At 42.2% G+C, this 59,870-nt stretch overlaps 2 protein-coding genes across 4 annotated transcripts; both read right to left on the reverse strand.

Moving 5' to 3' along the window:
- Window positions 1–17,979: 17,979 nt before the first annotated feature.
- On the reverse strand, window positions 17,980–33,084 carry FBXO5 (F-box protein 5). 2 transcript variants are annotated; one of them, XM_074948630.1, is made up of 6 exons: window positions 32,953–33,084; window positions 29,870–29,976; window positions 23,629–24,365; window positions 22,958–23,048; window positions 21,206–21,388; window positions 17,980–19,012 (listed from the first exon to the last, which is right to left on the reverse strand). In XM_074948630.1, the coding sequence occupies exons 3-6, from the start codon at window positions 24,345–24,347 to the stop codon at window positions 18,761–18,763; spliced, it is 1,245 nt and encodes a 414-aa protein (XP_074804731.1). In that variant the 5' UTR covers window positions 24,348–24,365; window positions 29,870–29,976; window positions 32,953–33,084; the 3' UTR covers window positions 17,980–18,760. The 2 variants fall into 2 exon arrangements, with proteins under 2 accessions (XP_074804731.1, XP_074804732.1); XM_074948631.1 differs by lacking the exons at window positions 29,870–29,976; window positions 32,953–33,084 and adding an exon at window positions 28,599–28,693.
- A 168-nt stretch (window positions 33,085–33,252) lies between these two features.
- Window positions 33,253–48,720, reverse strand: MTRF1L (mitochondrial translation release factor 1 like). 2 transcript variants are annotated; one of them, XM_074948633.1, is made up of 6 exons: window positions 48,641–48,720; window positions 45,581–45,764; window positions 39,122–39,285; window positions 38,019–38,136; window positions 34,827–34,963; window positions 33,253–33,468 (listed from the first exon to the last, which is right to left on the reverse strand). In XM_074948633.1, exons 2-6 carry the CDS (start codon window positions 45,711–45,713, stop codon window positions 33,253–33,255), a joined length of 768 nt encoding a protein of 255 aa, XP_074804734.1. In that variant the 5' UTR covers window positions 45,714–45,764; window positions 48,641–48,720. The 2 variants fall into 2 exon arrangements, with proteins under 2 accessions (XP_074804734.1, XP_074804733.1); XM_074948632.1 differs by lacking the exon at window positions 48,641–48,720 and adding an exon at window positions 47,198–47,219.
- Window positions 48,721–59,870: the final 11,150 nt, after the last annotated feature.

A 59,870-nucleotide genomic window follows, 5' to 3' on the forward strand; every position in this document is an offset into this window, starting at 1 on the left:
CCAAATGATAATCTTTTTTGTTAAATCTCTGATGTAAAGTAGAAGTTCCTGGCTCTTGTTTTATTTAATAAAGACGTTTTTTGTCTCCCTGTGCCTGCCTTTTCTCCAGCTCTGGAGGACATTTGCTTTGCATGTACATCAGGGTATTGGCATCTTTATTGTGATCCCCCAAATTGCCATGATTATTAAGATTAGGCCTGATTCACTGTGACTCTGCACTCTGTCTAATCATCATTGACACCTGTGCAAAGTGAGTGCAATGCTGGTGCAAAACAGTTCTGATTTGGTAGCTTTTTACACCCAGTTTACAGCAGTGTAAAGGACACCACAAGGTGCAGGGCAACCATGCCTCGAGGCCATATTGTCTATGAGCCTGATTCTGCAAGCCAGGGCTCATGCAAGGAGTCCTTACTGATTCAAGTGGTCCCACTGGTTTCAGTGCAACCAGAAGTAAAGAACATCACTAACACAAGTTAGCATTTGCAGAAGTGAGGAAAAGAATAGGCAAAAGGCTTGTAACACTGATGACCTAGCACTGCAATTTGTTTTTGTTTTTTAAGTACCTTTTATGCATTCATGTGCATTGTGATCTTGATTGTTATAATGGCCCTTGGGGGCCATTTGCAGCTGCTGTAAGTCAGAGGCACCTTCTTGCTGCTCTAACTTGCTCTGGGGTATCAGTCTGGTGCAGAATGGCCAGGAGCAGGGAAGTGCAAAGATGCTTTCAATCTTTATTTTTATCCTCCTCCACACATTGCTCAGAACACTCCCTAGCCAGAGCCAAGAATCAGGCTCTGCGTGCCCACCTAATGCTTGGTCTCTGCTGAAACTACCAATAAGGGATCTGAGTCTCAGATGGCTTGTACTTTGTGTGGTCATTTACCCCAGTGCAAAGTGGGTGTGAAATGTTACCAGATCAGAATGGTAGTGCTGCATACTCACTTTGCACAGGCATAAATGGTCTTGTCTACATTATGAAAATTCTCACTGGTGTAACTACCCAGGGGCACTTACACTAGTGCAAACCCCTAATGTAGGGGTGCTGAACCAGTGCAAATGGGGGCTTACAATGGGACAGTTTAATTCAGCAAGTGATCAGTAATCAGTTTTACAGTCCTTTTTTTCTATTTTTTTCCTGGACCCTGCAAGCACTAATCCATGCTAATTGTTTTTACTCATGGCTGCAACTTGGTCAATGGAGCAACTTGAATCAGCGAGGACTATCTTTGTGAATAAGGGATTGCAGGACATGCCAGTGGACAATGACCCTGTCTAAACTAGGACATGACAAATTATGCTATCCTGGTTAAGCCCCACTTTGTGCCAATATATCATGTCTACATTAGGGCTTTGCACTGGTGTAGCTCCATTGGCATAAATACACCAGTGCAACTTTTATTAATGTTGATAAACCCAATGTCTTCTAACAAAACAAAACTTCTATATTTAAATTTCTCACCTATCATATATATTTTTAATTTTGTATGTGTTAACTTGGAACAATGAAATGCTATCTGTTCTGCAACTCACGCGTGTCCTTTTTATAGAAACTCAATGTTAGTGCTTAGAATTCAACCTACAGGCTAAGACTGTACAGTAAATAGAATTAAGGCAGTATGGTCTAGTGGATATGGCATTGGTTCTAGTTCTGGTTCTGCCACTGATCTTGGGTTTGCAGAGATTTGGAAAAATCTCTGGTCCTCTGTTTCCCCTCCCACCTTTAGTATCTCTAGATCCTAAGCTCCTTCGGGCAGGGACTGTCTCTTACTGTATGTATATTCAGTGGAAAGAATTTTGGGTCCTCTAAGTGTTACCACAATATAAATAATAATAGTTGGTCTAGAGAAGGAGAGCTCCAGGACAGATAAACCAAGGAGCAAACAAATAATAAACCAAAGAAAGTAACTTTATCAAGAGATCTTCATCTACTTCAGACTTAGCAATACCAAACCAACAGATGTTTCATTAACTCTTCCAGCACTGGGATTGACAGCAAACTGCCCAGCTGTATCTTTTAGTTCTGTTTCATCCTCAGATTCTAGAGGAATAAAAACCAGGAGTGTAGGAAGGTTTAGTAAACTCTTTTTTAAAAAGTAGTCTGACTCTTTTGTACTTGGCCCCCGGTGGCCACTGACTAAGAGGACCTTTTCAGAGGTCAAGTCTGCTGATTCAGAGGGTCTTAACATGAAAGCTCATGAAAGGCCCTGGAAAGTGTTTAAACCTGCCATATCAGCAGCATGATGGGAATAAGATGATGGGGATCAGGGATTAAAACACAAAAAGTTGTATTAAAATTATACAAAGCCCTAAACTGACAATAGAATTTAAGATTTTATAAGGTACACAATAAAGCTAAGCAAACTAGATGACATCTTCCATTATCAAGTCTTCCTTCCCTTAACTAAATATCCAACTATATCCAATTACACTTACTGGAGGGAATTTTATTCTCTTTTTTCTATTCGTTCAGTTTAATCTGAAGCAAAAGTCCTATTTTTATTCTGAATTCAAAATTGACGCCATCTAAGTTGTAATGTGAAATGAAAGTGATGCTTTCATCTCACCCAGAGAACCAACACTCATCAATTTGAAAAAATGGCTCTAACTTCAAAAGAGTCGAATAATGCTAACGTTAGAATCTGAGGGCGACTGGTTCTTTGTAACTGTCTCACACAGCAGTGCAGCAAACTCTCTGAGAAATTCATCTCTCGTGTGACACTACTGAGTACACTGGTGGTGCACCAGGGAAGGATTTGGCCCTTCATTTTCCCGAGCTACCTTTACATTGGCTAGCTCTCTGGCATATTCTATATGTCATAATTGGCAGTTTGGGTTTGCAGAGGTTTGTGACAGAGTTTTTTGATTTTCTCACATTTAGGTTCACAGTCCTTAATGTTTTGCATCTCAATCCTGCAATGAGCTATATGCAGGCCCCCGAAAGACATGCTTGGGACAGGCTTTTGGGGTTGACCCTCTTGTTATGTTAAACTTTAAACAGCCACCCTCACTTGCTGGGTTTAAGTAACTTTCAAAGGTATGTTTTATGAAGGTTTATCAATATGAAAAGAACTGAAGTTGTGACCTACTTTCTTCTGATTCTGCAAGCATTACCGGGTATAGTGCTTGCTACCAGGAAATCATGAGATTCGTGCTGTCTTATAAGGAAATACTGTGCTTTTAATTAAACACACGTTTTAGTTATGCATCTTTTTGATCTGGAATGTGACATGCTGTATTGAGCACTTCTGTGATAGTTCCATGAATTTCTGAAGAATTTAAAGTGCAGTTCTTATACTGTGTCTATCATCTGTCTAATCCCATTGTCTTTGACAAATGGGCTTTCATTTTAGCTCTATGACAATTTTACCGGAATTCAGACTTAAATGATCAAAGATGAAAGAAAGATCAAAACTAAAGTGGGTCACATTTTTTCCTTTTTTTGGTCAAAAATGAAACCTGTTGCCAAAACTTGTCAACATTATGGTAATTTTCTATTTGTTTCAATATTTTCTGTGATTTTAACTGCATATTTTACAAGTATGTATATCAAAACCATATTAGAAAGTTCGTTTTAATCAAAACATGCTGTTCTTTTTTGGGTAAAAAATTGAAAATCTTGATAAAAATGAGGATTAAAATATGGAAAATGTCACAAAATGTGGAAAATGGATCCATTTTGAACACTGATAAATGGAAACAACTGCAAAATTTCAAAAAGAGTCTGCAAAATATTTCCCCCGTATTTCATTTAGCTCTAATCACAACTTATAGTGGAGAATTGTGACTGATATAATATATGTATTAGCCTTGAGTAAGAGATCTTCAAAGGAACAGGAACAGTGACAGATGCCTATATAGAAACCCCTGGAAAAGAACAATTCTTTAACCTGAAGTAATAAGTAGAGTTGGCTGGAATATTTTTTAAAAAGAATGAAATTTCAATGAAAACTGAAAAGAAAATGTTCAAAAACATTTACACACTTTCTTTTCCATGTTATGACCACCTTTCTTTATAAGTGTATTTCTCTGAAGATCTCTTTGCACTTCCATATGACTGGTTAATCCAAAGAGTGTTATAAATTTGAACTAGAAATCTGTCACCGATTATCCTAGTTGTTTCTTAGATGGAAATGAGACAGGTCTTCCTTACATTTAGAATTAAGACATTTCATTGATTCCCAGGGACTACACAAGAGAGAAAGACTCACAGTAAAACACCTGCTGTCCTCTTCTACCCATTTGAAGCCTGATCCAAAGCTGTCTGAAGTCTAAGGCTTAACACAAATAAAATAAAGTTATTTTAAAATGCTTTCTCTGGACAGGTTTCACAGCACTCCAGGGTCTATCTAGCCTACTATGGGCACTCACTGGGTGCTGAGGGAGTATGGATCTTATAATTTCCCACTGCAAGCAAAAGACACAGACTCACTGTAAATTAGTCCTGCTCTAATCTTCAAACAAATTGTCTGCCCAGGATGAAGCTGTAATTGAATGTGCTAACTCTCCTACCAGCCAATGTTTTTTAATAGTACCAGAGTTTGTCATCATTTCACTTAGCACTTCAATACTTTTCACTACTGTTTATTCATATACAACAGCTGTTTGCTCCTTAAATATTTTGTATATTTTTTTGCTATAACTACTTAAAAATATGCCTCAAACTTAGTTTTGATTTTAGATACCAGCTTTCTGGGTATTGGCAAGGAAATGAACTGGTAAAGTATCTCACTTTACATCAGAATCATGTAATGGTACAAAGTACTTTAAAGTCAGCCTTGCCCAATCCTGGCATATAAACAATCATTTTAACCTACCATAGATGAGAAGAATTGTAAGGAAATCTATTCTTCTGAAGACAAAGCTGAGTAGGTCCACTGCAGTCCACACTCATTACAGGAATGGAGGCTAAAAGTGGAGCAAACCGTTTCTCAGTTTTGGTTAGCAGAGCACGCAAAAAGTGACTCTGTGCATCCAAAACAGCAGCCAAACCTTTCCATTTTTTATTCTAGAGTTACGACACTACCATGAGAGCACTCTGACTTGGAAGAGCATTCTGGGTATTAACATGCAAATGATCACAAGAAGTGTACCCTCTTGCTACCCATTCCCATATCTGTACCATGAGTGTTCTGTTTCATGATTATCTCATAGCAGTGATATGACTTTGGTGGTTGCACTGAGCACTAAGAATGCTAGATATTCACACTGAATCTTCAGTGGATCAGGGGGTTGGTTCATTAAAGAGGACATGTCTTTATTTTGAATTATTTCTGAATATGACATTACCAGGGAAAGGGTGGCTGGCAGGAGGAGACAATGTATAAAACAAGTTAAATGCACACAAAGGGCTTCTCTGAATTGGAATCTAGTGGAGTGCAAATGTGAGCTACTTAACTGTTTTTGCACACTTGGAATACAGTATGTGAGACAATGGGGAGCTACAGAAAACACATGGAAAAAATAACTAATGTAAAAATATAGAATAAAACTGACCAACCAAAACCCCACACATCCACGTTTTGTGAACCAACCCCTTAAAGTTTGACCTGAAAAAGTAACATTATTTTTTCATATTAACTTGTCAGTAAATGACAGACAAGTGATATGTAAGGAGTGTGTAAAATGCTTTTATTTTGTACATCAGCTACCTTCCTGATTTCCCAGTTTTTGCTATTTAAATAAAAAAACAAATTAGGATGGGGAATGGATTAGTCGGCTGTATGAAGTTAAGTGTGGGGGGGGGGTCGGGGGAGATCAGGGCCTACATTTTTACTCAGAACTTAGAGGTCACCTACACAGGATTTTCTAAAAATGTGATTTGTGTCCCTTTCTTTTTCTTTATGGTGTAAAAAGAAAGCCTAAAAAGGTTTTCCATTCTGGATTTTACCTTAAAAATATTCTGAATGTCGAGCCTGGTTTTTCTGGCAGACTCTCACAATGTCTCAGGTCATGCATGGTAGCAGATAGAGCACCACACTGGGACTCAGGAAACCTGCGTTCTATCACTGGCTCTGTAGCTGGGTGACTTAGGGCAAGTCATGTCAATGCTCAGTACCTCAGTTTCCCTATCTGTAAAATGGGGATAATGGCACTGACCTCCTTTGTAAAGTGCTTTGAGATCCACTGAGAAAAAGTGTTATAAAAGATTTTTTTTTTTTACATTGTGATGTCTCACACTTTTATGGTAGAGTCTTACACAAAAATATTTAGGTCCACAATAAATATTTACTGTGGCATGCACAGTCTTCCCAACACGAACAGCAATAATGCTGTGGCATGTCAGTAGTGTTGTAATAATCGAGTCTACAAATTTACCCTAATTGTGCCCTCAACTGAAAAAGTATGCAAAATGTCATAAGATGTCACAATAACCTATAGTAACAAATGGGGATGGGAAAAGGTATGAAAGGGAGACAGAAAGACTGAATTAGTCCAAATAAAAAGGCCCACTGATATAACCGTGGTCTGTGTTAAGTCAATAAACAAAAGAGTAAAAAAGTGTGGAACCAGAAATCAGTGAACCAAAATTGGTGTGTCAGAAACTAGGCCTAACTGGTGGACAAAATAATCAGGGAATAGGCTATTCCATACATCACTCCCTTTGTAGGTCATTAAAGAAACAGACTTTGGGGAGAAAAATTGGCTACTGGAGTGAGCTTTGCCATCATGGCTACCAGCTCCACCATCTCCTGGGACCACAGACTTTCTTGATCCTGAGAGATGTCTTGACCAGACCTGGCCAGAGAGAAGGACCCAAATGACATTGCTATCTCCACCAGCGCCAGTTGAATCCCAAACACCAACTGGGATATGAGGCTTTGTTTCCCTCCCACCGTGTGTCCTTTTCAATCCTGCCTTATTTCTCCTTGCCCTGTTGTTTTCCTTCTGTCTAATAAGAGTCCGGCTTAGCCAGGCAGGATTACATATTTTGCTGTCTTGCTATAAGACTATGATCAGACAGGGGCAAATAAAAGCAATGCCCTAAACAGCCCATTGCTGGTCCAAATTTGCCAAGTCTTAGAGTGGCTGATAAGACTGTGCCTTGCCTGTGTTTTTCCAGCAGTGAGGTTGCAAGTGTAAGTCAATACCAGAGACAGAGGCTGCATTTTCTATCTTTGCTGTTCTTTTCTCTCCTCACATATATGTGTTTGTCTTGTTTTATCTTCTTAGGAAATGGGGTGAGACATAAACAACAACAGCAACAATAATAGATCCAGCCCATCTCAACTAACTTCTTTTTTCCTCACAGAGCACAGTTATTACCATCTTTGATACCATCTAAGATGGTCAAACAAGGGGCTTTTTCCTTCTAAAACTCTCTCCAGCTAAAGGGATGTTAAAATGTAAGCCTGATTTAATACTTTATTTTTCAAATGCTTTAACTCAGTGGTTCCCAAATTTGTTCCACCACTTGTGCAGGGAAAGCCCCTGGTGGGCCAGGCCAGTTTGTTCACCTGCCGTGTCCACAGATTCGGCCGATCGCGGCTCCCAGTGGCTGCGGTTCGCTGCTCCAGGCCAATGGGAGCTGTTGGAAGCAGCGGCCAGTACGTCCCTCAGCCCGCGCCGCTTCCAGCAGCTCCCATTGGCCTGGAGCAGCAAACCACAGTACATCTATAAGATAATACTCGCTTCTCACATCTAGAGGAGATCCTGGTAGTTTAAGATTGAGGCACACAAGCATGGAAACTTGTACAGATTCTGCCCATGCTGTAACTGTACAATAAATACTGGACTTCAGTCTTTAGGACTGTCAGTCAGGCAACTGTCACATGCATTAAATTCACACACACACAATTTAAGTGAAAGTAAAGTGTTACCTTAACATGAGAAGGGGAGACTAGAATTATTAGCAATGGACTGCTGTTCAAAATAGCTATCTAGAATCTATGTTGTGACACAGGAAACCTTGCTTTATTTTCATTGCTTTGTTTTCCTTCAACATATAACAACTCTGCCATCAGATTGTTTCTCCCCACCAGAGCAAGCTTTTCTCGCTCTAATTTATGTAATGACCCATTACACAGTCATTAAGTGCAGTAAAGAATGGCAGAGATATATGAGCCATAGGGAGAGTCTTTCATTTTCATGTCAGCTCCTGGTCACACCAAGTAAATGTATCAGAGGGAGCTAGTGCTACATTATTCCACTGTCTTCATGTAAATATGTTTTGGTTTGGGCAATGCAAAGCATTCTGATCTGAAATAATTTGTATGTTCTTTTGCAAGCAGCTGGTGTTTAAAATATATTTGTAAGCAAATTGCAACTGATTTCTTCCCTAGTAATTTGGTGTCCTGGGACAAGCTTGAAAATGAGTTCTAAGTATGACTAAGGAAAAACTGTAGCATAATGCAATTAGCTAAACAGAGATAGACTTTCATAAACGGACATTAAATGTACAAGGTGTCTCTCACAGGCCTTGAATCATACTGTTTGCATTATGATTCATGCACTATAAAGCTACCTTATAGTCCCTTGGATGAGAGTTCGTCACTCACGTAGTTTATTGAAAAGGTGTTACTGCGACCTCTAGTGGAAAAAGAAAAAAATGAGCACAGAAATCCAGAGTTTCAACAGGTAACAACAATTATCATACTTAGCAGTTATATAGAAGGTTACAATATTCATTGCTCTTTCCATACAATAATCTATTAAGTAACAACATAAAATAAAAGACAGTGCTCAAGACTTTGGCAATGCATGATGATAGGCACTTTTGAAATGCTTAAATGCAAAGGCAGACAGAAAATACAAATTACACGCTAAACTTGGTTAAGGGAATGATACACCAGTGTTTGGGGTAAATTCCCTGATTAGAAAATTACACAAAGGCAGTACGTTAACTTGAGGAGTCAAATGATTTGTTTTATCCTCTTCCTTAGTCCTATCAAAGGAAAATTATTTCTTCCTCACACTATAACTGATTGACTTGATCAAAGGGTACACACAAGTTCCCTTGATTTAAGTACTGTGATATAATAAGATATGCAAAATTAGCCCTATCTAATAATCTATGCTCTAATTTAGTGATGATTCGAGCAGCTCAGAAAATGAACATTTTTCAATTAAAAGTTGAAAGCCAAAACATTTCAGGTCTGAACTGCTGCCTTGGTGTCTTGTGGGAATTATAGTTGGGGTGTCTTTATGCTCTCATTCTGCTCTGTATGATGGGCTTCCTGGGCAGGCTACATCTCCCATCTTCACAGTCTCTCCTCCTGGTGGAGGGAAGTGGTTGCATCATGGGAGATTTGAACAAATAAAACTATGGAATGCTGAAAAAGGGGGACGAAGATAGCAAATATGGAATAAACTGCAGTGTGCTAGGAAGAGCTCAGATCTTACACAAATCTTTCTCTCACAGACCTCCAGAAATATTGGCTGGTTAGTATTTCAGAAACATCATCTGAAATACATCATGTAGTATTCTTGAGGAAGCAGGCAATCTCAGGTGAATTACTTTTGTTTAACAATTACATCAACAGCATAATGAATGAATCTGAATTCAGTATGTTATTCTAAGAAGTGCTTATCTTAATCTGCCGCCATGGCTCTGTCCAGCCTACTTCCTCTTCCATAGCTGTGGTGTCCATAAGATGGCATTTTGATACAGAACATGTCTGCACAAGCTGGCTGTGGTTTGGACATCAGCTTACTTCCTCTTGCCCGCCCCCATATTTTTGTTATGAAATATTAAACTCCTATTATCCAACACAAAACTCACTCTTCCAAGAGTATATTTTAATGCACAGAATTATAAACGAGTATGTACCAATACAATGGAACTAAGAAAAATAAGTGAGAAAAACTTAAAGTTTGTAACAAAAATATTACAATCAGGCAACAATGTTGTCCTAAGAAATATACTAATGCAGTAATCCTAGGAGGAACTATCTCTAACCATAAGAAAGCGTAATAAAGGCTCTATTGACTTCCAGAGAGCTATAGTTGACACCATCTTAGGACCCAAGCCTTTGCTTGTGCTGTGCCTTTTACTGCTTCTTTACGTGTAAAGACAGGATCAAAGATCCTCTGCTTATTTTGTTTTATGTTACAAATATCAGCTCTTGACTTTTCTGCCTTTGCTACAGTGCTCTCTGGTGGACTGGAGAACTACAAGAGAGGGATAATGATAAATTGAGTGAAGCCTGAGCTGCTGTTTCCCCAACCTCAGCTAAGAGGAAAAAGGATGTGTATGTAGGCAGAATACACAAAACTAGGACTTCTGTTTGTTTTTGTAGAAACTGATTTAATTCAAACTCCTGAAAACAGCTGGAGAATCCCTCTGGGTTAGATTGAACAAACAGTGCACACTGGTTGTAGCCCATAGAGAGAAGCACCACCCTGGAGGGATTGTCAGGAGGCATTTTGTCTCAGGAAAGCAGACTGTGTCCCTGAGCTTCTTCATGTGCAGAGAGAGTGCACACACACTATTATCCCCCTCTGGGGTCCAGCAAACTCCCTTCCTTTGAGTGCAGATTGCAATTCTGCCAGACTCTTAAATAGCCCATGTGGTGATAGGAGAATCCTTTCTGCTTTTGAAACTTATTAGCTAAGGTTGCAGTATCACCTGATGCCTCTTTTACCCAAAGACTGAAGTGTCCCAGAAATAAAAGAAAACATTGTTGAAATTGTAAAATACTTTGGAATAACCAGTCTGCATCAGCTTCTATAAAACAGCCAGAGGGTCAAAATTTTCCTACCCCAAGATGTAGAGTGGAATCTGGTGGCTGTTTGTTTTGATCACTTTGTTAAGAACTGGCCTATCATGATGATACTTTGTGACTGAAATTATGACAAAACAGATGGCACCATCACTGCCAAGAAGTAAACAAAGCACTGGGAGAGAAATGTAGGAGACATGCTCAATTCATGGAAACCCATTTCAATTGCTTCCATCTAACTGCAACCAGACAAGCAGTTACATTGTTGCTGGGGTTGAAATTTGGAAGGAATTTTAGGAACCACTACAGAAAAGAATACATAAGGACAGTTACATTGCAAGCAGTGAAAAAACTGATCAGCAAGCACTTACTCCACCTCATATTTTACCCACATTCGCACCTCAAACACATGTTCAAGTACAAATAAGTTGGATGCTGCAATGACATGGGTAACTACAGATCAACCATCAGTCATGCCCACCATGATATGCTTCAGGGCTAGAGAATTATTCAAAAATATATTTGCTGCTGAAGATATCAGGAAAGGTAAACAGCACTGATGAAAATTGCTGATCAGCCCTATCAATATAGAGTTCCTAGAAATTAATAAACCAGCTAACCTCTGCAGTAACCTCTACTTCTAGTATAAAAAGAATATTTTCTAAAGTTGAACTAAGAAAAGGAGGACTTGTGGCACCTTAGAGACTAACAATTTTATTTGAGCATAAGCTTTCGTGAGCTACAGCTCACTTCATCGGAATGCATCCGATGCAGTGAGCTGTAGCTCACGAAAGCTTATGCTCAAATAAATTTGTTAGTCTCTAAGGTGCCACAAGTCCTCCTTTTCTTTTTGCAGATGCAGACTAACACGGCTGCTACTCTGAAACCTAAAGTTGAACTAGTTCATTCTAATTCAAGAAACTATGTAGAGAAAGCAGAAAACTAGTCTTCCTCTGTTAAGCAGTGAACAAAATTAAGGTAGCAAAGGAAGATACTGTATCCTGGAAAAATCTCTCAATTACTTGCTTATTCAGTTTATTAGTGAAACTTACTTTACCAGCAACTTATTGACTTTTATTATACAGCACATCAACAAGTTTTGATTTCAATGTAGTATTTTACAAAAATCAGTGAAAGAAAGGAATATTCCAAGGAAGCAGAAACCATCTTCATGGGATAAAAAGTGTTAGCTGTTTGAAAAAAATCCATATGACGATGTAGCTATGTGGAATATTTTGTTATTGAGAGTATAAAATCCTGATAAAGGTAACTGTAAAAAAAAAATCCACATCTTCTAACATGTGCCTTTTAGAGATTTTGTTTGTTTTAACTTGTTTGTTGATTTAGGGCTATATATACATACTAAATAAGAATGTCTATCCATTTGCTATCCGTGCACTTGACATAACTTAAAAGTACAACAGAATTAATACCTGAACATAATTAAAGTGCATCAGTACAATTCAATATAACCCACTCCGAGCAACAAAGACAGGCAAAAGCTCAACTCCTTTTCCCCTTCCATCAATTCCCCACCTTTATAAATCCCCCCTCCTTACCATTTTTAAGTGCCTTGTGGGGGCAGGGAAGAGCTTTTCTTCATACCCCACAGGCCATCTGATTCAGTCTATGTTGCACTGTGGGTGGGGACTGATTTCCAAACCTGAGAGCACATGCACATCACAGAGTCTGCCCAATCCACAGCACCTTTTCGTACATACCACGTGAGCCTTTGGTTCAAGTGTCTCTGCTGATTTCATCTATGGCAGTGTGGCACAAAGAGAGAGGAACTCTGTCAGCCCTCCTTAGCCATTTAGGGCTTTTTTGGTCAAAACTAACACTTCCGACGTCACTCAGAAACAGCCAGTGTAATGCTATTATATAGCTTACGTGAACGTTGAATGAGTGAAAGCCTAGTAAAATAGAGATATTCAGTCGGACCCCAGGCCTGGCCAAGCTGCACTTGCTGTGGGATGTGAAATGGGGGAGGGAAGGAGCCAGTTTGGCACACAGCGTAAGATACAGCAGCCTAATGATCCTTCCCCCTGCTTGTCCCCAAACACCCACTGTGCAAAAGACGGTGAGCAGAGCTGGGTGAAATGTTTAGCCCCAAACTTTTGAATTTTACAACTTGTTTTGATCAAAGAACGATCAAGCACAAATGTTAGAAAAATTGAAACATTTTGCTTTGACATTTCCAAATGAAACATTTTAATTTTTCTATTCAAAATGGATTTTGTTTTTAAATTTACTTCAGTTTTATCTTAAAGATGTTTTTAAAACCTCAAAAGCAAAATGAGCCATTTCATTTCAGACTGAAGAAAACATTTTGTTTGACTCTCCATTCCCTGCCTTCCCCCCCATAAAAAACATTTTAAAAAAGTTTTGGTTTGGTGAAAAATCAGTTCTTCGCACAACTCTAGTAGGGAGTCAGCCGTGTTGGGCCAATTCTTTATTATTCCCACGCCCTTCTGAGCTTTTCACCCCCTTTGTGTCTTCAGAGTGGTACAAAGGGCACAGAGCTGGGGGCTAGGACTTGGCCCATAACATTTAGTAACTTTTGTGGTAACAATGAAGTTTCTGAAGAAATTTAATTTTAGTAGAGCAAGTCACTGCTTAAATAAGATGCATACATTTTACCAAACAGCACTATTAGCCTTTTACGTAGGTAGCCTACACTTCATCAAATAGAGATAACAAAACAGGATTGCCTCTGCTATCAAGAGTTGAGAATGAACATTACTTTTGGAACCAAAGATTAAAATCAGAGCTTAAATTCAAGTTTGTTTGTTTGTTTGAGCTATTGATTTAAAATTAATACTCTGAACACTAATTTTTGACTGCAAAATCCATATCAAATTAATGATCAGTTTCAATGCCATCAGTCTATATGCAAGGAAAATGGATTAAGAGATTCCTGATGATGCCAGCAAAAGGAAGTTTATGAAACTGACTTTGTGCAATGTTTCAAGAGCACCATCTTGTGGTTTTCCCTTTGCATGGCACATTTTAGCTTTAAGAATGCTTCAATATAGTATAATTGCCAGGAAGGGAAATTCTAGTCTTATCCGAGAGTTTCCTTTCTTGGACTCTTCATATCCCACAGTCTCATATGGGTTTCTTCTCCTGTTATGTGATTTGACAGGCAGACAAAAGCTTTGGTCCTGATTGGAGCATACTGCCTTTGAACCTTTCCCAGAATGATAATTTCCAAAACTATGAAAGATTTTTTTTTTTTTGTTAACCAAAATACTTCAGCATGTAAAATGTAAACCATTTGTAACTGAGCCTTCAGCTACTGGCATCATGACTGAAATATAGCTTAATTCTGCAATTTCTTAGACAATCTACCAAGTGAGGGTCAGAATAGGTTGTGAAACATGAAGGGTCCAAAACCCAAATTGATCAGGTAAGATTTTCTCTTATGTTTCCTCCACTGCAGGAGAGGTCATTCCTCACAGGTGGATTACACTGATAGCTTAGATTCTGAGGCAATATGCTTTTGTTTAGAATTTTTTTCATCCTTCACTACCTCTGGCTGCTGAGGTTAGAGGTACAGGAGAAGTCTCCTGGAGTGTCATCTTCCTCAATCTCATGGGGACAGTTCCCTCTTCTTTTGGGAACAATAAACTAAGTGACAAAGCCTTTTCTTGCTTTTTGATTTCTGAGATTTGTCTTGAGGTAAGTGACTTCTCTGGATTGCAAAGGTCTAGGGATTAAAGACCCTTTCTAATTTTAAGGGGCTAGTCTGGGTCAAAAGCAGAATTAGGGCACAAGATTATCTGTCTATTCTTTTTATTCCTATTATTAGATCTTTAATGTTGGGGTGGGGTGAGTTCTGGGGATAAGTGAAACTCATGGGAGGCATTTTTCTTTTTGGTTTACTTCTTTGGGGCAGGCTGAACATCCATCTGACTGAGGATTGTGGTTCTCAGCCCTTTCAAGTCGATTCTGACAACTGGCAATCTGGGATTGAGGCTGGGTACCTTGGACGGCAATAGAAGCCATAGAAGCAACGTCCCATGAATTGGGATGTAATAGTCTTTAGACCGGGGTTCCCAAACTTGGTTCGCAGCTTGCTCAGGGTAAGCCCCTGGCAGGCCGCGAGAAGCTTTGTTTACCTGAGCGTCCATAGGTACGGCCGCTCGCAGCTCCGAGTGGCCGCGGTTCGCCGTTCCCGGCCAATGGGAGCTGCGGGAAGTGGTGCGGCCCACGCCACCACTTCCTGCAGCTCCCATTGGCTGGGAACAGCGAACCACGGTCCCTGGGAGCTGCAAGTGGACGAACCTACGGATGCTCAGGTAAACATAACGTCTCGTGGCCTGCCAGGGGCTTACCCTGAGCAAGCTGCGAACCAAGTTTGGGAACCCCTGCTCTAGATATAGTGGTGCTGGAGAACAGAAGACACATTGGCCCAAATCCTCAAAGGTGCTTAGACCTGTGGTTTTCAAACTGTGGATCATGACCCAATACTGGGTTGCGGAATGTAAGGTGCTGGGTCGCAGTGGCTCTGGTCAGCACTGCCAACCAGGCCATTAAAAGTCCCGTCGGTGGTGCTAAAGCAGGCTAGTCCCTACCTGTTCCTACACTGTGCTTTGGAAGCAGCCAGCAGCAGATCCAGGTCCTAGTTGGGGGGAGGGGGGCACAGGGCTCCATGCGCTGCCCCTATCCTGAGCACCGGCTCCGTACTCCTATTGGCTGGTTCCTGGCCAATAGTAGCTGGCAGGAGGCGCGGGACAGTGCCTGTGGGCAAGAGCCCTGCGCCTCTGTCTAGGAGTCGGTCCTGCTGCTGGCTGCTTCCAGGGTGCAGCAAGGTCCACGATGCCAGGACAGGGAGGAAGCCTGCCTTAGCACCCCTGCTGCGCCACTGACCAGGAGCCATTTGAGGTAAGCCTGTGCCCCAATCCCCTTCCCCAGCCCTAAGCCCCCCCAAACCCAGAGCCCCTTCCTGCACAACCAGCCCAAGCCCTGACTCCCTCCTGCACTCAACACCCTGCCCCAGCCCTAAGCGCCCCCTGCACCCCTTTATCCCCACCTGAGCCTGCACTCCCAGATCTGCCCGTCCCACACCCTGAGCCCCTCATTCCCGGCCCCAGCCCTGAGCCCCTCCCACACCCCAAACCCCTCATCTCCAGGTCTGTTGGGTCGAGGGCATCAATTTTCTTCAACTGGGTCACCAGAAAAAAATGTTTGAAAACTACTGGCTTAGACACTGACCAGTTCAATGTTGCAATGCCTGCCTGCTACATGCCCTGTTGTCTAGTAGAATCCTCAGCCACAAGCTAGGCACTCATGCTTCCCAAACAATTCACGGTGAGGGTTAGGTCTCTAAGGACTTGTTTACATGATGCGTTAGTACACACCAGCTGAGTGGTAAATTCTAGTGCACACCAGCATGTCATACACTCACTTGTCCATATGGACCCTGCTGGCTCATATGAAAAGTTTCCCAGTGTGTACTGACATAGCACTGTGAAACTGAACTACGTCAACACACATTAGGAACTTTTAATGGAAACCAGCAGGCTCCACATGGCCATATTAGCACACAACACGCTGGTATTCACTAGAATTCACACCCAAGTTGGTGGGCACTAACAGTGTAGACAAGCCCTAACAAAGGAATCCTCAGAAGCCAGCAAGCTGAGCAGGGAGCTGCCCAAGCTAGCCATGAATAAAATGCTGAGAAGGGTGTAGGCACCTAAACAGCTGACTGACCTGGTTTGTGGGCTAGATAAGCACTGCACTCCACTTGGAATCCTCAGCTGTGAACTTCTCCTGGAATTAGACATCTAAGCCAGGTCAGCCGCTTAGGTAGCCCATGTCTAATAGCCAAAACTGCATGGCACCTGCTCATTCACAACACCTCATGCTTGCCTATGTTTCCCTGTTTCCTGGCTGTCTTGAGTGCTGTCCTGCACCCAACCTATCAGTGGCCTGCATTAGAGCACATCTACAGATCTAGGTCCTGCTGGCAAGATAGGTGTTCCCCTTAGTCTGACTTGCTCCAAAAAAGCAAATTTGCTGGCTAAATAAACCTAAGTTCCAAAGCAGGCATAGAAAAGTTTTGAGTTAAGACATCTGAATGTTCTGCCAAAAAGGTCCGAGACTTAATGCTTGGCTCTGTTGGCAGAGATCTATAGAAGAAGGGGAAGTCCTATGGGCCCCAACCAAAATGTCTGTTCCGCCGAAAGTGTTACAACTGTGAGACATGATGGATACAACAAAATATATTTTACAATCCATAAGCTTGTTAACCTATAAATCTTTGTAATGAGCTCAATGTATCACCTTACAACTATATGAAAAAGCAATCACTAAAGTAACCTTATCTTTTCCAGTTTCCGGCAAATGGCACTGGACACCATTTTCCCCCATCCTCAGGGCCATCTCCCTTGCAAACACTATTCTTCCCCAGCCAGAAGAGCATGGCTGCATTAGACTTAGAAATAGTCTTACCATTATAGCTCCACTTGTTGGAGCACTAGTATAGACAAGGCTCAGGCACACACAGGCATTTTAACCACATTTAGGTCTGCACTAACCGATGTTAAGACAGTGATTAACATGATAGAGGTTGGTCTGCACTACTATTCCCAACTTGGTTGCAAAATTAAGAAAAAAGCTGAGCAGACAAAGCCAGGATGGAGCATTCTGACAGAATAATAAGAACAAGCACTAAGAACAGGAAGTCAATACGACCTACTGTGCTGCTCTCTCGTTGTCTGAAATCTATCTACCGAGGCTGTAGGGGCCCACGGCGGTTACCAATACTCAGGTAGTTACATCTGGCAGCACTCGTTTCAGAGTCTTCTGTTTCAGAGCCTGCCTTTAAACACCACAGAACAGTAGTGACAAGTTGTCTGTGGACTGGATCCAGAAAATTAGAACCACAAACTACTGAGTCCACAGTAGATCTTCACTGATAATGGGCTTGTTCTTGGAGTGATGAGCACTCACCTCCCATTATCTTTCATGGGAATTGCAGATGGCCTGAACCTCAGGAACGGATTCAATGGGAGTTTTACACAAAAAGGGAAGGTAGAATATTTTTTTTTTATAATTAAACTTTTAGGGATTGGAAATCCCAAAAAATGTTAGACATGGACTAATGTTAGAACTGATATTATGATGTAACAAAATCAAGAACTACAGAGCATCTACATTAAATTCTGTTGAAAACATTTTAATTTATTTTCACATTTACAGTATAAAAGGTAGACTGACAAATATTTAAAGTCATATTTACATATATACAAACATCTAAAATTTAACATACAATTTGAAGAAAAGTGACAAATCATTTCTTTAGCAATGTCACTATATACTTTTTTTTTTTTTTTTTTTACACACACACTTTTTTGGAATGGAGTCAGTATGGCAAGAGTCCTAGGTCAGTTTGTAGCTCCTTGATCATACCAGCAAGGGAGGAATGAAGAAACACCAGTCAAATCCAAGATTAATTTCAGGTAAATCATCAGACCAGCTAGTGTTTTGAAAATTTAACTTAAAGTTCCAATTTTAGACTGATGAGGCTCAAATGCAAAGCATGTACTCTAAAACAAAGAGTCCCACAACTTTTTGTATATAAAAGGACCTCATTAATATGCACACTCCAATTCAAATTTCCACTGTAAACTCATTTAAGAGACTTTTCTGGAACAATAAAATCAAATATTACTTAATTAAAACAAAATTCAATCCTTAAAACAATTCTTCTTCCACCCCCCCATTGAAAAATGCTAGCTTCAGACATGTAGGAATACTTGCCAAAAATGATCATTTAACCTTGCTTTTTTTTTTTTTTTAAGTTAATAGTTAAGAACATTCTTTAAAAGATACTGTAGAATTCGTATCCAAATTTTTCTTTTAAATTTTATAAATCAGTAAAAAAACATGTTTGGGTATGGACAAATTTCTGAAAATTCTCAAAAGTTTTTTAAAAATTGACTACAGCTGAGAAATGGATCTAGAATACATTCAACTTATTTTAAAAACAGATATTTACTAAGAACCATTCCCACATTCACTTTTCTTTAGGATAACTTTCATCTCTGAATTAACCTCTGTGATAGAATAGCAGGTGCTGACAGCACAACAGATCACAATCTCCGCAAATTCTGTTTGCTCTTTTTGGTGCCAGGAAGAAGTCCTAGCTGAGAGCTTGATTTCACAGGTTTGCCACTTGCACAGTCTCTGGAATTGTGGTAGCAGCACAGGCACTTGGTGCAAAAGTCAAAGCTACAGCTTTCACGGCTGCATGTTGCCCTCTGTAGATAGGAGTCATATTTTGCAGGTGAGCTGCAGCGACTACAAACCTTAAGGTTTTCAGTGTTTTTCAAGGTCTTGGCAGCCTATTGGGAAAATATACATTTATTTTTAGTGAAATAATCACTGGAACAAGTAATCACACAAACACCAAGTCCTCCCCCTTGTTTTATAAGAGCCTGAGTTTGTTAGTCTCCAGGGAATGTTGCAAGACCCTTCTTTTCACCCTTCTCTCTAAGGATGAGTGAAAGAGCTGGAGAGTGGTGGTATGGAACTCTGGTGGAGATTCTGTGGTGAGGTTAATCAACTTACTAGAGTTATACTGTTGATGAGCTATTGGATATGTACGGTTTTATGGAAACAGCTCTAAGACGCTTTCTAAAACATTGTCAAGGGTAACCAGAACATTGGACTAAGTCTCTCATTGCAGAGTAATAAATATGTAAGTAAATGCAAATGAGGCCTGGATCCCTCAGCCCTCATCTAAAGAACATATATGATGGACCTCAACTACATTTACTTTCATAAGGGACTACCATCCATTTAGAATTACATTCAACTTAAAACACTATAAATAGAACTAATTTTCAGAAGTGGTGAGCACCCACTCTCTGAAAATCAGCCCCCCTACTCTCCCCCCACCCCAAAAAAGACGCCTCAAGTTGGGCACTCAAACAGAGGCAGTCAAAAATCACTAATCAGTACACTCAGATTACATTTCCATTTTAGTCTTATGGATTTCATGGAAAACATACTAGAGTTTGATGTGGAATGGCTAAAAGCAGCAGCCAAAGAACAGCAATGAATGTGGGTTTACAGAAACTTTATACTTGTTTGTCTTCGTGAAGTCAGTATTGAATGTATTATCAGATGAAGTAACAGATCTGCCTAACCTGGATACTTTGCTGTGGACTGTAATATTTGTAACTTATTCCAACTATGAAGCACTTGGTTAACCTCATAATCATCTCTAAACAGGTAAAACACTGAATTTGCAGCAGCTATTAGCCAAGCAACACACCCAACTAAAATGAAGTCAGAAACTACTCTGATTTGAAAGACACCAGGCAAATGAACTGAACTGGAAAATTTGGAGGTTAGAAAATTGTTGAACAGCAAAAGCCACTGGTCCCAAAGTGCAGATTCAGCACATCAAGGACAACAGTCCTGTGGTCAAAGTAGGAAAAGATTAGTCTTAATTTTGAGGCAAACTATAAAGCCAAAGCAAGAGATACAATTTACCAAAGAAACCACACAAATCTGTGCTGAATGTTCCATACAATTTGATTGGGGGTGGGGATTCAGCACATGTATTTGCAATTCATCTTTAATGTGTACAACAACAATACTTTCTAGATAAGCCCTATGACAGGCAAACAAGAGGGGTCCAAAACACAGAGTAATCAGAATTCTATCTTTTCACCATTTATGCTCCTTGGGAGATAGACTGGTCAGTTTAGTCAGTTTCACCATCTGGTTGTCCAATGCTATTGTGTTAGGGAACAACATTTAAAACATTGTTGTCAAGAAGTTTCCTGAAAACACAGATTCAGCCTAGTTTTAGAGGCATGGCTATGATCCCTTCTACACAAGATGAACTGTTTTATGACAGGCTTCTTCAACGAAGGTTGCAGAGTATGTGAGGCCTTACTCTTGGGTGAGTAAAGGGGCTAAGAATACAAAACAAAACTTCAGCAGTCTCATTCTGAGGCACGCTAGTATGTACATTTTTGGAAAAAGAGCCTTTTTTCAATGCCATACAACTTGAAGTAAGAGAAGCATAGCATGGGCAGGCAATATACAGATTTCCTTCCACAGTTGTGTTGATGTGTGTCAATCTTTAAAAATAAGCAAGTACAGGCCTGTTAGTCATTGGCTTTTCTTGAGTAGTCACTGCTAGTCATGTTATATTACAAAGTGAGACAGTTCTTTGAGGGCAGGGACTGTACGTTTGGAAAACTCACTGCACACAGATGGCAATCAGGGGGAAGCCACAAAATTACTTTTCACTTGTGCCCTGAGCTAAGATTTACACCCAAGTATTCTTCTCACAGCCTTATTCAATGAAGACCACCCCATTGTATCATATAACTCCCCACCCAGTTTTATACATACAGCAAAAATAGGTTCCATAATCTAAATTTGTCAGTTATGCTTGGAAAGTGTTACCAGTGGTTAAAATTGTGGTGTTCATTTTAGAAACATGAGTTACAAACTGTTCACGTGCTATTCTTGACAGCACATTAGTAGTTAAAGAGGAATAAAAACATCAATATTACCTCAGAAAAATCCATGTGTCGGCTGTAAGAACCATTCTGATTGCTCTGGTTGGATGATTTGGATCTGGATGCTTTTTTGGATGAGCTGTTTGGAGGGGCTGCTGTCTGAACAGAAGCTAAAGCTGCTCGATACAGAACATATTCCCTTGTTACAGTATGTCCTGAGGGCTGTACACTACCATCCTGTCAAGAGGTAAAATGAGGTTAAGATTTAACAAGGCTCCTCTAAGTAACTGTCAGTATAAAAATTTAACTTTGATGTAAAGTAGCTGTGTATCTTTAAAATAAAGTATTGAGGTTTTCTTTGTAAACTTTTCTTTGGCAAGGAAGTTTATCGTAATTTTTTCAAACCTTGATAGTAAGCTATGTGGCTTTCATTTTACCTGTACTTTTGGTGTAAGTAGCTATTCTCGTTACTATTTTAAAGGAGGGCTGTCAAACGATTAAAATATTAATTACAATTAATCGCAAGATTTAAAAAAGGTGATTAATCACACGGTTAAACAATAGAATACCAATTTAAATTTACTAGAAATATTTTTGGATGTTTTTCTACATTTTCAAATCTATTAATTTCAATTACAACGCAGAATACAAAGTGTAGAGTGCTCACTTTATATTATTTTTTATTACAAATATTTGCACTGAAAAAATGATAAACCAAAAAAATAGTATTTTTCAGTTCACCTCATACTGTGGTACAATCTTTTTATCGTGAAAATGCAAAAGATAGTGTGATCTACAAGTCGAAGCATGAAGGGGCATAGGAGTATTCAGCATATCTGGCACGTAAATATCTTGCAATGCCAGCTACAACAGTGCCATGCAAACACCTATTCTCACTTTCAGGTGACACTGTAAATAAGAAACGGACAGCACTACATCCCATAAATATAAACAAACTTGTTTGTCTTAGCAATTGGCTGAACAAGAAGTAGGACTGAGTGGACTTGTAGGCTCTAACGTTTCATGTTGCACTCAAAACAAAACAGTTATGTAAAAAAATAATTCTACATTTGTAAGTTGTACTTTCACAATAAAGAGATTGCACTGCAGAACTGAAAAATACTATTTCTTTTGTTTCTTTTTTACAGTGCAAGTGAGCACTGCACACTTTGTATTCTGTATTGTAATTGAAATGAATATATTTGAAAATGTAGAAAAACATCCACAAACAATTATAAATTTACATTGGTATCTATTATTGTTTAACAGTGTGATTAAAACTGTGATTAACTTTTTTAATCGAGTTAATTTGTTTTGAGTTAATTGCTTGAGTTAAATGCAATTCATGGATAGCCCTCTTTTAAACATCTGTGGGACAACATGGTTTAGGCCACCATTAACTTCAATAATCTTCAATTATGCTGAACATTATTTCCAAGTTACCACAATTTTTTAACCATTTAGACAAATCATGCAATTGAGTCAACAGCAAAATTTTAAAACAAAACAATTTTTTCATCAATATTTTGTTGTGATGAATAGGAATGTTTGTCTCTTTTCCACCAAGAACTGAACTTTTAGTCCAGATTTTCCAGGTTTGCAATACAGGTTAAAAAAAGGATGTCAACCTTAACAGGATTTAAACACCTCAGTTTAAATATCACAGGGCCCAGCTCAGAGAACATATCTTCAATATATAATCAAATAATTTTTTTGATCTTCATCCTCAAGAGCCACAGCTAGCCCTCAAGCAACAGGTTGTAGATCACTGATTCAAATTTAAAGTTATCAAATGCAGGAACTTACAGAAAGGGTTTTCACTGCTTTACTATACACTTGGAAAGCCCATTTGTCTTCCTTTAGAATTTTCTTCCATGTTGGACTCACTTTAGCCACACTGTAGTGAAAACACAAACACCTTAACAACTTCTGAAAGTAAAAAATAAACTTGTTGCTCAAAAATATGTCCAAGATCTAGTCCACTAGTGTAAGTGTCCTCAAGAGACTGAGTCCACACCCTCCCACCCCCTTCAAGAGGCAGGCTATTCCATCACCTCTTTTCTATTTATATCTGGCAGTACTCAAAATGTGCTAGACTTGTGCAAATATAAAACGTGAGAGGGTGCCTGTCCCAGTGAGCTTACCATATGAATGGACAAGAGAAATTTTTAAAATTTTGAACAGGCAAATAAACATTGTGTCATGGTAAGGGCAAATGAGTGAATTTTGGTAGATTTTCATGGTAGTTTTGTAGAACTGAAGTATTATACGTTTTCTATGAAAGATGCACATCACTCCTATATAGCAACATGCATCACGTTGAGTAATGCAACTTTTTAGGATACTTTTGAAGTTGTATCATAATACTAACCAATGTGCAGAAGTCAAGCTCATATGCACAGAGTAGCATCCCTTCTGGTTCCCACTAGCACTATCACTTTCCCAATGACAAACTCCCACAAGGTTAGTAAACTTACTTTATTAAGTCCATCTCATCAAGATGTCTTAAGATGTTTGCTAAAAGATGTCTGAGGTGCCTTTGGAAGAGTTCACCAAGAATGTCTATTCCATCTAATCCCATTTTTTTGCCAATTAGATTCCTAAGTCCAGCGCTTCCCCGGGAAACAATTCTGTCCACAATAGCCCATGATCTAAGATTTCTTTTACCACTTTTTTTCAAAGTTGAGCAAACCAGTTCTTCAAAATAAGTAACTGGTAACAAGGTTTTTTTGGAAAGCTGTGCTTGGCTTTGGTTCATGAGACAGTGATTTGGTGTGCCATATATATTTCCCGCCAGTAATATACTGTCCTCATGTTCTGTTGGATCATTGTACTCGCTGCTCAACATCGAGGAGTAACCACTCTCCTCATTAAACCTACTGTTTTCTAATGCCTCCATTTCACAGGCACCTTCACCAAATCTGTACAATACTTGCTGGTTTTCTTTGTTATGTACAAGCCTTCCTTCAGCTTTGGGGTCAAAATTCCTGGGGGTTGCATTCTGCAGTTCACTATGCAATAGCCTCTGATATTCTTTAACACAGTCTTTACAAGACCCTTCCTCATAATTCGAGGTAGAGGATTCTTCTAGTCTTGCCTTTACTGCATCAGTCTTTAATTGTGCGAGTCCAGAGCGGACATGGTTACAATTAAAATCACATTTCATTTTCGTTGAGTGGTTAAGGTTTGCTTTCATTATTTTCTGGTTTGTATCCTGCAACAAAACAACAAAGTATTAATCCAAAACAGCTCTAGCCAGAGCAAGTCAGTTGCACAGTTAAACCAAATTTCTCTATGGCAAACAAGTATTGTAGGTTTCCACTTAAGTGATGAGATTCCCTGTGAAAACAGGTTTCCCTGTGACTGTACTCTATGAACCAGGAGGTCCCTTCCAGTCGTATGTCCCTAATCCCTATGCTAAAAGCACACAATACCAAGAAGAAAATGTTTAAGTTGGAAGACATTTACCATCAGATACATACCAGGACAACCTGTCAAACTTCTGGGCTCACCTGTCCATTTAAAATTCATCCTATATGGAAATGCTCTAAGAACCCATCAATACAAGACTTTCGTCCTTTCCCAACAGACCTTTAATCTTAAAGAAAAACATTATATAAATGTTTGTATCAAACTGAATACTACAGAATAGATTATGGCGATCTTTTTAATGAAAGACCCAGTAAAAAACCCACATATTTTAATGTTTCACCATGCGTCTTATACTAATGGACAATTTGTATAAATTTCCAGTTTTCCACAGAATACATGCCTATTCTTATACTTTCTGAGATGTCTGGGACGGAGAGTTCTACCTTCTCACTGGCTGCTAGATAGCATAGGTGCGAGGTGGGAGCTTTCCTCTCTATTCTTACAAAAAAATGCTGTGAGGGAGGGAAAGGTATCACATAGCTCCGCTTCATTTCTTTTCATGGTGGATAAGCTCCATTTTATAGTTTCCCTATTTCTCTCCTGCTGACATGAAGCTCTAGGATATCTTGGACCAACTAGTCAGCCAGCTATCTCGCACTGATTGAGTGAGCATGTGTCCTGGGCTGAAGTTCTACTTATACTGTCTGAATTTAGTCAGAGCCAGTTCTTTTAATGGGACTCCACAAAGACCCAAATTCTGTAACGGGGAATTCAGTCTATCATCTACAAAAGTAACATTCACAGCACATTTGAACGTCTCCTCCACTTAACTGCAGCCAACTTGAAATGAAATGCAAAAGCTGTTTTAGACCAACTCCACTATACATTTTTCAGAACGAAACTGAGTAACTTCTCCAACTGAATATGTAGGAGGGTGGGTTAGTGGGCAGAATGCAATTTCCCAATTGTAATTTGGATACCATACAGGCATCACTTTTAAGTCTTGCAAGAAGTGCCATCAGATCTTATTATGAATAGGTAGCTCTTCTCCAAATCCACACAAAACAGTAGTTATTGAAAATAGTACTAAAAAAAATGTATCTTGCCAGTTTTCAAAAGCCAAGCACAGCTGGGCCAAGTCAGTACTTGAAGGAGATCCTGGAAGCGGAAAACAACCCAGTGCTGTAGGAAGTCAAGTATTCAAAATGTGGCACTCTCTCCACAGAGACAGTCCTGAATCTATACTCCAGCATGGAGTTAGGGCACTCTACTACTTGAGTGCATGCCTTTCAGGTCCCAATCAGCGATCATTAAAATTCCAGCAGCACCTTTTCATAAGAATAGAGTATTACCCTGGATATAATTGTGCCAAAAATAATTCACTAACTTTTTTTTCTGCTTTTTATGATGGATATAATGGCATCCTCACTTCCTGTCTTAAACACCATAGTGCATTCAATGTATTTCCAAGTGGCCCCTAGAACAGTGGTTTTCAAACTGCGGGTGGCGACCCAGTACTGGGTCGCGGAATGTAAGGCACTGGGTCGGGGCAGCTGTGGTCAGCACCGCCAACCAGGCTGTTAAAAGTCCCATCAGCAGTGCTGCCTGGCTAGACTCTACCTATTCTGACACCTCGCTGTGCCCTGAAAGCAGCCAGCAGCAGGTCCGACTCCTAGGCGGGGGTGCCACTGGGCTCTGTGTGCTGCCCCCACCCCGAGCGCTGGCTCCGCACTCCATTGGCTGGTCCTCGGCCAATGGGAACAGTGGGGGGCAGTGCTTGCAGGCAAGAGCCGGACCACTTCTGGGGCACAGCGCGGTTCCAGGACAATCAGGAAGCCTGCCTTAGCACCCCTGCTGCGCTGCTGACTGGGAGCCGCCCGAGGTAAGCCTGCACCCCAATCCCCTGCCCTGAGCCCAGAGCCCCTTCCTGCACCCCAACCCCCTCATAGAATCATAGAATATCAGGGTTGGAAGGGATCTCAGGAGGTCATCTAGTCCAACCCCCTGCTCAAAGCAGGACCAATCCCCAATTTTTCCCCCGATCCCTAAATGGCCCCCTCAAGGATTGAACTCACAACCCTGGGTTTAGCAGGCCAATGCTCAAACCACTGAGCTATCCCTCCCCCGTCATCCCCAGCCCCACCTCAGTGCCTGCACCCACCAGGCCAAACTCCCTCCTGCACCACAACCCCCTGCCCCAGCCCTGAGCCCCCCAAACCCAGAACCCCTCCTGCACCCCAAACCCCTCATTCCCAGCCCCCCTCCCAGACCGCACCCCAACCCCCTGCCCCAGCCCAGAGCCCCCTCCCACACCTTGAACCCCTCATTCTCGGCCCCACCCCACAGCCCTCACCCTCGCACCCCAGCCCTCTGCCCCAGCCCTGAGCCCCTCCCATACCCCCAAATCCCTCATCCCCAGCTCCGCTAGGTCACGGGCATCAACAATTTTCTTCAACTGGGTCGCCAGAAAAAAAAGTTTGAAAACCACTGCCCTAGAAGGAACAGTGTTAGTGAGAGGGTTCCATGACTTAAGGAGGACAATTGGTGGGCAGTCACTGAACTGGACATGCTGCTTCTTGGATATTAATTTGCCACCAGGCAGAACCAGGATAGGGGCTCCTGCACAGGGTACCAGGCCAAAGTACACTTCAGAGGCAAGGCGGAGGTGTCTCAACCCCCACCACGAAGGGGAGGAAGTGGTGGTTGAGGGGGGGGAGAAGCCACCCCCAGGCACAATTTTGCTGACTCGGGGCAGGGCATATTTGGAAAGCTAAGAAGTATCCCTTAATATTAATGGAGATATCCCTTCACATATGTTAGTGGTGAAATAGGAGGGTACCCCATGTTTGCCCTGATGGATATTTCTCCTATGTGTTCATAGTGTGGGGAAGAGATGTGATCTCCTGCACACTGGGAATAGCCTGAGAAGTGTCCTTCCATGTGGTCATAGTACAAAGGCAAAACCAACTCCTGTGTTTGCGGAGACTGAGGAGTCCCCAGGATTTTTAAGGGGTTACAGTCATAGACATTTCCAGGAGTTTGGGGAAAAGGGTGTTCCACAAATGTTTGAGGTGGAGGGAAGAAGTGTCCCCTGTATATTTAGGGTGATGCATCTCTTTTTGGAGTGAAATAAAAATAATTGGTTCTCTCTGTGTACTGTGAATGGGGCAAAGATGTGGTTCTTGTATAGCTGAATCAGTGAAGGTGACCCCCTCTGGGCTGTGGTTAGAGAAGGTACACTTAATGGCCTTGTTTGCAGCACAAATAAGTTCCTGGCCGCCTTCTGCGGTCTCTAAAGCTACATCAGCTCAGTGCATCTGTTCCTAGCGTGGTTAGTACATTGCAGGGTTTGAGAGCTGTCAGTGTATTTCCATTCCCAGCACCTGAACTGGGCCGCTGCCGACAGAAGAGCCCCCAGCTCTGCCATCCTCACACTGAGACAGGTCTTGCCTCCTCTTTCCCTCATTTTTAATCACCGCCCCCCCAAAGAGGGCCGCGGGGCCAATCTGCCGCCAGTTTAGGCGGTGTACTCTCCCGGCGGCATGGCCTGGACGGGCGGGAGACGGGGCTGCGCGGCTGCTCCTCAGCCTTCCTCCCGCCCGCCAAGACCCCCGGGGCTGGCGCTTCCCTCGCTTGGGGGGAGCAGCCGGGGCCCGCCATCCCGCCGCAGGGCGGGAGACCGAGAGGAGTGACCGGGGGGGGGGGGGGGGGGAGTGGCTGCAAGGCCCTGGGGAGGGGATGGGGGGTGATGGGAGGCCGGCGGCCCCCGAGGGACCCCCGGGGCTACCTGCCGGGTCTGAGCCACTCGGCGGCCGCCCTGGGGAAACCCCCGCCCCGAGGCACGTTCGGTTTCCCCAGCACAAGAACCGAGGCACGCAGCCAGAGCCCCGCTCCCGCCATCCACCCTCCAGAGCCGGGGGCCGGGGCGCCCCAGCCCGGGCACCGACGCCCGGGCACCGAGCCCGCCGTGAGCCGGGACGCGTCACAGCCCCACCGCCTCTGAGACCGGGACAAGTCAAACCTCCCGCCGCTGCGGCGGCTCCTCAGCCCCGTCCCCCGCGCCCGGCCACAGTACCTGGGGCGCTGCTCCCTCCGCGCGAACCGCGGCCGGTGAATGACTCTGGGCGGCTGCCGCGCTTGCCGGGTACTTTTAAAAACTTTGAATTTGGTATCCAAAATCCAGGCGGCCAATCAGGTGCCGCCCCACGAGCCCGGCCGCCAATGGCGGGGAGGCTTTAAACGGCAGCCAATCCCGGGCCTCGCGAGGAGGAGCCCCTCCTCCCTCGCATTTTCCCTCTTCTGAGGGAGAGGGGGCGAGGCAAGCGCGAGCCCGCGCTCGCGCCCATGGGCGTGTCCAAAAGCAGGGAGGGAGGCTGGCAGCGCGCGCTCTCCGGGGTGGACACGTGGAGCGCGGGAGACAGAATGCGGCGCCGCCAGAAGAAGCGGCTTTTCTGAACGTCCTGATTGCCTCTCTGGGTCCCAGCGCTCGCGCCATCAGCAAGCGCTGCTCCATGCAGTCACCCCGCGCCTGGGTTCTCTGCCCTGGCTGTGCCAGGCAGCTTAGATCCCTTTTTTTAGGGAAAAGTATTTACTGCAGAGGACTTGGACATGTGGTAGCTACTGAGGTTTATTTGCTAAAAGAAAAGGAGGACCTGTGGCACCTTGGAGACTAACAAAGTCTGCATCCGATGAAGTGAGTTTCTAGCTCACGAAAGCTTATGCTCAAATAAATTTGTTAGTCTCCAAGGTGCCACAAGTCCTCCTTTTCTTTTTTTCGAATACAGACTAACACAGCCACTACTCTGAAACCTGAGGTTTATTTGTAAGTTCTCTGACCATGGCTAAATCATTCCCTCACCTTTGTGGCGCAGTTTCCCCAATCTGTTGTACCCCATTGGCAGCCTGGAGGGTGGCTTAACACCGATGTAAACTCCTTGGGATCATCCCAAGGGAGACATGGAAATGCAGATCATTCCCATATGCTAACCCAAGTAGAACAGGCTCACGTTAACCATAAGCTGCAGAAGAGTCTGCTCCTGCTGGAATTCTGCACAATGCAGAATTAATATTCTCTGCAAAATTTTATTTTTTCCAGCAGAATTTATTTCCCCCCTCCCAGCACTCCCTAGCAAGGGCGACAGGTGCTCCTGCAGCCAGACAGCCTAGGGCTGACACCTGGAGCATGATGATGTTGTGTTATTCTGACACACAAGATATGCTGAATTTTAAAATATTGTGTGCAGAATTCCCCCAGGAGTAATTGTCTCTGTAAATTAATGTCTCCTCCCCTTTTATATGTTATTGTACCATTTAATTATTCCCTTGAACTACAGGAGTTTCACTTACCTTCTGCTGCAGTTTGGTTTAGGCCTGGCTGTCAGATTCCAACCTTCTCCCTCACCCCCAGTGGTTAGATGACAAGTTCTTCAGTACCCCCAAATATTCAGTGTCACCTAGACAATAGTGGAACAGAGTTTAGCAGGCAGAATCCTATCTCAGCACTGGCTTGGCTGTGCAAAATGTTTAACAAGTATCCTCCATGTCAGCAACATGGGATTTACTTTATTTGGAGAAAGAGGACGGAACAGGGTCCCCTACTGCCCCCATAACAAAACCAACAATCCACTCACTTTAGACTCTGCTTGCCTGGCTACTAAATAAATTTCCAAGGCTATTAGAACAATGGCAATGCTTATTCCTTTAAATACTTCTTGTCTATAAGATGCTCAGTTGCAGTGAAGAAGGAATTCAGGATTAAGTCCACCATCTGCACAAGACAAGAATCCAGGTTTAGAAATAGACAGCTATTTAGGTTTAAATAAGCCCTTCTCTTTCCAGCAGCCATTTTGTTCCCTAAGTGATCCTGTATTTTAGCCTTAGTACTAAGCTCCATTCTGTAGAGCAGTGATGCATGCTTAATTTCACCCATGAAAGTAGTTCCACTGAAGTCATGGGAGTACTTATACTCAAAGTTAGGTATATGGATCACTGTTTCCAAGAGTGGTGCCTTTACACTATAATTTTGGTATCATTTATATGCAAAATCAGAAGCTATTATATGTCTGTTAGTGCAACCCCCATTCCTTCATGTTCTCAAAATCAGCTCCAGTGGGAGCACAATACAGTCATCTCACATCTCAGCGGAGTTGTATCAACACAGGAGTAGTGTCCCTGAAGCCCCAGAGTTGTTAGAGAAAACAGTCCCTCCATCAAAACTAACATGGAACAGAGAGGTGATTTTAAGAACTCAAGAACTTGAAGGGAAGGGGGGGTTGCACTTACAGATACACAATATGACCTTACGCTTCTGATTCTGCATATAAATATACCAAAATTGTGATGAGTAAGGCTCCATTCTTGCAAAAAGTGGTGCAGATACCTAACTTTGAGTGTAAGTACTCCCATCACTTCAAAGGAACTACTTTCATGGATAAAGTTAAGCTTGTGCATCACTGCTTTACAGAATAGAGCTTAGTACTAAGGCCAGCATACAGGATCATTTTAGGAAACAAAATAGCCTCTAGAAAGCCAAGCTTAAATGAGCACTTACTTGTATACAAAGGACTTGTATATTTCCTGGTTCAAACTAGAGAAGCGAGTAAATGTAAGATAATGGAATGTAGATATAAACTTTGTTTAGTTTTATAATTGCATTCCTTAATTGTTTACAACACATTACATTTTGTGTGTACTTTATTGAAATTATGTTTATAAGCAAACTCCTGCAAAATTTGTCGCACATACTAACTTATTTTTATTCTAATATGTTTTGGTGATTTTGTTAAATAGAAATCTGAAGTAAACATTTTTACCCATAGCAAAATTTTTCCTCATTATATGAATCATTTGTTGCCCTACAGATTTTATTATATATGCAATATATTATAGTATGGTCTGGTATAAAGATTGTGCTCATCACTGTGTGTGTGTGTGGACAGTCACAATTGCTTTCAGTGTTTTGCATACCCAAATATAAATGTAATGTTTCTCATTTATCCTCTGTTTTAACCACACAAAAAAGATCACCAGCAGATCAGAGAGGCAGAATTTTCCTTTACATAAATCATGCTGATTTGTCTCTATTATCTGGTACTGAAATAAGATTCTCTGGTCTGTAATTTCCAGGATTACCTATACCACCTTTAGAAAGACAGATTCAAATATAATTGCTACCCTCCAGTACAGTAGCTGGAGAGAATAGGTATTTTTGTTATTAGCTAAGATACTTTATATTTAATTAGCGTTTGCCCTACTCCTGCAAGAACTGCCATCTTTAATGACACTGGCAGGACAATTTGCACTGCCATCCCCAGGCTGGACCATTCTGAGTAAAGGACTTCAGATCTCCAGGGCTGCTAATGCAACTCTTACACAGCCATGATTAGTCAATACAACAATGTATACAGACAATAAAAACTCCACCTTTACAGATGAGATTAGCATCTTGCTGAAGGTTACAGAAAATAGTCTAGTCACCACTAGTTTTCTAATAGCATATAACCTTGATATAACTGATAAAAAGAGGAAAGCAAGAAATAGAAGACCTGAAGTTCAGGCTTCAAGAGTACATCCAAAATCCACAAAGGAACTTGGGCATTGCAACGAGCCTAGCTTCAGATGCCTTGAAAATCACAGGAATCCACAAAGCCTATGTTAGATGCATAGGCTACCTATACAATGCATGGGGACAGAGAGCGCACCGTAAAATGGGATACACAAAGATCAGCAAGTTAGGCATGCAGCTGCCTAAGCTAGCAGGTGGGAGATGCTGATGGGAAAGGTGTGTCCTAAATCCCAGTCATCTCAGGTTTCTGTTAAAGTTCAGTGCCTAAATCTGGTCTGCAGGGAGGCACCTATTTCTGCTTGTGATCCACAACCAGGAACCTCTCTCTTGGAGTCAGGTGACTTAGGTGCCTAAGTCATTTTCACAAGAAACAAACAGTTTAGGTGTCTGTCTCACTCCACACAAAATGGCTGTGGGGAAGAGGGGGTCTCCCTTCTAATCTTTAGCTCAGTGCATGAGGTACTCGGCTGAGATATGGGAGATCCTAGTTTAAATTCCCCCCTTTGCCTGATGAGAAGGGATTTGAATAGGGGTGTGTAACCTCTAAGGTGAGTACCTTAGCCACGGGACTATGGGATATTCTGATGTAGGTCTCTCTCAATCTCTCTTGTTGAATTCATTCTACTTTAATAAGATAATTAAATATTAATTGGGCCAGAGACAGAAACAGAGTCATTGTGTAGTCAGGTGGCTAGGTCACTCACCTGAGAGGTAAGAGTAGCCCACTCACTGCTGAGCACCCTAACCACTAGCCTAAATGTTATAAAAGGGAGGCTCCCTGCATCCTTGGCTTTATACTGTATGGAACAGATTTTTACGCTCAAATGAAGCCTAGAACTAGAAGCAACTCCGTTTTTCTGCATACCTTTTGAAAGTAGAGCAGCAATGTCCAGGTGAGAAAGTAAAAACTGCAATCACTTCAAACTCAATCATATTTACTTTAGATTTTCTACACTGTAGTCATCTCATACAAAAGTCAACAGTCTTCTACTCCAGCAAGTAGGAAAAAAAACTGTTTAGCAGTCATGAGGAGATAAATTAGTTCTTTTTGATGATTTGAAATGCAGTTTACACCTCCTGTGTGATGCTCCAGCAAACAGTCATGCAGCTAATTTGTGCCAGGGTAGCCATATCTGTCATTACAGGTCTTAGCAAAGAACAAAGTTCAGGTCAGATTTGTTTTTACATTTTCTGAAATAATTTCCATTAAAGTTTCATAATCAGCACATTCCATCAGGGATGTTATCATTTCATCTAACAGTTCTTCCCCTAACATAAAACTTTCAATATGATGCACAGTTCTGTTTATCCTGTGGTCAGTAACACGATCCTGTGGAAAGTTGTATGTTCTGATCTTCTCGGATCTTCCTTTGGTCCCAATCTATCACATAAGAAGAATCAGTTTATTATCATGGTATTCTTTTTAAGCATAGAATAATATACTGGTTAAGCATTTGAACATCAGTTTTTTACTTCCTACTAGAAATACACAATATTCATGACAGAGATTTAGTAATAGTACTAACCTACAGACCTGTTCACTACAGCTATGGCTAAGAATAACAAGTTCCTAGAGTTCTTAGATCATATATATATGAAGAACTGTAGTGTTCTTTTAGTTATTACAAACCTATATGAAGTGCTAGAGTAGCCATCACTGGATAATAAATGTATATGTGAATTAAAAACTAGTATTGTCTCTAGTATTCTGGTTACTGTACTCAGCAGTTGTTTTGTTTCACCTGTCTCATTAGGTCTCTAGATCTTGTATAGCACTGTGTATGAAATATAGCTAGAATACAAAGTTTGACACTGAACTAGAATACATGTTTTGTGTATGTCATTTCACACTTAAAGGTCAAATATTTAATAAATTATCAGGTTTAGAAACGTGTGCTCTATCCTACTGCAAAGCCATAAGTCTTTCCTTTCTAATGGTACATAGTTGCTAATTGCGATAGGTTATCAGACATCAGCCCTTTACCCTGTCACTGACCCAGGACTGAATATTGTCCATCATGTACCCGAGATATTTTTCAGACAGGTTAATTTAAAAAACAAAAAGTCAGCGGTTTGAAAGCTATGCAGAGACTTAATGTGGGTAGTACTATGTCCTGATGGAACTAGATAAGTAATCAAAAGTGCAGAATGCGTGATCATGCTGCTATTGACATTACATGCATGGTAGATAAGTTTTTTTCAATCCCTGTGTATGACAGCTAGCTCAATGTGTAAGATTACTAGCCAGGGTGAAAAATACCTGTGCCACCAAGCCCTACCCAAGCCTTATGCACTGCAATTTAATGGAATAAGACAGCGGTTCTCAAACTGTGGGTTGGGACCCCATTTTAATGCGGTCACCAGGGCTGGCTTAGACTTGTTGTGGCCGGGGCCAAAGCCCGAGCTCCACCACCCGGGACTAAAGCCAAAGCCCAAAGGCTTCAGCCCTGGGTGGGGGGCTCAGGTTACAGGCGAGACGGTGGGGCTTGGGCTTTGGCCCTGCTACACGGGGCAGCTGAGCTCAAGTTTCAGTCCACCCTCCTGGTGTCACTTAATTTTTGTTGTCAGAAGGGGGTCGCTGTGCAATTAAGTTTGAGAACCCCTGGAATAAGACATTTGTGCACTGCATTTAACTTTAATATATCGCAATTAACTTTCTTTTTAATCTAATTTTAAAACGTAACTTGCTCTCAGCAGTCCCATACGCATAGAGCTATTCGTTTGCAAAGTAAATCCTACCTGAATCTTTCTGGCATTGTATCTCTTTCTTGTCTCTTCTTCTAGTTTGATGCTGTATAGTTTAGCACGAAGCATTTGCATAGCCTTCTCTTTATTTCTAATTTGAGATCTCTCTTGTTGACATTCAGACACTACACCTGATTACAGCAAAAATATAATCAGATTTAATGTTTAATAAGAATACGTACAAAAATATTGTTGTGATTCCATCTTCAATGGAGATTATTTTTATGTTAAAAGTAAAAACAAGCTACTACCTTCTTTACCACGTTAAGGGAGGCAAAAAAATAAAATCCAAAATCTGTAATAGTTAAGGATGCGATTTAATCACGGAGGTCACGGATTCTGTGATTTTAACAGAGTTCCGTGACTTCTTCGGCTTCAGATTCAGCCCCACTCCAGCTTAGGCTTCAGTCCCGCTGTAACCATACACTCATTTTTTCCTTTTTGTACCAGGACAGTCCTGTGAATTTTGCTTAATTTTACCATACAAAATTGTATCCACAGTAAAAGTTTAGCCTGAAATTCTGGGTTGAATTGCACAGGTCCTTTACCACATACACAAGATGTTTACATTTATAATTGAATATGATACGCTACAGGGAGTCTGTGGAAGAAGAGATGAGTGATGTGATCTGATTCACAGGTGTGGAAGATAATCTTAGCATCTATGTTTTGCATGATCTTGATTAAAGAAATTTAGGAATTAGGGAGGCCAGAGAAGAGGCTGCAGTAATCAATGTGGGAGAATCAGGGTGTGGACAATTATTATTATAGCACCACACAAACATGCGCTAAACTCTTCCGCTATAAAAAAAAAATATGGTCACCACCCCAAAGAGCAAGAAGTGTGAGTAATGAATACCGGGAAGATAAATAAACTGATGGGAATACAGGGGTTACAAAGCAATTTCATATAATTTCTAGGATTTGTTTATATATCTTGCTGGCTCTATAAGGTTGTGTTTTTAATACTAATTGTTTATATAGTTTAAAAACTTTTTTTCCCTCTGTAACCATAAGGGAGTGTGAATGGAGCGGATACGATAGGAATAATGGAAGTGGGAGAACAGGAACATAAAAGGAGGGGGTGTGATGGAGACAGGCACAAGAGGAAAGAAGAAACAAAATGGTATAGGAAAAGGTCAAGAGATGAAGCGTGGCATAGTAGGCAGATCAGAGAACAGTTCATAAGCTCATATAGCAACAAATGTAATTGGTTGCTGAAGTCCACCATCTTGGAGTGTCCGTCTATCATTAAGAAAACCGTGATTATAAAGATGTGCTGCTGCTGCCCTGGTTCCCAAGGGAGCTGGGATATTTAATGCTCTGCGGGGACTTGGCTTCCTATGTGGGTGTTCCATGGTTCAGTGGAAGATGAAGGGAGGCTCAAGAAGATCTAAAATGCCCACTGCTAGATGGAACAAGTATTTTAGTAACCAGAACCGAGTAATAGTGGTCATCTCTGTAAAATAAGTGGTAACATTCTGGATATGTTGGGAGAAGGACGCGTAAGAGATGACTCTGATGTTGCAAAACTAATGGCAATGGGAGAATAGAGTGAGGTCAAATAAAAGGGGATGCCAACATAATGAGAGAAGAATGGAGCCTTTGAAAGAGATATCTGAGAAGAATCTGGACCTATCACGGCTATAAGAACCAAGGGAAAACAAGGTGTTGAACACTGGAGTGATCAGCAATACTGAGGCTGCAGAAAGAGATAACAGAGATTCTGGAATTTGGCTCTGATGATACGTCGGAAATGTTGGTGACAGCAGTTTTGGTGGAGGTGAAGAGTGGAAGCTAAATAAGAAGGGGTCCAAAAGGAAGCTGGATGAGGGGAAGTCAAGGCAGCTGTTGTAGATGGCACACTGAAAGAGCTCAGAAGTGAGTAGAAAGAAGATTGTATGGCATTTGGAAGTGGATGGCATTTAAGGGGGTTTTTTTGTTGTTTTTTTTTTTAATTTTTGAGGATGAAGAAACGAGAGTATGCTTGTATGCTATGAGGAAGGAGCCAGAAGACAGATGAAAGTCAAAGGCTGAGAATGGGATCAAGGAGACAGGTGGAGGAGTTGCAGTTACCTGCATTAAGGTAGCATCAATACACTTCAATTAGGAGCGTGGCCCCACAGCAATAAGAACCATGTTAAATTGAGAAAGAGACTGCCTGCTTCAAAGAGCTAACATTGTAATGCTAAGTAGAAAAGGAGATTCCTCCACAGCATCTGGAGAACAGGGTAAGGGGAGAACCACCAAACACAATTGTTCAGTGGGTCTCAAGCTGGCTCCTGAAGATCTGTCTGCTACTGCCTCTCGTCCTTTTTTCAGCTGCTAAATTGCATTAAAAAACTAAAAATATAAATCTTCCATCTATGCAACTGCTGTAGTTGTCTCAAGGATGTTATTGTGAATAAAAAGGGAGATGGTTTAATGAACTGGATTGTAAAAAGAGGTGGTCTGCAAAACTGTGAATGGGGGAAGAAGTGCTTGACAAGACATTTTATATTAATGAGCTATGAAAACATTTGAGAATGGAACTTTATTGTCTTCAAGGTTTCAGAATAATCTAAAGTTGTATCAAAAGCAACAGAAATTGATTTGTGTGATAAAATCATCATTGCTAACTAAGAAGAGGCAAAACTCCAAGTATAGAGTACTTCCACGCTCAAGCAAATCATTGTCCTAATAGTCTGACCTGCTTTTAAGCACTACTTCTCTTTATATGTGAAATTTAACAAACATGGAAAGCGATAAATTGTAATCAAGAGGATTATAGGCTACCCCCTGAAAACAGACATGTATCCCAGTGCACCTCAATCTTCAGTTCCAACACTAATAATTTAGTACTGGACCCATGAAGCAGAAGCCACCAGGTTTGCCAAGAGGGATAGTGGTTTTGTGATGTGGAGAACTGTCCACTGAGATCTAAATTTGGATGTAATTTTATAAAGTTTGTAGAAATGAATAGTTATTTCACTAACCCTTTCCAAAACCCTTATCCCATAAGGATTTTACAATATTAAATTACATGAATTTTTGTCTCCCAGTACTGAAAATTGTTCTTACAAAGCGATTGAAGAAGAAGTAGAATTATTTAGCTTTTTGACCTTTCAATCTGATAAGATATCTGCATTTTAGTTATGCCAATAGTTTCACATTGTAGATCCTTTATTAAGAGTAATATTTAGGTACCTGTTGGAATATGAACTATCCGTACAGCGCTGTCAGTTGTATTTACATGCTGGCCCCCAGCTCCACTGGCTCGCTTAGTTTCAATTTGTAAATCTTTGGGATTAATTATCAGATTGATCTGTGATAGGGAAGATAGAACAAAAAAAAACAAAACCAAAACAAACAAACAAAAAAACCCACACACATCTTTGTTTCTCCTTTCTATACAAATGACAGTTATTTTTAATACAAACATTTGGATATTTTTTTAAACAGTATATTTCAGTAGGAGATCAAAACCATTTCAAGTTGATGAGGAGTGTGATGAAACAACCAAACAGTTACAGAAAGCACAATACAGACCTGTTGATCAGACTGCAGTGCAAGCTCCTCTGAGGCAACGATCAATACAAAGCTTTAATTCTCAGCTAGTTCAAGGGTGTTAGCTCAGCAAATCCCTGATAAGAACAAAATTCTCAGCAAATCTTTTTAGGGGGAGAAAAATATGGAATTTATAGATAATGCATATGTAAACAAAATCTCTAAATTCCACATTTTTTGGTCCCAGTTCTTTTGTCACTGTGTCAGGGATACAAGTCCCCCTTTGACATGCCTCTGGTGAAGTCCAGCTAGGAAGAGCCAATATTTGGATGAGGGATTCCCGAGACATTTTTCCCCCACACAAACACCTCCTGTGACCAATTTGTATTCCCACTTTCCATACACTAAAGCATTCCTCTGAAATTGTAATAGACTTTGGTTCTAAAACGTTGTTTTTGAATGGAACATTTTTCATGTGTAAATGAAATATAGAAGCTAAAGAGATCTTACTCCATACAAAGTAATTCTCCACAAGCTATGTAAGGGAAAATCCTATTGAACTCACAACAGTTTGTTGGTGGGAAAACGTTGTGAGGCAGGAATGTGAAGAAATCCACAAACACACACACTTAAGTGTGCCCGTGCTCTCTAGCCTCTCCGGACATAAATATGGTCATTAGACACAACATGACTTGGGGTTTTTCAGGGAGCGGTCAAAAGATTGAAAAAGGAAAGATGTCTTCAAGACGGCAGGTAATGGGGGTTGTTCATGGGATGATTAGTTATATTTAAATACATCTTACCTCCATGGGTTGGGGTAATATTGCGATAGTCATTGTACTGGTGTGAACACGGCCTTGCTTTTCTGTCTTTGGCACTCGCTGAACACGATGCACTCCTCCTTCAAACTTCATGTGCTTGTATGCTTCAAGACCTGCTATACTGGCAGCTGCATGTCTCAGGCCACCTTAAAGACAAAGAGAAAACAGTCTTACTATAACTATCCTATTACAATTTGAAATATTTTATTTAGATGATACTGACACTTGTTGTTGGGAAAAAGTTAGGAATAATTTATCGAGTAACGTATGTGTAGTCTGAATCAGGCTTTACTTAATCATCAAGTACCTCCTCACCAGCCAACCAGTGTTCCATTCCTCAACATTCTGCAGCACTCTTGCTTTCTATATGTTTTCTCATGTAGCTTTTGGTGTTGGGGAAAATCAAGATTGCCGATTACATAATGAAGAGGCAGGCAGTGTCCCTTCTTGGCTTAGTGTTCCACTAAGAAATTTCCATAGGAATTATCTTCTATTTTTTTTTTTTTTAAACAAGCAGTTAACAAGGAAAAATGTTTTAACTAATATCTTTAGTCAGGTTTAATACCCAATGATGCAAAAAACCTCCAAGAACAGAAATTCCCTGCAGGTTGTTTGTTAAAGGGAGACGTGTCAAATTCATTCTGTGGAGGAGGCCAAATGCCATTTTAAATTATGTCTATGGGCCATGATATATATTTACAACTACGTAGCTCCCTCCATTCATGGAGCTCCCACTGATGTCAATGAGAAGTTTACACAAAGATCATGAGCAGAATATGGTCTCTGTATAGTAACAAACTTATTATTTGTTAGTATCTTGCCATATTCAGCATCACCCAATGGAAAAATTTGCTCAACTTTAGGACCACGACTATTTTTGTTCTTTGTGTCTCTTTCCCACCCACCTTTAGTCCCTTTCCCCTCTTCCCTGTTTTTGTATTTCTCTTCCTTTCTTCTTTCTCTGCATTCCGTTTCCTGCTGAGAGGGAGGAAAAATCTTCAATTCCCAACCACCCCTTTCCAGTCACTAAAATTATCAGCAATGAAATAGTTAATGCTGACAAAAAGTGTCACACCTGGAATTTGGAGTTAAACCCAAAGAGATTAATAGGAGTGGGAAGGTTCAGATCACTAAAAGCCATTCCTGCAACAGTATACGTTAGAAGAAAAGGAGTACTTGTGGCACCTTAGAGACTAACAAATTTATTTGAGCATAAGCTTTCGTGAGCTACAGCTCACTTCATTGGATGCATTCAGTAGAAAATACAGTGGGGAGATTTATATACATAGAGAACATGAAACAATGGGTGTTACCATACACACTGTAAGGAGAGTGATCACTTAAGGTGAGCTATTACCAGCAGGAGGGGGGCGGGGGGAGTGGAGGGAACCTTTTATAGTGATAATCAAGGTGGGTCATTTCCAGCAGTTGACAAGAACATCTGAGGAACAGCTTGGGTGGGTGGGTGGGGGGTGGGGGGGAGAGAATAAACATGGGGAAATAGTTTTACTTTGTGTAATGACCCATCCACTCCCAGTCTCTATTCAAGCCTAAGTTAATTGTATCCAGTTTGCAAATTAATTCCAATTCAGCAATCTCTCCTTGGAGTCTGGTTTTGAAGTTTTTTTGTTGAAGAATTGCCACTTTTAGGTCTGTAATCGAGTGACCAAAGAGATTGAAGTGTTCTCCGACTGGTTTTTGAATGTTATAATTCTTGATGTCTGATTTGTGTCTATTTATTCTTTTACATAGAGACTGTCCAGTTTGGCCAATGTCCATGGCAGAGGGGCATTGCTGGCACATGATGGCAAAAATCACATTGGTAGATGTGCAGGTGAACAAGCCTCTGATAGCGTGGCTGATGTGATTAGGCCCTATGATGGCGTCCCCTGAATAGATATGTGGACACAGTTGGCATCGGGCTTTGTTGCAAGGATAGGTTCCTGGGTTAGTGGTTCTGTTGTGTGGTTGCTGGTGAGTATTTGCTTCAGGTTGGGGGGCTGTCTGTAAGCAAGGACTGGCCTGTCTCCCAAGATCTGTGAGAGTGATGGGTCATCCTTCAGGATAGGTTGTAGATCCTTGATGATGCGTTGGAGAGGTTTTAGTTGGGGGCTGAAGGTGATAGGTAGTGGCATTCTGTTATTTTCTTTGCTGGTCCTGTCCTGTAGTAGGTGACTTCTGGGTACTCTTCTGGCTCTGTCAATCTGTTTCTTCACTTCAGCAGGTGGGTATTGTAGTTTTAAGAACGCTTGATAGAGATCTTGTAGATGTTTGTCTCTGTCTGAGGGGTTGGAGCAAATGCGGTTGTATCGTAGAACTTGGTTGTAGACAATGGGTCGTGTGGTGTGGTCTGGATGAAAGCTGGAGGCATGTAGGTAGGAATAGCGGTCAGTCGGTTTCCAGTATAGGGTGGTGTTTATGTGACCATCGCTTATTAGCACCGTAGTGTCCAGGAAGTGGATCTCTTGTGTGGACTGGTGCAGGCTGAGGTTGATGGTGGGATGGAAATGGTTGAAATCATGGTGGAATTCCTCAAAGGCTTCTTTTCCCATGGGTCCAGATGATGAAGATGTCATCAATGTAGCACAAGTAGAGTAGGGGTATTAGGGGACGAGAGCTGAGGAAGCGTTGTTCTGAGTCAGCCATAGAAATGTTGGCATACTGTGGGGCCATGCGGGTACCCATAGCAGTGCCGCTGATTTGAAGGTATACATTGTCCCCAAATGTAAAATAGTTATGGGTGAGGACAAAGTCACAAAGTTCAGCCACCAGGTTAGCCATGACATTCTCGGGGATAGTGTTCTTGACGGCTTGTAGTCCATCTTTGTGTGGAATGTTGGTGTAGAGGGCTTCTACATCCATAGTGGCCAGGATGGTGTTTTCAGGAAGATCACCGATGGATTGCAGTTTCCTCAGGAAGTCAGTGGTGTCTCCAAGACAGCTGGGAATACTGGTAGCGTAGGGCCTGAGGAGGGAGTCCACATAGCCAGACAATCCTGCTGTCAGGGTGCCAATGCCTGAGATGATGGGGCGTCCAGGATTTCCAGGTTTATGGATCTTGGGTAGCAGATAGAATACCCCAGGTCGGGGTTCCAGGGGTGTGTCTGTGTGGATTTGTTCTTGTGCTTTTTCAGGGAGTTTCTTGAGCAAATGCTGTAGTTTTTTGGTAACCCTCAGTGGGATCAGAGGGCAATGGCATGTATAAATTGGTGTTGGAGAGCTTCCTAGCAGCCTCTTGTTCATATTCCGACCTATTCACGATGACGACAGCACCTCCTTTGTCAGCCTTTTTGATTATGATGTCAGAGTTGTTTCTGAGGCTGTGGATGGCATTGTGTTCTGCACGGCTGAGGTTATGGGGCAAGTGATGCTGCTTTTCCACAATTTCAGCCCGTGCATATCCAACGAGAGACTGCTGAATTGGAATTAATTTGCAAACTGGATACAATTAACTTAGGCTTGAATAGAGACTGGGAGTGGATGGGTCATTACACAAAGTAAACAATTTCCTCATGTTTATTCCCCCACCCACCCCCCCAACTGTTCCTCAGACATTCTTGTCAACTGCTGGAAATGGCCCACCTTGATTACCACTACAAAAGGTTCCCCCTTCCTCCCCCCACTCTCCTGCTGGTAATAGCTCACCTTAAGTGATCACTCTCCTTACAGTGTGTATGGTAACACCCATTGTTACATGTTCTCTATGTATATAAATCTCCCCACTGTATTTTCTACTGAATGCATCCAATGAAGTGAGCTGTAGCTCACGAAAGCTTATGCTCAAATAAATTTGTTAGTCTCTAAGGTGCCACAAGTACTCCTTTTCTTTTTGCGAATACAGACTAACACGGCTGCTACTCTGAAACCTGTCAGTATACGTTAGGTTGTCTCTTCAAGGACTAGATAGAAGCTTTCTAAAATGACAGCCAAAACAGTGTAGAAATCTGACTATGCAATCTAGGCCACCAAAAATACATCTAGCAGGCCGGATCCACACTGTGGGACTGGTGTTTGACAACTGTAATTAAGGGTTTTGCAAATTTTGCTGTTCTCTGCAGACTCTTAATATTCTATTAACATTTTCTCACAAAAAAGAAATAAGTTTTGATTCCATTAAGTCAGTCTGTAGGGACCCCAAATTTTTTTTAAAAAGTCTGTATGACAACCTTATCATTTCCCTCCCTGCTCCCTTACAAAGCCATTTGACCTATCCTGGTGATTTTTTAAAAATGTTGCCCACACTTGCCAATAAAATAGGGTTTTATATGAATTTGTAAGTGTATCACTTTGTTACCTCAATGCATAATTAAACAAACTTTATAGCTTAAGTGATTTGTCAGCATGTATCAGTTTATTATGTTAATGCTATACATTAAATCCACCACCTAACACTAATAAATACAGCTATCCAAGATACAATTTGGATATGTCTGTTAAATAAGAATGGCTGCCAAAGAAATCTGAAAGTTTAACATATGCTCTCCATACTAACAATTCTTGTGAAATCTTTCAATTGTATAAATATGGCCATCATCAGACTGAGCTAAAGATTTATTGCTGTATATTCAAGGATTCTTGCTCAATTACATAGAATTTAGGCTTACTATAATATTAATGCTTAAGCACGTTTATTCTAATTAAAAAGCTAAATAAAGTATCTCTTCTACATAGCTAGTTGAAGAGGAAGCTGGCTGATGATCACAGTAAAAATACTTTGAAAGGCACAGTGCTATGGTATTAGTGATTATTAAGTCAGTTTCTAGTGGATTCTAGTGATTCAGCTTTTCCCCTACATTTCCCATGCCTGGTCCCAAAAGTTTTTGCTTCCAAAATAGATGTACGAGCTATACAGGTCAAACATCTTATTTGTTTACCATTTGGTGAACCTACATTTATGTCTTTTGTGAAATGTTTTAGGGAGTTAATCTGCTTTAGTAAACCATTTGTATTTAATCAGAAGCTACCACAGCAAGTGGAAATAAAACAAACAAAACCAAGAATGGACATTAATTAACTTGATTAAGAGACAAAGTACTACCACCACACCTAAGGCACACCCACAGGAACGCCTGATACCAGCTGTACTGTGACTTGGCAAGCTAATTTACTGGCAAACTGGGTATGCTTGACCATAACAATCAGTTTACTTGTGATAGAGTTAGTCTACCTGATGGATGTCCTTGAACTATAAATCTTGGCATGTTTAAGAATTAGCACATGGGGAATTGATTAATCCAGTTAACAATAACATCTCTAGAAGGAAATTCTGAAATAATAGAAAATTTGAGCTCATCATGGTCATTAGCAACTAGCAGTCCAAATTGGTCAGCTGATGAGAAAAGAACTGAAGAAGACTGTAGCATAGACCAGTTTTACATATTTGAATTTTTCTGCTTTTAAAAAAAATCCTGTTACACAATTTAAACTTTACTAGATTGAATAAAAGATACAAATGAATAAAGCTTATCCTCATTAAGATGGAGTCACAAGGATCATTTTATGATAGTCAGAAAGTGACCACCAGTCTAGCTTACCAAGAAGATGGGTTTCACAAAGGAACCAGATCTATATTTTCAGAAGTACAAATGCATGCAACAACCAATACATGTGTACTTGTAAGGTTTGCCCATTAAGATATGGCCCTATAATTCCCAAAGGGTAATATTCATTTCAGTGAAGAGTGCCAGGGCAAGGTCTTTCACACTATTTAAGCCTTTATCATAAGAGTTATATGGTTATATGGAGATCATCAGGTTTATGGAATGGTTCAACCTTTAAACTTACTGTCCAGGTGAATTGACAATTGAGCACGTGTGTGATATTGAGAAATATCACATTTTTGGTGCAGACTAGTGAGGTTTTATTGAACATTTTTACTGAAACAAAAAACTTAAAATGGATGAGAAAATATTTGGCAGAAGACAATATTTCAGATAAATTCAAGATATTTCAGCTTAGTCACTGAACATAATTTTAATTAAATAGTGCCCCTCTCTGTGTCAAAGCACCCAGAGCAATGAACAAACATTCAGAATACAACAGAATGAAGGTATTATAAAAACAAGAATATTAAACAGCTATATAAAACAACTGTGTCCAAATCAATAAAAAATATACTTGAGAATATATAAATGTACCACTATGCAGATATCTTCACCCCAAACATGTAACGTCAATTAATATTTATTTTTCTCAAGCTACGCCAACTACATTGTGTGAAGCTATAGATCTTCATTCTTTGTGAAACATTAAATGCCATTTCATTCTCACAGTAAAAATTGAGTAAAATCTTGTTTATATATTAAAACAGCTTCACTGATTCTGTTTACTTAAATTTGGAAGTGAAGTTGTAGGTAGGCAAGCAACAAAACCCTCATATAAGTAAATTGCTTTTAACTATACAACTTTTCTATTCTAGTTATTAGAGCATTAATTACTAACCTATTTCACTCGGAAAATATTCCAGTATTTCAAATCTCCAGTTTTTATATGCAGCATATTGTTGATACATATCAAATATCTCTGCAGTGAACAGCATGGCTTCCTGTCCACCAACGCCAGCAGTTACTTCCATGACCAAATCACTCTTGTCTGTTTCTTCTGAAGGAATCAAATACAATACTATCTGTAAATACAAAAAGTAACACACATTTTTACCTGTTTAAGGGCTTGTCTAGACTGGCAAGTTTCTGCGCAGTAAAGGAGCTTTTTGGGCTCAAACTGCAGACATTTACACACTGCCAAGCCACTTTGTGCGCAGAAACTCCTCAGTTGCAGCACTGCAAAAAACCACCACCAGGAGAGTCGTAAGGCTATCTGCACAGAGGCTCCAGCGCTCTATTGCCAGTGTGAACGCTTGATTGCTTTCTGCCCTGTAATTGGCCTCCAGAGCTGTCCCATAATGCCTCAAGTGACCGCTCTGCTCATTGTTTTGAACTCGGCTGCCCTGGAGACACGCGCCCCTCGCCTTTCAAAGCACTGTTTCTGACAGCCATTGAGTGCTGTGCTGATCTGCTCTGGGACACAAAGCAAACCATTAATGTGGAATGCCCCTGCTGTTGAACACAGAGGGGGTGTGTGTGTGAGCCCAGGGAGGAAGGCAAGGGCTGCTGTTAGGGTTTCCCTCTCCTCCTGCCTCAGGACTGGTTGCTTCCTGCTGCTTGTCTGAACTTACAAGACAGCATGCTGATACATTCTCTGTCCCCCAAAACACAGTCTCTCCCCCACCACCCCATACACCCACACATACTCACTCTCTCACTCACTTCAGTTGAAAAGCAGCTGGCAATGTAGTAGGGAGCCCATGGAACAATGGGATTGGGAAACCTGCATCATGTGACACTGTGCCTGCCCCGTGAGGCATTGCAAACCCTCCCCAAAGCACCCTGTGGCCAGCTGCACAGTGGGATAGCTACCACAATGCCCTGCTGTCTTTGTCGTTGCAAGAGCCGCTAATGTGGATGCGCTCCAGTATCACAAGGAGCACCGTGTGGACACCCAACAGCGGTTTAATTCCAGTGTTTTAATAAAAGTGGTATAACTTGTGGCACAGAAACTTGCCAGTGTAGACATACCCGAAGATTTTCTTCCCCTGACATCTCAATGCATACTTGAAATATTTCAGGTTTCAGATTAACAGCCATGTTAGTCTGTATTCGCAAAAAGAAAAGGAATACTTGTGGCACCTTAGAGACTAACCAATTTATTTGAGCATAAGCTTTTGTGAGCTACAGTTCACTTCATCCGATGAATGCATCCGATGAAGCAAGCTGTAGCTCACGAAAGCTTATGCTCAAATAAATTGGTTAGTCTCTAAGGTGCCACAAGTACTCCTTTTCTTTTTGAAATATTTCAGTATGTTCAGATGGTATGAAAATGTCATGCAAGCTGGCAATAGTTTTATTTTGCAGTCTGTTACAGTAGCTCCTTGACATTCTCCAAGTAGGTAGTTTTCTTAATGCTCTTTCTCCATACTCAGCGTTTTAAGCTCAGCCTACATTTTTGTACTATAATTTTCCCCAGGCAACTCCCATTAATACATGAATATATAGTACTTACTAGCATTTATCAGTAGACTTCAAGGAAGGTAAGTATCATTATCCTCATTGTATAGGCGAAATAATCTGCCCAAAGTCATACAGCAGGTCAATGGAAGTCCTAGGAATAGAACCCAAATCTCCTGACTTCCAGTCTAATGCCCTTTTTGTTAATACACTACCTCCCTGAAGACTAACTGGAGTCAAGTGTGCGTTTGTTGAGAAAAGGCTTTTTTGTGTTTGTGATGGTGAAAGGCTCCCTTCAAGATGACCAACAAAACCTTGCGCAGATTTCCATCAGCCAGAAGAGGCCTCTGCTTCTGGAGACTACAGAAATCACTGACCAACATCTGGAAATGGAAAGTCTTTTTTAAACAGATCTTCTTTTAACTCAGTACTAGCTTATCAGCTAAGTAGCTCTATGACTGAAAAAGTTCGGAAGGGTGTCATGGAGCTGTTGAGGATTTTTGTTTTGTTTTATTTTATTTTATTTTATTTCATTTCTTTTAAATCAGGAGAGATGTGAATTTGTATTGAGTCACAAATTAAAAATGCCCTGAAATTAAAACCTGAAAATACATCATTAATAGCCTTTATAAAACAATTGTACACATTGGACCAAGCTCGCTTCAAACACTTCCCTGTAATGTTTTCACCCATTACTGCTTGCTTGTACTGAGTAAAGTTTCTCTATATCAATATCTTTGTCCTATCTATTCTTCCTGTAAATCTATACATTTTTGTATGTTTACAAAAAAATAAGCATATAAACCAACTGTCATTTTGGTGCTGGATGAGCATGTGGCAAAATCAATCAATTTTCTTTAACAGATCAGATTTAGAAAAAAGCAGTAACTTTTTAACTTGTTATCATGCACATTCCAGAGGGAATGATTTTGATGAAAGTTACTACTATGCAGATGCCTATACAAATTAACAAGTGGGAACTAGTTACATAGTTTACAAATGTCTTTTGTAAAAGCAATAGCCTGCTCTCACAGTGATCCTATGTGTATTTGCCCTTATCAGTTGACAAAGGCCCTGGGCACATATATAAGCAGTAAAACTAATTAACTGTTTCTCTTACAGCCAGAGAAAGGAGGAAGCCTTATTAGCATTTATAGTTTGACATTCTTGAGAAGTGCTCACATAGTTGCTCTATAAATACAAATAAATGCTTTTCAGGTTTCAGGAATGGTCTAAGGATATTTGGTCCATGGAGGGATGGACTAGATTACCTCTCAAGGTCCCTTCCCCAGCCCTGTATTTCTGTGATTTTATAATATGTCAACTTTGCAGTTCTTCACTTCAAACATGGGATAGTGTTTCATTCTATCAACTATAAAAAATGAAAAACTAATTTGAATGAAGTTGTATGGTTATAAATGAGGACAGGATTTGGCTAGTGCTCATTTAACTTTGGATAGTAGTCGGACATATGACGTTACTTTACAAAGGACTATACCTGGCGCTTCAATTCAGTTATCTCTTCCTGACAGGAAACTATTTCTTCTTCTGCAAGCTTCTGCAAATCTTCATTCTCATCTGCAATATCAGAGTGTGTTAATCCTCAAGAGCTATGATTTACACAATCTCATTACTCCTCCCTCCACAATAGCTGTATGATAAACCACACTTCTTACTGAATAAAAATATATTTTGCATGTCATTAAAAGTTGAAAAATATGATATGCAATTACCTTAGACCATCCCGTGCTTTGCTGCACATTGGGCTACCCTAACATTTGCCATGATACATGATAGAGTTGAATAATTATTTTTAATAGTATTTTCTAGTATTGTCTAGATTAGATATGGGGAGATCCACTCTATTCAATATCTCTTTATTCTATCCAGAAAGAAACGTGAAAACTAACTAGGGGCATGGCTACACTGGAAACTTCAAAACGCTCCCACGGCAGTCCTTTGAAGTGCAAGTGTGGTCGTGTGCAAGCACTGGGAGAGAGCTCTCCCAGCGCTCCTGGTAAGCCACCGCCATGAGGGGATTAGCTCTAAGTGCTGGGAGCATAGCCTGTCTACACTAGCCCTTTAAAGTGCTCAGACTTGCTGCGCTCAGGGGGGTGATTTTTCACCCCCCTGAGCCAGCAAGTTAGAGCGCTATAAAATGTAAGTGTAGACAAGCCCTAGGAGTTAATCTTAAAATTCTCTATTTACCTAAGGGTTTTGCTGTATCACAACATTCTCACCTCTACTCCATCCCTCAGCACAGATGACATTTCTTGAATATTACAAGCAATTCTTAAAATAAATTAATCCAGCCCAGACAGACTTTTAAACAACCTGCAGTTATCACTTCTAGCAATGAAGGGGACTGTTATATTTGTCATGCCCATTCAATCCTTGATCGTTCTTCTGCAATTATCAAGAATGGTGCCAATGTGGTGGTAGTTTTTGTGAAGCTTACACCAGTCCACGGGACACTGAACTAAAAATACTACGTATATTTATCTAGCACACAGGCCAAACCGGTCATCATATTGGCAGTAACTCTTGGCCACTTCTGACCTTGACCGGATTCTGAATGGTAACCCAGAAGTTGAAGGCCTTATATCCCATTACCAGTCACCTCATAAAAATGTTTTCAAAGCATAGAGTTCTAAACAATAGTTTCTTTTCCATGTAAAATCAAACACTTTTGATGTAGAATAGCTGAAAAAAATTACATTTAATGTTGAAAAGTTAAACTATTGTGTACCTATCATTAAAAAATTTACTGGAATAGTGTTTCACTGAAAAATTCCTGACCATGCTTGATTTTAGATACTACCAATATTTGTACACAAGCTTATTTTAGGACCAGTCTACACTAGAAAGGCTTTGCCAATACAGCTATATTGGTATAGCTATATCAGCAGAGCCCCAATTGGAGACGCAATTTATACGGGCATAAGGAGGTCTCTGCAGGTATAGTTAAACAACTTCCCAAATGACAAAAGCTATTCCAGCAAAAGGACTCTTTTGCTGATATCACTATGTCTACACAGGGTTTTGCCAGTATTGCTGGGCTGGTCACAGCTATGCCAGCAAGACGTTGTTACCTAGTCTTAAGCCTTGCCTACATTGGCAACTTTCTCTCCAGTAAAGCAGCTTTCTGCGCTATAACTCCCAAGGTGTACACACTGCCAGGCCACTTAGTGCACAGAAACTGTGCAGTTGTAGCGATTTAATTTAAAAAAAAAAAAAAAAAACACCACACCCCGACAAGAGGCGTACAGCTTTCTGCGCTGGGGCTACAGCGCTGCAATGCCAGTGTTGACACCGTGGCGATTACAGCGCTGTGACTGGCCTCCGGGAGCTGTCCCACAATGCCTGTTCTCGCCTCTCTGGTCATCGGTTTGAACTCTTCTGCCCTGCCCTCAGGTGACCAACCGTCATCCCCACCCCGTAAATTCCTTTGGAAATTTGAAAGTCTCCTTCCTGTTTGCTTGGTGATGTGTGCAGTAGCGTCCACGCATCTTTCCAGGTGGCCATGTCTGCTCCACGCACCAGGCGATCCCCCGCTTGGAGCAATGCCAAACTACTGGACCTCATCAGTATTTGGGGAGAGGAGGCTGTCCAGTCCCAGCTGCTCCCCATCGGTAGGAAGAATGATACCGACTGAGAGATTTCACAATGCATGACAGAAAGGGTCCATGACCGGGATACATTACAATGTAAGGTCAAAGTGAAGGAGCTGCGGAATGCCTACCACAAGGTGCGGGAAGCAAACAGCCACTTCAGTGCTGTGCCCACAAGCTGCCAGTTCTACAAAGAGCTGGACACGAAACTCGGCAGTGATCCCACCTCCACTGCGAAGGCCTCTGTGGATACTTCGTTGGCTCGCGTGCCAGTTGAGAGAGGACTGAGCCAGAAGGAGGAAATCTTGGATGAGGATGTGGTGGGGAACCCAGAAGCAGAAGATGACTCAGAAGCCAGAGATGCATGCAGCCATGAGTTCTTTTCTACCCTGAAGGAGCCTAGCCAGTCACAGCTGTCGGAGACTGGTGAAGCGCAAACAGGAGAGAAGGCCCCTGGTAAGTGGATTTGATTTTGGGAATTGCTGAAACGAGTTGTTGGGGGCAGGAGGGTGGCAGAAAGCAGGCTTGTCTCCCACTGTATGCCTACTCTGAGCGGCGGACCAGGCTGTTGATCGACTCCCTCACTTCACAGGAATCTCCCTCAGAGATCTCCAGGAAACTCTTGTGGAGATACTGGGCAATCCACTGTTGCAAGTTCTTCAGCAGAGCTGCTTTGTTTCTTGCCCCATTAACGGTAACTTTCACACACCACTGTGCCATCATGGGGGGGGAAGAGGGGGAACACTACTGCACACAGGTGAGCCGCATAGGGGCCAGGACGGAAGCCAAAGCCTTGGAGAAGACCCTCCCTTGATTCCCTGCTCACCCTCAGCAGCAAGATATCTTCCATAACGATCACATCCTGTGGAAAGTGTGGGGACAGGAATGATTATCAGCCCCCCCAACAGTGCTGGCTCTCGCCAAGAGCCATGTCCCCACTGTACAGCAGGGTCCGGGAAGAGTGATTTACCCTGCCCCTGCGGCTACTCACCATTTTGGGGGTCTTGTGGCTCATGTGTGCTTGCTTGGGATCAGCCAGTTAGGGACAGGTGTGAGAGTACTGGCTGTGTTTTAAAGCACTGAATCAGTGTTGTCTGTGTTGCAAAGAATACTGCTTCTGTAAAACATTGCGTTTAAACTTCACAGAGATGACCTTGGGAGTCCAGCCTCCCTCTTTGTTATCGGCGGCTGAACGGCTGCGCAGAATTAGAAAGTGGCCAAGAAGAACTAAGGAGGACTTTCTTCGTGAGGTTATGATGTACTCCGCTGCCGAGAAACAGGAATTGAAGGAGTGGAGGGACAGCGAGAAGAGGGACCGAAAGGAGAACACAGCACGTGAGAACGAAGCCACAGAGCAGCTCTTAAACGTTATGGAGTGCCAAGCAGACACGATCCAGGTGATACTAGCTCTTCAAACTGAGCAGCTCTGTGCCCGCCCTCCCCTGCAGCTGCTGTCGCAAAACTCTTTCCCATGCATATCCCTCCCCCCCCCTCCCCCAAACACATTCTTATCAACCTCCTGGCTCCAGTCTCTACCCGCAGCATTCCACTCCTCCCTCCTCACAGTCCGGCACCATGGACTCCCACTGCACTCAACACCATTCCCTCAGCAGTTTGGCCCTGCTGAAGTACAGTACCCCCATTATACTCCAAAGAAGAAGGTTGGATATGATCCCTGGACATACACAAATCTTTAGGCATCCCGGGACCTCTCCTCCCCCTGAGATCTTCCCTTCCCCCTTCCTGCGGATGTATTTTTTTGTTTGACTCTCTCCTCTGATTGTTGTCTTTTAATAAGAGAATTGTGTTGATTTGAAAGCAATCTTTATTCTATCAATTGAAAGCAAAAAGAGCACTGCAAAGCAACATACAATTATGTTAAACCCCTTTATTGCATCATGTGCATCAATCACCTCCTAGCATTACAAACGCTGCACTCCCGAGCATAGCAACAAATATTAGTGGCTTTCAGCTTCAAATTGCTGCCTCAAGGCATCCCTCATCCTTATGGCCCTGCGCTGTGCCCTTCTAATAGCCCTGGTCTCTGGCTGTTCAAACTCAGCCTCTAGGTGCTGAGCCTCTACGGTTCAGCCCTGAGTGAAGCTTTCACCCTTCCCTTCACAAATATTATGGGGCATACAGCACGTGGCCCCATGTATGGCTTCATAAGCCACAGCATTAAGGGGTAGGTGGGGTCTCCCAGGATCACAATGGGCATTTCAACTTCCCCTACAATGATCTTCTGGTCCGGGAAGAAAGTCCCTGCTTGCAGCTTCTTGAACAGGCCAGAGTTCCCAAAAGATGCGTGAGTCATGCACCTTTCTGGACCAGCCTGCCTTAATGTCTGCGAAATGCCCACGGTGGTCCACAAGTGCCTGGAGAACCATTGAGAAATACCCCTTGCAATTAATGTACTCAGTGGCTAGGTGGTTGGGTGCCAGAACTGGAATATGCGTGCCAACTATCGCCTCTCCGCAATTAGGGAAGCCCATTTCTGCAAAGCCATCCACAATGTCACGCACATTGCCCAGAGTCACGGTCTTTTGGAGCAGGATGCAATTAATGGCCCTGCACACTTCCATCAACACGAGTCCAACAGTCGACTTTCCGACTCCAAACTGGTTAGTGGCTGATCGGTAGCAGTCTGGAGTAGCCAGCTTCCACAGTGCAATCGCCCCACACTTCTCCAATGGCAGGGCAGCTCTCATTCTCGTGTCCTTGCACCACAGGGCTGGGACGAGCTCCTCACACCGTCCCATGAATGTGGCTTTCCTCATCCGAAAGTTCTGCAGCCACTGCTCGTCATCCCAGACGTGCATGACGATGTGATCCCACCACTCAGTGATTGTTTCCCGAGCCCAAAAGCGGCATTCCACCGTGGTCAGCACCTCTGCGAATGCCACAAGCAATCTTGTGTCGTAGCTTCTACGTGTGGCGAGATCAATGTCACACTCCTCTTGCCTTTGTAGTTTAAGGAATAACTCCACTGCCACTCATGACGTGTTGTCAGAGTGAGCAGCATACTAGTGAGCAGGTTTCAGAGTAACAGCCGTGTTAGTCTGTATTCGCAAAAAGAAAAGGAGTACTTGTGGCACCTTAGAGACTAACCAATTTATTTGAGCATAAGCTTTCGTGAGCTACAGCTCACTTCATCGGATGCATACTGTGGAAAGTGTAGAAGATCTTTTTATACACACAAAGCATGAAAAAATACCTCCCCCCACCCCACTCTCCTGCTGGTAATAGCTTACCTAAAGTGATCACTCTTCTTACAATGTGTATGATAATCAAGGTGGGCCATTTCCAGCACAAATCCAGGGTTTAACAAGAACGTCGGGGGGGGGGGGGGGGGAGGAGGGGTAGAAAAAAACAAGGGGAAATAGGTTACCTTGCATAATGACTTAGCCACTCCCAGTCTCTATTCAAGCCTAAGTTAATTGTATCCAATTTGCAAATGAATTCCAATTCAACAGTTTCTCGCTGGAGTCTGGATTTGAAGTTTTTTTGTTGTAATATCGCAACTTTCATGTCTGTAATCGCGTGACCAGAGAGATGGAAATGTTCTCCGACTGGTTTATGAATGTTATAATTCCTGACATCTGATTTGTGTCCATTTGTTCTTTTACGTAGAGACTGTCCAGTTTGACCAATGTCCATGGCAGAGGGGCATTGCTGGCACATGATGGCATATATCACATTGGTGGATGTGCAGGTGAATGAGCCTCTGATAGTGTGGCTGATGTTATTAGGCCCTGTGATGGTGTCCCTACTAGTGAGCAGTTCAGGATCTATTCCTGCAGCCCGAAGAGGCAGGGCACGCAGTACAGAAATCACTGAAAGATTGCGCCAAAGGTGGACAGAAGCTCAGGGATTTCTGGGATGGGAAGCAATGCATCACGACGCATTGGGACAGGACCCAGGATGCCCCGCAACCCCATCTGCCTTCCCACAAGTCTTAGCAGCAGAAGAGGTGCTCTGTGGGATAGCTGCCCAGAGTGCACTGCTCCGAATACCGCTGCAAGTGTGAACACACTATTGCACAGGCAGCTGACGGTGTGAAAACACAAGAGCAGTTTCCTTTCAGCGCTCTCTGAGCAGAGCTGTAACTACTGGCACTGTAACTTTGTCAGCGTAGACATGCCCTTAGGCTACCAAATATAATTTCACATACAACAAAACACCACACCCAAGACAATCTCTTAAGAAAACACTATGACCCCACTGAAAGGTGAAGGCTCTTTGTGTACGGTCTACTCAGAAAATGAAGGTGTGACTGGAGTGCAGGTAGGCATATCCACACTAGCTTTAATCCAGCTAGCATAGATAACAATAGTAGTGAAGACATGGCAGCAAGGACTTCAGTGTAGGTTAGCTCAAGTATGTAGCCAGGGTCCTTGGTGGGCTTGTACTCAGGTGAGTAGCCTGCACTGAAGTCCATGTCACCACATCTTCATTACTGTTGTTATCCATGCTAGGTAGATTAGCGTGGGTATGTCTGCCTGGGCTACAATTACACCTGTGTAAATATACCCTCAAGTGTCTGCTGCTTGAATGCAGTGAGGGATAAGGAAACAGTATCAGCATGGATTAAACAGGTGTGCGTTACACACACACACTCCTTCCCTCCCCAGTTCAGTTAGTAGATATAGAGCAGCTCTTTCAATGAGTCTGCTCTCTACACTTCATTGCTTGGGCTGCACTGCTACTCTTTGCCGAGAGCCTTTCACTCCCCTGCTACTTCTGTTGGGTTCCGAATTTAAGTCTGAATTAAACTTTTGACACAACAAGCCTAGAGCAACATAGAAAAGATGCTCTGCTACATTGCCAGCCTCAGGCAAATAAAAATATCCTCCGAGGGAACACTGGTAAAGAGTGCAGAAGGTGGTGTTTGCCTATTTGCTATATATGCTAATACAGGTTAGAAGCATAAATTGTCATGCACACTCAAAAGACCAGATAATGCTCTAAATAAGGATGGGTGGACTCAAAACTGATTTGCAATACATGATTTTTTATTGTGATTAAGACAGTAGCTGTACTGTATCTCATTTTTCCTCCTCTATCTAGAAGGAAAATGCTGTGCACTGTCCAGTTACTGGGGCTGCATTATTTCCCACACACGCTCAATTCTAAATTGACCTGCAAGTATGTTTAAAGGGCGGACCATTAAATAAAGCTGGTGATCTGCATTTATAGACAGGCTCTCAGCACCATGTAAGCCTCATGTTAGAGGCTTGAGAAGTGTGTAAAACCTTGATTGGGCACTCTTCACTAAATTCAATATTACCCATTAGATGTAGCGTAGTAACCGTGTCAGTCCCAGGCTATTAGAGAGACAGTGTGGATAATGTAATAGCCTCATGGTCTCGGACACCATCCGATGGTCCAAGGACATCTACATCGAACACATCACCGGCCACCGACAGTACCAGGAGGTATGACATCATGCATCAACTATGGGAAAGGGACTGAGAGACTTTTTTCCGTTGGATCATATGAACTGGAACCATAAACTCACTGAACATTAAATCCCAGCAAATGAGGGTAGATCCATCCTCATCATCGTATCCGCTCATTATACTCCACACCTGAATATAGCCATTAAATGGACAACACACCCCCATAACTCAATGTCTGTACTTTGACCCGTTAAACTTTTACCCCAAATGGGGGAGATTGCAGATTATGTATTCCTTACGCCACCCGCTCCTAAACCGAATTTCGCATCCCTTGATAATCTGTACCTTATTCCCCGATAACCAGAAACTTCTATGCCTAAACTGTTTTCTTTTTACTTCAACATTATCTTAATAAAATTAATAAATCTCTCTATTACCCGTTGTAAATTATAGGGCCATATCTTAATGGGGAAAAAAAAGGTGAAGTTTGAATTAAGTTAGCTTAGTCAAGTTAGCTTAGAACATCCAAAAGCCCTGTTAGGCTTTACCATCACTAGGAAAGAAGGTATGCTTTTAACAAATTAATTTAATATGTGTTAAAACCCTGGTGTAGTCAAAGTTATTTTTAGTTTTAAAATCTTAGCTGGTCAAGTAAACTGTAGGCTCCCCACTATGGTTTACCTCAATCAGCTAATGTTTAAAAGTACAACTGCTTGTCTACACTAGGATTTTAACATGTTAATATACATCTTTTTCCTAGTGACAATGAGGTCTAAGGCTATATCTTCACTGCAGTGAAATAACTAATGCAACCAAAACAATCTGAGAACAACAACAACAAAAAGAATCTAAGGCCTGAGCTACACTAAAACTTATTTCTACATAGTTACAGAGCTCAGGGCTGTGAAATATCCACACAACTGAGCACTTTCGTTATGCCAACCTAATCCCCCGTTCTAGATGCAGCTAGGTTGATGGAAGAATACTTGTGTCAATCTAGCAATTGTTGCTTGGGAAGGAAGTGTTTCTGCAGCAACTGAAAAAACCTGTTCCATCACTGTAGGCTGTGTCTACACACTGTGAGGTTATACAGGCATAGCTATTGTGCCTGAACTATGCCACTATAGTCCCCATAGCATAGACATAGCTGATGAGTAAAAAGTCAAATGATTGCCAGGTGGAGGTGGTAGAATTATTTCTATTTCAATCTTTTCATTTGTAACTGTTCCATGAAGAGCCTATACAAGCAAATTTTAGTCCATCATTTATTTCCAAAGTGACAGTTATGATCTTTTATGGTCTGGGGAAAATATACCATGTTAGGAAAATATTAATTTTGGGCCTGCGCACACTAGGATAAGATAAGTGTTTTTAGAATGCATTGGCTAACACATATTAACACAAAACTTCAATACTGCCAACATGCAAACATTAAAAAATCATGAGTCAGGCCCCTCAAAAACATGACAGGTTTCAGAGTAGCAGCCGTGTTAGTCTGTATTCGCAAAAAGAAAAGGAGGACTTGTGGCACCTTAGAGACTAACAAATTTATTTGAGCATAAGCTTTCGTGAGCTACAGCTCAACTTCTGGGTACTCTTCTGGCTCTGTCAATCTGTTTCTTCACTTCAGCAGGTGGGTATTATAGTTGTAAGAATGCTCTCCTGCTGGTAATAGCTCACCTTAAGTGTGTATGGTAACACCCATTGTTTCATGTTCTCTATGTATATAAATCTCCCCACTGTATTTTCCACTGAATGCATCCGATGAAGTGAGCTGTAGCTCACGAAAGCTTATGCTCAAATAAATTTGTTAGTCTCTAAGGTGCCACAAGTACTCCTTTTCTTTTTTCGAGAACATGAGTTTTTCTAAAAGTAATCTTTTTTTTTTTTTTCTGGTTATAGAGCCTTTAGGGTTCACATTTGCAATTTTTGCTCTGCATCCCTGAAGGCTGGAAACTTTTTTCAAAAATGAAACCTGTGATTCTCACTTTAAAAAATAACAATTGCAGGAACTATGGCCCAGATCCCCAAGGGGATTTAAATCCTAGCCTAGACAGGACCGTCAGGGGCACAAGCCCAATTAACACTCACTGATACTGGGGAAATTATTTCAGCTTAAAGTGTGAATTTAAAGCAGAACAGCTATTGCTGATTAACTCCTTGTGTGCACGCTCTTATTCTGCAACAGGAGCACCTTAATCTGAATTGCATTAAACTAAAATGCAATAAAGCACCGAGCACTCTTAATTCCAGATTTAATCAGGAATTAACTCCCCGTGTAGACAAACCCAGAGTTAGCTGCCACGGGCACGCACACTGCGCAGGCGCACACACACAGCAAGCTCAGTCACAGCACCTGGGGTTGCGCGTCCGCGCGGGCGGTATCCCACGGAGCGGGTGGGCGGAGCCAGAAAGAGGGGGCGGGGCCATTCGCGCTCTGCTGTTAGTGGGGGTCTCTCACCTCCTCGTGCCAGCTCTTGCGTGTCCCGCAACTCCTGCTCCTTGGCCCACAGCCGCTGGATCCGCGCTCCCAGCTCGGGGCCGGCTCGGCCCCGCGCCTGCTCCTCCAGGAAGCGGCGCAGCCCGGGCGCGGCGAACAGCGTCTCCAGGCCAGGCCAGGAGCTCAGCGGGCGCCGCGGCGGCTGCGCGGCACGTCCCCCGCCCAGACAGGCCCCGGCGGCGGCCCCGCCGCAGCTCCTAGCCGGGGGCGGGGCCGCGCGCAGCCATTGCCCCGCGAGGAGAGTCCGCGCGAGCAGCCGCATGTCCCACGCGAGCGACCCGCGGCGGAAAGGACCGAAGAGGCTCGAGTCTGTCTCCGGCCGCGGCCACTTCGGGAATGGCCGGAAACGTTCGGGTGGCTCCCCTTGAATCCCGGAAGCTACCGAAGGCGCTCGGCTCCCCACCAGCTTCGGAAACAGCCGACAAGGGATCGGACTGGACGGCCAGGAGCAGGGGGCGGGGCGGAGACAGACCCAGGCCCCGCCACTAACGCGGCGTGTCTGAGCCGCCGGGTCCTAGCTCGCCCCGGCACTCGGCGGCCGGAGCCTTCGCCAGAGGCTGGGCAAGACCCAGGGAAGGTCCGAGACAGCCAGAGCCACCCGTGATCATCACCCTGCGTCCCTACAGCCTCTGCACCCCTCCTACCTCTACGTCCCCCCAGCTCCACAGCCCCTCCCAGCCACACAGCCCCAACTTCCTATACATCCCCACAGCCCCTCCCAGCCACACAGCCCCTCCTACCTCTACAGCCCCACAGCCCCTCCCAGCCACACAGCCCCCCTTCCTCTACATCCCCCCAGCCACACAGCCCCTCCTACCTCTACATCCCCCCAGCCCCTCCCAGCTACACAGCCCCTCCTACCTCTACATCCCCCCAGCCCCTCCCAGCTACACAGCCCCCCTTCCTCTAATCCCCCCAGCCCCTCCCAGCTACACAGCCCCCCTTCCTCTAATCCTCCCAGCCACACAGCCCCTCCTACCTACACATCCTCCCAGCTACACAGCCCCTCCTTCCTATACATCCCCCCAGCCCCTCCCAGCTACACAGCCCCCCTTCCTCTAATCCCCCCAGCCCCTCCCAGCTACACAGCCCCCCCTTCCTCTAATCCCCCAGCCACACAGCCCCTCCTACCTACACATCCTCCCAGCTACACAGCCCCTCCTTCCTATACATACCACAGCCCCTCCCAGCTACACAGCCCCTCCTTCCTCTACGTCC

The sequence above is a fragment of the Natator depressus genome, chromosome 3 (assembly GCF_965152275.1).
Source record: "Natator depressus isolate rNatDep1 chromosome 3, rNatDep2.hap1, whole genome shotgun sequence".
Classification (NCBI taxonomy): domain Eukaryota; kingdom Metazoa; phylum Chordata; order Testudines; family Cheloniidae; genus Natator; species Natator depressus.

Excerpts from the sequence above, each read along its gene's own strand:
- MTRF1L (XM_074948632.1), bottom strand. Across the intron at positions 34,964-38,018 it reads GATAGTTCATATTCCAACAG|GTGTAGTGTCTGAATGTCAA; the intron begins GTACCTAAATAT and ends TGCTGTAATCAG. Across the intron at positions 33,469-34,826 it reads ACAATGCCAGAAAGATTCAG|ATTGGGACCAAAGGAAGATC; the intron begins GTAGGATTTACT and ends CTTATGTGATAG.
- FBXO5 (XM_074948630.1), bottom strand. The coding sequence starts at position 24,347 with ATGAAAGCAAACCTTAACCACTCAACGAAAATGAAATGTGATTTTAAT. Across the intron at positions 23,049-23,628 it reads GATGAGATGGACTTAATAAA|TGTGGCTAAAGTGAGTCCAA; the intron begins GTAAGTTTACTA and ends TTTTCACTACAG. Across the intron at positions 19,013-21,205 it reads GACACATGGATTTTTCTGAG|GCTGCCAAGACCTTGAAAAA; the intron begins GTAATATTGATG and ends TTTTCCCAATAG.